At 42.6% G+C, this 54,301-nt stretch overlaps 5 protein-coding genes across 5 annotated transcripts; 1 reads left to right on the plus strand and 4 right to left on the minus strand.

Moving 5' to 3' along the window:
- Positions 1-2,289: 2,289 nt before the first annotated feature.
- Positions 2,290-5,003, minus strand: LOC106607159 (cold shock domain-containing protein C2). Its single transcript, XM_014203799.3, has 4 exons — positions 4,866-5,003; positions 3,161-3,499; positions 2,819-2,941; positions 2,290-2,590 (listed from the first exon to the last, which is right to left on the minus strand). Exons 2-4 carry the CDS (start codon positions 3,340-3,342, stop codon positions 2,416-2,418), a joined length of 480 nt encoding a protein of 159 aa, XP_014059274.1. The 5' UTR covers positions 3,343-3,499; positions 4,866-5,003; the 3' UTR covers positions 2,290-2,415.
- Positions 5,004-5,748: 745 nt separating this feature from the next.
- Positions 5,749-12,236, minus strand: rpc8 (DNA-directed RNA polymerase III subunit RPC8; the record flags this gene model as incomplete). The annotated part of the gene is given in 7 exon segments (NM_001140994.2): positions 5,749-6,262; positions 6,897-7,113; positions 7,335-7,398; positions 7,790-7,876; positions 11,402-11,498; positions 11,691-11,805; positions 12,074-12,236. Coding segments are annotated over 6 exon segments (627 nt in total). The 5' UTR covers positions 11,802-11,805; positions 12,074-12,236.
- A 4,486-nt stretch (positions 12,237-16,722) lies between these two features.
- Positions 16,723-27,013, minus strand: LOC106607160 (aconitate hydratase, mitochondrial). The gene is made up of 16 exons (XM_014203800.3): positions 26,715-27,013; positions 25,087-25,229; positions 24,558-24,816; positions 23,947-24,039; positions 23,524-23,682; positions 23,266-23,416; positions 23,022-23,126; positions 22,780-22,871; positions 22,559-22,664; positions 22,192-22,349; positions 21,907-22,092; positions 21,533-21,811; positions 21,097-21,288; positions 20,840-20,972; positions 20,311-20,432; positions 16,723-20,191 (listed from the first exon to the last, which is right to left on the minus strand). The coding sequence occupies exons 1-16, from the start codon at positions 26,748-26,750 to the stop codon at positions 20,060-20,062; spliced, it is 2,346 nt and encodes a 781-aa protein (XP_014059275.1). The 5' UTR covers positions 26,751-27,013; the 3' UTR covers positions 16,723-20,059.
- A 1,327-nt stretch (positions 27,014-28,340) lies between these two features.
- On the plus strand, positions 28,341-35,551 carry LOC106607161 (protein Tob2). Its single transcript, XM_014203801.3, has 2 exons — positions 28,341-28,582; positions 30,566-35,551. Exon 2 carries the CDS (start codon positions 30,853-30,855, stop codon positions 32,059-32,061), a length of 1,209 nt encoding a protein of 402 aa, XP_014059276.1. The 5' UTR covers positions 28,341-28,582; positions 30,566-30,852; the 3' UTR covers positions 32,062-35,551.
- Positions 35,552-40,929: 5,378 nt separating this feature from the next.
- LOC106607162 (thyrotroph embryonic factor) lies at positions 40,930-45,270 on the minus strand. Its single transcript, XM_082976549.1, has 4 exons — positions 45,006-45,270; positions 43,906-44,310; positions 43,283-43,500; positions 40,930-43,022 (listed from the first exon to the last, which is right to left on the minus strand). The coding sequence occupies exons 1-4, from the start codon at positions 45,043-45,045 to the stop codon at positions 42,807-42,809; spliced, it is 879 nt and encodes a 292-aa protein (XP_082832675.1). The 5' UTR covers positions 45,046-45,270; the 3' UTR covers positions 40,930-42,806.
- Between the last annotated feature and the right edge of the window lie 9,031 nt (positions 45,271-54,301).

Consider the following 54,301-nt stretch of genomic DNA (forward strand, 5'->3'; position numbering starts at 1 on the left):
AGCAGGACAATAACCTACAACACAAAGCTGAATATACACTGGAGTAGCTTACCAAGGAGACAGTGAATGTTCCTGAATGGCCAAGTTACAGTTCTGACTTAAATCTGCTTGAAAATCTATGGCAAGACTTGAAAATTGCTATCTAGCCATGATCTCCAACACCTTGACAGAGCTTGAATAATGGGAAAATGTTGCATAATACAGGTGTGCAAAGCTCTTATGAGACTTACCCAAGATGACTCAAAGCTGTAATCGCTGTCAAATGTGTTTCTAACATGTATTGACTCAGGGGGGTGAATACTTATCTAATCAAGGTATATAAAAAGAAATGTTCAAATTTTTTCTTTCTCTTTGACAGAGTAGTTTGTGTAGATTGTTGACAAAAAAATTACAAATCAATTTTAATTCAACTTTGTAACACAATAAAATGTGAAGAAATCCAAGGAGGGTGTAGACTTTCTACACAAAAGGGTTCTTCAGCTGTCCCCATAGGAGAACCCGTTTCGGTTCCAAGTAGAACCCTTTTTTATTCCAGGTAGAACTCTTTTGGGTTCCATGTAGAACCCTTTGTGGAAAGGGTTCAATCTGGAACCAAAAAGGTTTCTTCAAAGGGTTCTCCTATGGGGACAGCCGAAAAAACCTTTTAGAATCTAGATATCACCTTTTTTTCTAAGTGTTTAGACACTGTAGGGAGAAGTCTTACCTCATCTATGCAATTACATATAAATTATTCCTGCTACTTCAGTCTGCACCACTATAAGAAATGGATCTCACCAATGGCTTATACACCCTTTACATTACCGACCCAGTATATTCACAGGTACACATCCTTTAGTTGTATCAAATCAAATCAAATTGTATTAAAAGGTTAATGCCGTCTGCTACAAATATAATAATCTGTATGTCTTCACCCTTCTACCAAAGGCCATTAGACCTTCCTGAATGACAAAGGTCCAGTGGACTCACTTGTACAGTTTGATCGACATACACTAATTGTAAAATCATCATGTGATTGTTGAGTACTGTATTCATTTGAACTATGTTAATTGTAATAAATTATTTTATATCATTGTGCCAAGTGTGACTTGTTATTTTTTTGTACAACAGATGGAAAGTATAACTAAGGCATAGGCATGTCATTCTAATGTCACCTACTATGTATACACCCTTATCTCCAAAGATAAATACTAAAGAAAGATAACAGCCACCATAATTGTGAATCATAAAATGTTTTTAGTGCTCTTTCAAGGCTCATATAGAAATGAGGGTAAACTATAGCCACAGTGGCTTGTCTAACAGAAAATGCTCTGAACTGTGACCAATGGAAAACCTAGCATTTTAACAAAAACTAAAATATGAAATAAAACAACCCAAAACAGTAAGAATGAAGGACAGAAAAATGAATAGAAATAGCCTAAATATGGAGAAATGCTAAACATAATGGGCAGACATGAAACAAATACGAATAACTGCTTAGTAACAAACAAATTATCATTTCAGAACTTAAACAAATACATTAAAATGTATTTCAATTCCATTGACAGTGTGTTACAGTGTCTCTCAGACAATAGAAAAGTTTCAAATAGTTTCAAAAACCTTACAGTAATTTTCTCATACCATCATGGTGAGTTACAATTTGCAAACAGGACTACAAATTGCCACATGATAAAGCCTAACAGGAGTTGTAGTTGGTTTGGCAGTATTTCGGAATAGAAGTTCAAGTTTTTAAGTGCATTCGTTTGACTACAATACCCAAAACTTAAATCCAGTAACCTCAAAACTAACGGATACAAAAAAATCGAAACAATATGATCAAATAAATATATATAAATAAAAGGCAAAAATACAAAGATGGTTGTGTACCTCGAGAACATATTAATAGTGGCTTTTCCATTCACAGTAAAATATAAATCATTCTTCCAAGCTTTTTTTTTTTGTCTTACGCCCATCTCTCCCTCCCTTCTTCTCGATTGCTCTCTCAATCAGACGTTTCCGATTCTGTACCTCTAAACCTTCATCAGTTATTTTCTCTCCAACCTCATTTTGATTTCACACCAATAGTAATGCTTCTCCTCAAAATGGTGTTAGATTTCTCATTCTATTTCCTCCACCACTCCGCTCAGTCCCCTCACTCACTTCCAGTACCTTCAGGTTGAACATATTCTCCTCCCTTGCTTTTATGACTTATCAATCCAGTCTGTACTAACCACGTCCTAGTTCACAGATGGCCAACTTGTGTCCTGAGGAGCCAGTCAGTGTATCTAGGGTTTTGTTCCAGCCCAACTCTAGCACACCTGATTTAGACAGACTCTCCAGCACCAGTTGGCCGTCCCTGCCTGCCCTAGCCAGACCCCTCAACTTCCCACCCTAGCCCTCCCTGTAGCCAAGTGTAGATAAACAGGCCAGCGCTGAAGCCTAGTTCTCGTCTAGCTGGCTGATGATCTGGCCAGACCAGGTCTCATGCTTCGTCCCTGGGTTCAGATGAACTATCTTCACCTCCACGGCCTGGATCTTCAGGTTTTTGGGTGGGATCCGGGAGACTTTGTATGTGACCTCATCTCCTTCTACTGGGACATACTCGCCCTCGATACTGAAATAGATTGATTCATGATTTAGATGTTCATTTACTGTACAATATGAATATGCAGTCAGTTCCTGCTCTGAACCTTGACACAGTTTATCTGACACTGAACACTGATGTTACATTGCTGCTCTGAGATAGAAAGCTGTGAACACAATATTAAAAAACAGGGCATTCTGTTCATTTTAGCAATTTGCCAAGCTAAAGAAGGCTGCTGTAGTGATGAAGGCCACTCACTCAGAGATGTGAACAAAGATGTCATCTCCGCCATTGGTGGGGCGGATGAAGCCATGACCTTGTGACCTGCAGAAGCTCTTGCACACGCCCTTAAACGCTGGCCCTGAGGTGGCCCGCACCGTGCTGAATAGAGACAGGGGAGAGAGCATCATGTCCACTCTCAACAAAACATTACATCAACACACCATATCCCTTCTGCTACTGCTTGTGGAAATAAATTATTCTCTAAGAAGTTAAGGAATGTATATATAAACGTCATATAAGTGAACAATAATAAACATGCACTATCAAACCAATTCTAATACAGAAACGCATTCATGAGCAGCATATCTAGTTGCTTACGCTGAATAGGTGCGGTTGCGTTTGGTGGGCAGTGGGCTGGGCAGTGACCGGGGCTGGGGTGGCACTCCCCTTTCCCACACACGGCTGTCCTCCCTCAAGAAGGGGAAGGAGAGGGAAAGGGGTGCAGCCCGGGGGGAGCGCAGAGGGGCCTCTGAGGGGGACGTCAGGCTGGGGTCTGCCATGGCTGAGGCACGGGCCAGGTCGCTCTTCCTACCACTCTTCTGGTTCTTCACCACCTGGCCTGATGCTGACACTCCAGTTATGTATTTGTCTGCTCACTATCGCTGCTTTAATGTATCTTGCTATTGAGTACACATGTCAGTTTGTTTCAGCAAGTTTCTTAATGAAGAAAGAAAGAGAAGAAAACAAACAAAAGTAAAAAGCAAAAGTTGAAACAGAAGGAACAACTGAAACAAAGACAGATTTCATTAAGTTCATCCCTACTGCAGAGAACATTATGCATCATTCATAACAGCTTCATATTAAGATGGATGTTTGGATTTACATTACTGGACACTTATGGAGCCATTTAGTCGGACTACCCTGGTTAAGAGTATCAGCCTAGTGGCAATGTTTTGCCAAAAATGACACTGACAGCCTTTCAATTAATTGCAGACCATTTTTACTTTCAAATCCCATGCATTTCAACTGCCAACCATTCCTAAGTCTGCCCACAAACAATAACAGGCTCAACTTAGATATATGACTGTTGTTTACATTATGTATCAAGTCCTTCAAACTCAAGAAGAGCACAGCTTTAGGAATAGCTGCAACAAACGCAGTTAAATATATATATTTTTAAATAAAGCAGCCATGGTGGTGCATATTGGTGGCATGTGCACGCAATAAGATAGGACACAGCACACACTCCACGGCCAAGATGGCTTTGCATGGTTTAAGATTGTTACATTCTTTCGCTCTGCCTGCATCATCAAGGTTACAGTAAAACAGACAACTCTGACAGCTTGCATGTTGAGAACGCCGTCGACAGAGCTGCTGGCAAAACGCTAGCCGTGTTTCTGACGTCAGCATGCAATACGGGAAAGCGTTGGATAATGACTGCAAACCAAAAACATTAGGGCTGCTACATTGTAACACCAAAATTGTCAAATTAGAAAAGTAGATGATCCTTTCACGAGAATGCAAATTGACTGTTTAAAGAACGATATGAATCCGTTTTTATAAAGTAAAAATGAAAAAAGAGAGAAACAGTGAAGTCTATCTCTCTGGATACTTTCTCTGGGCTACATCAGAATTAAATATCTGAAATAGTCAATTGACTCGGCTCAACGTGTCTAAATATCGCAAGAAAAATCCCTCTACGTGAGACATTCATAACATTGTATGATTCGTCATGTTGCGGAGGCGTGCATTTCGGGTTAAGTGAATGACCAGTTTGCATTGCCAAATTATTATGTAATAAACAAGCATATCATCCGACTTTTTCTAATTTCCAGAACATTCGAAAAGTCGGCGCGCGCAAACAGAGACTGTATAGGGATGAGAGGATGAGTAGCCTCGTCAAAGGTATTCTATAGCCAACAGTTCTCATTATCAGACATTTCCTTTAGCCTATACTTTGGTCAAAAAGGCTGTCACACGTTAATGAATAGGCGATACAGATTTTATACAATCCAAACAATACCTGGCATACCCATACTTGAATATTTGTACAATTATAAAAATAAAACATCGGTCTACTTACTGCATTGCTAGAGTCCGTTTGTCGGTAGAGGACGGGTGTGTGCCTTGTCAGTTACTATTATATAACATGAATTAAATAAATAACAGTAAATACGCGTAGCCGCGCGGAATACCCTGATCTGCGGTGTGTTGTCGCAGCCGCTGGCTGAGATTACACCGAAGTCGAGAGAATGGGCGTGATGTTTATGATGTGTGTTTGCCGACAAATTTGTTGGCATAACAAGACTGCTATGCTCATACGCGTCAAAGCAGTTATTACATTAAACAATTATGTATTCGTATTGTAAACCATACTGATGTATTCCTTCATGTAATGGTGTAGGTAAAAACTAACCAAAATCAAGATCAGCATATGATACATTCATTTGGTCTGGAAGAATATGGCTTCGATGCTTTATCAAAAACTGCTTCAAAAGGACCAACTTCACACCCACTAAAATACACAAATTGCAGTGCGGTGTAGTGCTTGTGGGTTCATGACAACCCTTCCCAAGGACAGTAATTTCTTAATGATATTTTTGGGATACATGTCCTATACACAATTAGAAACTGGGTGGTTCGAGCCCTGAATACTAATTGGCTGACAGCCGTGGTATCAGCCATATACCACAGATATGACAAAACATTTATTTTTACTGCTCTAATTATGTTGGTAACCAGTTTATAATAGCAATAAGAAACCTCAGGGCTTCGTGAAATATGGCCAATACTCCGCGATGCGTCATGCCTGAGATCAGCCCTTAGCCGTGGTATGTTGGCCATTTACCATCACCTCCTCGGGCCTTATTGCTTAAATAACCCAACTCAAAATCATGCAAACAAAAATGATCACTGATGAAACACTATACTGGTCAAAAAGACAACACACAATTGTATATTTAGGTACACTCACAGACTTAGACAATAAATAGGCCAATTGGGGCCCTGTAGTCAGTCTTTCTTACGCACAGGGTGTAAATGCTGGTGCATAACAGTTATGATGGTAGTATTTACAATATACAGGGGGAAGTGGATCTACACCTTTGCAAGTGAGACAGTTCTCCCTGTCCCCGGCCTGTGTGCTCTATTAGAAATCCTTGCTACTGGTCCCTTGTCCTTGGGTCTGCCATTATGAAGACAGATAGGGCAGTTCCTATTATGGGAATCCTGGCTCCTCTACTTGAGCCCGCAGTTCTGTGTCTATTAGCATTGTGGACACTTCACAGGAGGCATGTTTCTCCAGTCTTAAAGTCACAAACTAGGAGGAGTGACTGAGAAGAGTCCAAAAAGAAGGTGCATGTCCAGCAGCTGGGATGAATACTTGACAGCTGTCTCCCCTGTTCTCTACTGTAATGGTCTCTCCTTTCACTAGCTGTTCCACCAGGACAGGAGGCCCAAGCCTGGCTCGCTAATGGTACCCTGATACACAAGAAAGGCAGGGAGGGAAGGAGTGGAATTAATTATGGCCATTAGAGAAAACTGACTTATAATATTGAAAAAGACCTTAAAAATAGTAATTTGTAATGAGGATGTATGATGTAAAACCTAAAGTACACCTATGTGACGGACATCACTATGCTGCTAACAGTTTTGCCTTCCCGAATGAGTGGTCCTTTGCGTCGCAAGCACAAGTGACTGCCCTGCTTGACAAAGTACTAACCAGTTCCACTACCCAAAAGGTACCAATTCAGCAGCACCATCACCATAGACTTAGATAGACAACTCCAGTGCCTCAAAGCTTGTTTTAGCATGGGCAGCACCATTGAGGACTTTCAAAATGTTTAAGTAGTCAACTGGGTGGGACTTCCTATGGGTTAAGGAAAGATCACATAATTCCACCCAGGTCATCAGGAGAATTCAGCCAATGAATTATACTCCTGAGCAAACATTCCATACTTGCTCACTGGACATTTTGGGTGAGCTTACCGGTACAATTTAACTCAGTCACATATGCTGTATATAGACACTTGAAATTATTAAATTCACAACAATAGTAATTCAATCTTTTGTAGTGTGAAATAAGTCTGTGTTCTATCAGTGAGCGCCTTCTTACTAGCAGTGTGTAAGGGGCCTCTTTCTTCTGGCCACCCTCCTCTGCTCCTGGAGCTGCAGGGGTGTCGGTTGCTGCGGCAGAAGGGCCTGTGGGCGACGTGTCCAAGAAGACTTCATCTGTGACCCGGAAGCGGATGTCCTCACCTTGGTCCATGTAGAGGTCATGGGCCCCTTCGTCCGTCTCATACTCCCACACCCACACCTGCTCCGCTTCATCGCTGAGGCAGCAGTCAAGTAGCGCTTGCTAGATTGCTTTATTTTCAGTAGCTTTTACAGGTAAACTAAAATGTCTATCAGATAGCTATCAACATGAGGAGTTTAATTAACATTTACACAATTGTATTCCAGAGCCATCTACTGCAACTCAGCTTTAAGCAACAAATTGTCAAATGTACACATTGGTAAGAAATACACAAACACACATCACTGGGCAGGATACAATTTCGCAGGCTGCTGTAGGGACTCTGGGGGAATGACGATGTCATCAAAGAATCCTAGGCTGACTGTGAAACAAAATATGGCAGTGTGAACAAATCTATACAGACAGACTGCCACATCAATGTTATACTTCATACCGAGACATTCTCCCTGTTGATCCACTTTATACATTGAGAGAGAGACCGGGTCGGTAGGAAAACCACTGCAGTGTGTACAGACTCCTCTGGGGCTGTGACGGTGGTGTATAAAAAGCATCTGACCCAAATTAGTGTATCAGCAAATCACAGCATGTTCAAGTGTTCTTATTTTCACACAATGAGGCCTACTAGTCCAGAATAGACATGTGTTATGGACAATGCTGTTGCACTGAGTCATATAGGCTATTAGGACTTAACATTCAGATGGGTGGGGAGAAAACTGGAAGGTGGGGGGGAAAAGATGAGGAGTTTCTCTCACCATGTACTCCTTCTTGGCTGCAGTATTTGATCTTGCCAACAAGAATCTCATCCAAAAAAGGGTGGAACACAACATACCTGAAGTGTACTAACAAACAGAGTAGGGAAAAGATAAGGTCACATCAAAATGGACAGTCAATCCTAAGAGAAAGTCCCTGCCCAGAAACAACTCCTAGGCTGTGACCTCCAGGCACTTGTGTAGATCTGATAGTAATATGGTGCAATAGGGTGAAAGTTCCACCTAACCTATCAGAGGGCAAGGTGGAGCTACTTCTATAACATATGGAATGCCGTGTGGGTCTTTGCATTTCAAAAAAGATACGCGTCAATTAAGCTTTTAATTTGACGTGCCAAATAAAATTATATTATAGAATGTCCTGTGAACTAAATTTGCATGCGCAAGCAGAGCCCCACCACTACAGTCAGTAGCACGGTCAAAGCTGGGGGAAAAAAGTCTGCAAACAATCACACACATTGGCCACAATGTATTTACAATACCACTTTGGTAATAAGCCTATTTTTGTTTGACTGAATTGGAAAACGTCAGTGTTAGCATTTGAAATAAGATCAGGATCAAACGAGCAGGATCAAAAATGTTAGCTAGGTTGTCCAACATTCTCCCAGAATGTAACGATTCCAGAGGCAGGGGAAAAAGGATGGTGATCCTGCTGCTTCTGACACCTAGCTAGTAACCGAAAGGTTGCTAGATCGAATCCCTGAGCTGACAAGGTAAAAATCTGTTGTTCTGCCCTTGAACAACGCAGTTAACCCACTGTTCCTAGGCCGTCATTGTAAATAAGAACTTGCTCTTAACTGACTTGCCTAGTTAAATAAAAGGTGGAATAAAAAAAGTCACTGGTCCAATGAACGTGTTTATTTTCGAACGCTCTGCATGGAATTATTACTTTGTCTTATCTAAGGTAGAAAAAAATACAGGTTAAGACAAAGTAATAATTCCATGCAGAGCGTTCGAAAATAAACACGTTCATTGGACCAGTGCCGTTTTTAAAATGTTATTATTTTGCGGCCTTTTGACCACGTTTATTGCATTAATATTGATTTACAGGTAACAAGTGAATACATTTTTGGGCTGAATCCTAAAACAATGTATTCACTTGTTACCTGCAAATCAATATTCATATGAAACATGTAGGCCTATCAGTGACATTAAGCAGGTTTCCATCCAACCATTTCATGCAGATGAATTACACATAAAAATGTTTTACTCACAGCAGGCCTGATGGAAACAGCACATTTGAGGGCAAAATGTCAACAACACAAAATACACTAGACAAGGGTGGACAAATCTTTTGCCTGTGAAAGATTATGCAATAATCGTGGTCGAAACGCCGCAACTATTGATATAATAACCATCATGTCGAGGTTAACTTGGAGTCACGCAATGATATGTTACGTTGCAGCCTACTACCACCATGCCATGGGAAAGCATGAAGAGTTTAAAGGAAGATTAAATAAACGATGATGGTGGTCAAACCTGTGATTTTCCTGTGTTTTATATATACACAGTTGAAATCAGAAGTTTACATACACTTAGGTTGGAGTCATTAAAACACATTTTTCAGCCACTCCACAAATTTCTTGTTAATCTTGTTAAACTGTAGTTTCGGCAAGTCGGTTAGGACATCTACCTTGTGCATGACAGAAGTAATATTTCCAACAATTGTTTATAGACAGATTTTTTTAACTTGTAATTAATTCACTGTATCATCCATTGGGTCAGAAGTTTACATACACTAAGTTGACTGTGCCTTTAAACAGCTTGGAAAATTCCAGAAAGTTATGTCATGGCTTTAGAAGCTTCTGATAGGCTAACTGACATCATTTGAGTCAATTGGAGGTTTACCTGTGGATGTATTTCAAGGCCTACCTTCAAACTCAGTGCCTCTTTGCTTGACATCATGGGAAAATCAAAAGAAATCAGCCAAGACCAAAAATTGTAGACATCCACAAGTCTGGTTGATCCTTGGGAGCAATTTCAAAACACCTGAAGGTACCACGTTCATCTGTACAAACAATAGTAGGCAAGTATAAACACCATGGGACCACGCAGCCGTCATACTGCTCAGGAAGGAGACGCGTTCTGTCACCTAGAGATTAACGTACTTTGGTGCAAAAAGTACAAATCCCAGAACAAAAGCAAAGGACCTTGTGAAGATGCTGGAGGAAACAGGTACAAAAGTATCTATATCCACAGTAAAAACAAGTCCTATATCGACATAACCTGAAAGGACGCTCAGCAAAGAAGAAGCCACTGCTCCAAAACCCCCATAAAAAAGCCAGACTACGGTTTGCAACTGCACATGGGGACAAAGACCGTACTTTTTAGAGAAATGTCCTCTGGTCTGATGAAACAAAAATAGAACTGTTTTGGATATATTGAAGCAACATCTCAAGACATCAGTCAGGAAGTTAAAGCTTGGTCGTAAATGGGTCTTCCAAATGGACAATGACCCCAAGCATACTTCCAAAGTTGTGGCAAAATGGCTTAAGGTCAACAAAGTCAAGGTATTGGACTGGCCATCACAAAGCCCTGACCTCAATCCTATAGAAAATGTGTGGGCAGAACTGAAAAAGCGTGTGCGAGCCAGGAGGCCTACAAACCTGACTCAGTTACACCAGCTCTGTCAGAAGGAATAGGCCAAAATTCACCCAACTTATTGTGGGAAGCTTGTGGAAGGCTACCCGAAACGTTTGACCCAAGTTAAACAATTTAAAGGCAATGCTACCAAATACTAACTGAGTGTATGTAAACTTCTGACCCACTGGGAATGTGATTAAAGAAATAAAAGCTGAAATAAATCATTCTCTCTACTATTATTCTGACATTTCACATTCTTAAAATAAAAGTGGTGATCCTAACTGACCTAAGACACAGAATATTTACTAGGATTAAATGTCAGGAATTGTGAAAAACTGAGTTTAAATGTATTTGGCTAAGGTGTATGTACATTTCCAACTTCAACTGTATTTACACACTATGAGGTTGGAATAACACCATGAAATTGAAAAGAATGATAATGCCCTTTTATTGTAAGCGCTGTTTGATAAGACCCCTAAAATTTCAGCCTGTTTTGGAGGGATGGAGTTTTGGCCTGCCTGGTGAAGTGATTTGATATTAAGATACAAATGGCTGTATTGGGCCTTTAAGTACACTGTAAGCTTGCAAATGTCCAATAAATATTGAGGATTGCTAGTGACATGATCGGTGTTTGGCTTTATCAAATAAAAAGTATCTTGCGCTTATCCACATCTCATCATATAACCTACTCTGTCAACTTTATAAGTGAACTGTTGTCTAGAGAGCATATGCAAAAACCCGATTGAGCACGTTTGCTATTTATTGTAACAGTTTGTGACAAAACCATCGGTCGAGTTTAAAATTCAATGGAAATATTGAACTTCCATTTTTTATTCGGTACAAAGAAATGTAAGCACAAAAGGGCTTTTTATGTGCACTGTCATCAGACAGCTTTTTATCTGTAACAAGTCCGTTTGATGGAAACCCACCTGTGGTGGGAAAATGTGCATAATATTCTTATGCTGATTTATAAATATTTCCATGAAAATCTGTAGCAATTTTTAATTTCCTTACCTTTGGTGTGGGAAGCTCCATCACCTGGGAATATGTAGGAATCCTCCAGTTTTGTGATGTCATACAAACAGATACAGAGGCCAACCTGGTAAACCACCTGTGGAGATGCAGGTGAAGAACAGCCAAACATAAATAAAGCAGATAAGTTAACAAGACTACAATGTCACAATCGTGTTAGGCTAAACAAAGCAAACAATAAAAGATTAACTCAGCTGACAATATACAGAACCCCTGTCCACTGATGAATAGGGGAGTAGGTTACAGTATCTTTGGTACTGCATCCTCTCACCTTATTGGCCAATTTCTTGTTGAGCTCTTCGGCTATGGCTTCATTGAACTGCCGCTGGAAATTCCATGGGGGGATTCTGACAGTGTCAACCATCTCCACTGCCACGAACATGATTCTGGTCCGAGGAAAAAGAAACAATATAGAGTAGCTATGAAATCACAGAAAAATACCTTTCAGACAGGGTGGTATGACAGTAAGTCTGCCATATGTTAAAGTGCTATAGCACAGGTACATTTACCAGCTACCTTATCATATTCAATTCCATTGTTACAGTGTAATGAAACAATGTAGCTAGTAATGTATAACAATTTCATCAAGAAACATGTTATCTCCCTAACTAGCTAACACAGCATCACTGTCCTGAAACTGTTAACGTTACCTACCTTTCAATCCTTCAAACTACTCAAATTATTTAAATTCTGACAATGTATCTTCAACTGCAAGGATCAACATCTTAATAGTTTAAATAAATACTGGTATCATAGATAAATTGACACCAAAATCTCTATCTTCGTGTCGCTAGCTTCCTAAAATCTTCTTTTTTTTTACACGTGTTATTGATTTACAACATTATCGTGACCGTTTACGGCAGGTCGCAATCTTAAAGGCACAGAACGCTTTTTTTCCCCAGCAATTTTATTTTAGTATTTCGTTCGTCAAAGTTCTTGGCTTCCTCCTCTGGTCTCCTTTCCTTATATGGTCTTTTATTTTAATTTTATTTTTTTCACCTTTATTTAATCACGTAGGATAGTTGAGAACAAGTTCTCATTTGCAACTACGACCTGGCCAAGATAAAGCATAGCAATTCGACACATACAACAACACAGAGTTACACATGGAATGAACAAAACATACAGTCAATAATACAGTAGAAAAAAAGAAAACAAAAAGTCTATATACAGTGAGTGCAAATGAGGTAAGATAAGGGAGTTAAGGCAATAAATAGGCCATGGTGGCGAAAGTAATTACAATATAGCAATTAAACACTGGGATGGTAGATGTGCAGAAGATGAATGTGCAAGTAGAGATACTGGGGTGCAAAGGAGCAAGATAAATAAATAAATAAATACCGTATGGGGATGAGGTAGCTAGATGGGCTGTTTACAGATGGGCTATGTACAGGTGCAGTGATCTGTGAGCTTCTCTGACAGCTGGTGCTTAAAGCTAGTGAGGGAGATATGAGTCTCCAGCTTCAGTGATTTCTGCAGTTCATTCCAGTCATTGGCAGCAGAGAACTGGAAGGAAAGGCGACCAAAGGAGGAATTGGCTTTGCTGGTGACCAGTGAGATATACCTGCTGGAGCGTGTGCTACGAGTGGGTGCTGCTATGGTGACCAGTGAGCTGAGATAAGGCGGGGCTTTACCTAGCAGAGACTTGTAGATAACCTGTAGCCAGTGGGTTTGGCGATGAGTATGAAGCGAGGGCCAACCAACGAGAGCGTACAGGTCGCAGTGGTGGGTAGTGTATGGGGCTTTGGTGACAAAACGGATGGCACTGTGATAGACTGCATCCAATTTGTTGAGTAGAGTGTTGGAGGCTATTTTATAGATGACATCGCCGAAGTCGAGGATTGGTAGGATGGTCAGTTTCACGAGGATATGTTTGGCAGCATGAGTGAAGGATGCTTTGTTGCGATATAGGAAGCCGATTCCAGACTTAATTTTGGATTGGAGATGCTTAATGTGAGTCTGGAAGGAGAGTTTACAGTCTAACCAGACACCTAGGTAATTGTAGTTGTCCACGTATTCTAAGTCAGAGCTGTCCAGAGTAGTGATGCTGGACGGGCGGGCATGTGCGGGCAGTGAAAAATTGAATAGCATGCATTTAGTTTTACTTGCATTTAAGAGCAGTTGGAAGCCACGGAAGGAGAGTTGTATGGCATTGAAGCTCGTCTGGAGGTTAGTTAACACAGTGTCCAAAGAGGGGCCAGAAGTATACAGAATGGTGTCGTCTGCGTAGAGGTGGATCAGAGAATCACCAGCAGCAAGAGCGACATCATTGATGTTTACAGAGAAGAAAGTCGGCCCGAGAATTGAACCCTGTGGCACCCCCATAGAGACTGCCAGAGGTCCGGACAACAGGCCCTCCGATTTGACACACTGAACTCTATCAGAGAAGTAGTTGGTAAACCAGGCGAGGCAATCATTTGAGAAACCAAGGCTGTCGAGTCTGCCAATAAGAATGTGGTGATTGACAGAGTCGAAAGCCTTGGCCAGGTTGATGAATACGGCTGCACAGTAATGTCTCTTATCGATGGCGGTTATGATGTTTTTTAGGACCTTGAGCGTGGCTGAGGACCTTAGAAAGACAGGGTAGGATAGATATATGTCTGTAGCAGTTTGGGTCTAGAGTGTCAACCCCTTTGAAGAGAGGGATGACTGCGGCAGCTTTCCAATCTTTGGGAATCTCAGACGATACGAAAGAGAGGTTGAACAGGCTAGTAATAGGGGTTGCAACAATTTCGGCAGATCATTTTAGAAAGAGAGGGTCCAGATTGTTTAGCCTGGCTGATTTGTTGGGGTCCAGATTTTGCAGCTCTTTCAGAACATCAGCTATCTGTATTTGGGTGAAGGAGAAATGGTGGGGGCTTTGGCAGGTTGTGGAGGGTGCCAGGCAGTTGACTGGGGTAGGGGTAGCAAGGTGGAAATCATGGCCAGCCGTAGAGAAATGCTTATTGAAATTCTCAATTATAGTGGATTTATCGGTTGTAACAGTGTTTCCTATCCTCAGAGCAGTGGGCAGCTGGGAGGAGGTGCTGTTATTCTCCATGGACTTTACAGTGTCCCAGAACTTTTTGGAGTTTGTACTACAGGATGCAAATTTCTGTTTGAAAAAGCTAGCCTTAGCTTTCCTAACTGCCTGTGTATATTGGTTCCTAACTTCCCTGAAAAGTTGCATATCACAGGGGTTATTTGATGCTAATGCAGAACGCCACAGGATGTTTTTGTGCTGGTCAAGGGCAGACAGGTCTGGAGTGAACCAAGGACTATATCTATTCCTGGTTCTACATTTTTTGAATGGGGCATGCTTATTTAAGATGGTGAGGAAGGCACTTTTAAAGAATAAGCAGGCATCATCTACTGACGGGATGAGGTCAATGTCATTCCAGGATACCCCGGCCAGGTCGATTAGAAAGGCCTGCTCGCAGAAGTATTTTAGGGAGCGTTTGACAGTGATGAGGGGTGGTCGTTTGGTCGCAGACCCATTACGGATGCAGGTAACTAGGCAGTGATCGCTGAGATCTTGATTGAAAACAGCAGAGGTGTATTTGGAGGGCGAGTTAGTTAGTATGATATCTATAAGGTTCCCGTGTATACGGATTTGGGGTTGTACCTGGTAGGTTCATTGATAATTTGTGTGAGATTGAGGGCATCAAGCTTAGATTGTAGGATGGCCGCGGTGTTAAGCATGTTCCAGTTTAGGTCACCTAGTAGCACGAGCTCAGAAGATAGATGGGGGGCAATCAATTCACATATGGTGTCGAGGGCACAGCTGGGGGCAGAGGGTGGTCTATAACAAGCAGCAACAGTGAGTCTACTGAGCTGAGAACTCATACATTTGTTCCCACCTGCCCAGTTCTTCAACATAGTGTAGAAAAGGACACACAGAAAGGAAGCCACTTAATACTGTTGAGATACACAGTATTTGTCCTTGCACTCAGTCATGCTTTCTTGCAGTTTCCTCTGTATGATGTACCTGGGAAATACATTAAAAAAAAAAAAATTTAACAGAATACAAACACATGAATAGTGAGTTCCCCTTGAGGATTTACCCTGGTTGTATACCCAAAAGACTCAGACTTGTCTGTTTCCATCTACGCAGACCTGCACCGGGTCTCATTGAGCCATGGCTCTGGTTGACCTGGCCTGATTTGGTGCCAAGCCCTGTATACTTTTCAGCTGGCATTTACATAACACTGGCTAACTGTGAACTTCAGCACCTTCTCACAAATCAACGGTCTTGAATGACGCAGAGGTTGTTGATTCTGCTCACCCCGTCTTTAGTGTCACACTCCTGAAGGAAACACAATTACACTAGCGCTTATATTTAACATAAAACACTGGCGACCCACTGGTGTGAGGGTAGAGGTCTTCATGGGTTCGACTGAACCCGAAATTTGGCTCTAGGTCTGGTTGTCATCGGGCGTATTTCCGGTTCGGGTGATTGTTCTCGTGTCCATTCGGGTGCGGGTCACCCTTTAAAAAAATGTGTTTGGGCCTCCCGAGTGGTGCAGCGGTCTAAGGCACTGCATCGCCCGGCTGTATCACAATTGGCCCAGCGTGGTCCGGGTTAGAGGAGGGTTTGACCGGCCGGGATTTCCTTGTCCCATCGCACTCTAGCGACTCCTTGAGGCGGGCCAGGTGCCTGCAAGCTGATTCGGTCCCCAGCTGGACGGTGTTTCCTCTGACACATTTGTGCGGCTGGCTTCAGAGTTAAGCGAGCAGTGTGTCAAGAAGCAGTGAGGTTTGGCAAGGTCATGTTTCAGAGGATGCATGGCTCTCGACCTTCGCCTCTCCTGAGTCCGTAGGGGAGTTGCAGCGATGGGACAAGACTAACTACCAATTAGATTTCACAAAATTGGGGAGAAAAAGGGGTAATTGGCCTTGGGTCCAACTTTTAGGACCCGTGAAGATCTCTAGTGTGGGGGTAAGTCTCATTCGAAAAGCACCATAATTGCACATTTCCACTAGTTTTACCAAAAAGGCTCAGATTTGTGTGTTTCCAATTCCACAGCCCTGCTCCAAAAAAATAACACTAGAGCCTACATTAACATATTCACTGGCAACACACTGGTGCTGTATGGAAAAACCCAGACACAGGTTAAGCCTAGTCATGGACTGAAAATAGCCATTGAAAGTACTTCTTAGTCCAGGACTAGGCTCAATCTGTGTCCGGGAAACCACCTCTATTATAGCTAAGGGATACTATATTCATAGTGCTGAATTGTGTAGTATTTTAACTGTATTACTGGTACAGTAAGTATAAAAGTGCTCAAATTAAATCTAATTAATAAACTTGGGGGGGAAAAAAACAGATTTTATTTATCTTTATTATTCATTTACCACAGGAAATATCCTAAAATCTCTTTTTAATCTTGTACGCTATAAAACTGCAACCATTGAAATCTCCTAATACAAAACAAACTTTAAAATCAAAACAAATATGGAAATCAGTGAAGCGGAATTCACCACTGGAGATTACATTAAATAATGCCCATCAATGGGTTTCTACATTTAATTGTTTGCAGTGTCTGAACAAAATTAGCATTCGTATGAAGTCAGTCATTGACAGTGTTTCAAAATGGAAAAGAAATAGCTAGGCCAATAAAACAAAGCAGTTCAGGTTTTGGATTTGCTGAGGACAACTTAAAATGAGCTAAACATTTGCTTTGTCACATTACAGTAACATTTCAGAAACTCACAGATTTGAACCAGGGATCAACATATTGTATATTACATCACAGTATAAGCAGCCTGCTTCACGGGTGGCTGTTATCCTTATGAATTACAATGTACAAAGGAACGGTTCCATTTAGAGACTGCATTAAATACTTGTGAATTTAAGAATGTATGAATTTCTTTATTAAAAGCCACACAATTGACAAACTTAAATGCTGCTGGCATTACACTGGTCATCTTCATACTCAAACATGGGGTTCATTGACATGAAGAAATTAAACAGAATGGCAAACCTTTGTAACAACACTTTTGTTTTAGTATGTAAATGGAGCATTTTCATGAGGCATCTTTGGCGATTAACTGCAGTAGACAGATCAGAGAGAATTCATCAGCAACATGTTAGCAAAGTTTAGGTTGAGAAAATGACCAATTAGTATTGATTATGACAGTGTATAACAAGTTGGTTAATGTTCTCTAAACCGAATACAACATGGGTTAAAGTTGCAACGATCTGGAGCCAATCCTGTTTCAAGTCAGGGGTTCCTTCATCGGCATCAAATCATTTTAAAACAAAGCCTAGACATGTCTCACCTGACCAGTCTCTCCCTTTACATTGACAACTCCAACATTCACCAGTGTGCAACATACAAAGATGGACCACTGTACAGCACAGGTCCAAGAGCACCAAAACATTGAGACATACAGTACAACCCTACTTTAATGCTTCAACAAGAATTTATTTCATTTAAAACCTCCAACCACCTGTTTATTGGTTTGACTAGTTGTGAAACCCTTAGATTGGGGAGGGGGGAATGGATAAACTATTTTAGGCTTCAGTTTAATAAAAGATAACTGATAAGAGATGAAATGATTAGTTTGTTACAGTGGGTTTATCAGAGAACGAAAGGCTCTGCATTCAACCAGGCAGCTACTGCCCACCCTCTCTCCATTTTATATAGTGCATATGTACACCTCTATATTACATGATTTACACATAGGCCCAAACCAAGTTCCTTTAAATACATTTCGGTTTGACAGAGCCATTGCCATTCATCTGAATAGATTGTCAATGAAGACCATATGCTAGTGGACAAAAATAAGCATTGCATTTCTACTTTCATTACACCCTACTGCAACTACAAAAACTGAGACCATTAGCTCTTCAGTTCATCACTGACAGGCGAAATAAACTGACATGAAAATAAACGTTGATTTGATAGCAACATTAATCATCTTGGCACCATGACCAATGGATTTAATGGAAGTAGCCAATCCAACCTCCAAAGTATTCCCATGAATACTTTGATTATAACTTACTTTAAAGTAAATTAGTGACGAGAAGACAACGAATAAGTGGTCATGGCCCCCCAAAGCCAACTTAAAACAGTCACACTTTATAAGACTTAGCTGCAATATCCTCAAACACACAATGTACCATTTAAGTGGCAAAATGTAGATACATTTGGCTAAAACTCTTGCCATTTTGTAATAACCTGAATAAGATAATGGTATACATTTGTCAAATTACATTTGTCATTGTATTCTGTTATTTCAAATTAAAATCACACCCTTGCTTTAAGACGCTATGGAGTGCAGCATTTGCGATGTATAAATGAAAGCGTGGCTGAGTGTCTACAATACTACTACATATAGCGCTAGTGTACAGCCGTCTGGACACTAGATTGTGCGTTCATTTTGTAAGAGGAGGTCCCTCAAGCTGTGCGTGGAGCCCTGGAATTAGCAAGGACAGTGGGGCAGCACCAAGCCAGAAAGGGATATGGACAGGCAATGGTCTGATTAGCTAGCTAACATATATGGACACGCACATAGAATGTAATGGCAAGACTAGTACAACACAGCAGTATGTAGCATTTTACTCCCACCTAGAGACACACAGAAAAGGGCTGCTAGGATCTAATATCATTTCATGCAATAGCCCTCAAGTAGAAACAAATAGAGCATGTGGAGAAAGCAGCGGTAGAGTTAACGTGTGGAATTCAAAGGAGTGACAAACGGTACACCAAATTTCGTGGGTTAAAATTGATTTTGGGTAGAGAAACGCCAGAAAAGGAAAACCCTACAAAAAAAGTCCATGATTACACAACACTCTGTAGAAGAACTAACCTTGTCACTAGAACCTGGTTCTGGGGCCACAGAATCTAATGGTTCCATTGATGCCTTTAATCTACTATATGAACAGTTATTAGGCCTGGGTAAGCAGGTTAGGCCACTTGCTCTCTAATCAAATGACTAAAACGGATCAATTCAGGTCAGTCACAGCAAAAACCTGCAGCTCCTGAGGCCCACTAGAACTATGGTGGACTTAACTAAACAAATATTCACATTAATCTTTACCAGCAGCAATATTGAACTAACAAGAGTTGCAAATCCTGGGAATGAGAGGGATACATTCAGTGAATTAAGATGTGCACCTGGGTTAACCAGCTCTGTCTGTGTTGGAGGAAACAAGTGAAGGTCCAGGTACACAGCTTAACACAACAACTATGACAGGGAAAGGAACGTGAGCAGAATTCAAGCTACAGACCAGATATGGAGAGCTAGCAGTGTGTTTGTGAGGTAAGAGTGAATTGAATACTGCAGCACTACAGTCAATGGCAAGAAGCGTGACAAATGTGATTACACAAACGGAGTACTGCCAACAAGAGCAGTGCTGCCTAGAACGGGAACACTTAAATGCTATGCTGAAACAAAGACATGGGTTCTTGTGTGTGTTATGTCAGAGCTTGTGTGTGTGTATACAGCTCCTACTGTCTGTGGGGAGAGCTTTGACAGTAATCCTGTATGTGTGCGCGAGCATTTCATCTGTACAGCGGCATGGGGTGTGTGTTTACGCTAGGCAGGCTGCTACCGCCCATTCCCCACCTCTGTGCAGCCCCTCCCCCTCAGTATCTCCAGGCCCGCCTCCCTCTGTGCTCCTCCGCCCCTGCGGACCCCCCTGGGTCCCTTCAGTTACTGAAGCTCCTTCATCCTGTTGAGGGCGCTGCCGGCGTGGAACCACTCGACCTGGTTCTCGTTGAAGGTGTGGTTCAGGGTGATGATGTCCTGGCTGCCGTCACCGTGCTTCACCACTCCCTTCAGGGGCTAGAGGAGAAAGACAGCTGGCCTGTAAGGCATCCGTGTCAAATACACATACTACCAAGTCCCATCCCCATTATATGGAGGGTGGAAATTTGGGTGGCTGAATGGTCAATGACGCTCACCTTGCCGGGGGCAAAGGTTGCGAGGCCTGTGATGGAGATCTTGTCATCAGGGCGGATTTTGTCATAGTCAGTGGGGTCGGCAAAAGTCAAGGGCAGCATGCCCTGCTTCTTCAGGTTGGTCTCTGAGAAGAGGACAGAATGGCAATGAGGAGAAAAGAAAGAAAACAAGACAGAAAAAAAGAAAGTTGGGATCAAGACGGAGCTTGGGGAATTGGCTCGTATTGAGCTCCATTGTGTAAACAGAGGCCTCCTACCACAGCGGGGCAGATCCATTACATGCCAAGTCAAGGTCATAGAGAACAATGTGCACATTCAAAGTGTGTGGGTGATCTTGTTTCTAACCATGTTTCCCCTCTTGTGCAATGGGTCTCATGATAGCTACATGAGCTCCGTCTCAGCACAGATAGTCTCAGATTGAGTAGGTTCCCACCAAAAGCTTTTCCTCTCATGCTACCCACCCACATGCCCCGCCACACCCCTATACCCTCTCCTCTCTCTTGGTGACTCCACATATAACCTCTAAGCGTACCGTGGATCCTGGCGAAGCTCTTGACGAGGATGACCCTGCCTCCCAGGTGTCTGGGCTCCAGGGCTGCGTGCTCTCTGCTCGAGCCCTCCCCGTAGTTGTCATCCCCCACAACCACCCACGACAGACCGTTAGCCTGGCGGGAGCAGAGATGGAATATTTCTTAAAATCAGATTCTAATTTAAATATTGTCATTCTGGGACAGCCCAACAGTACACAGCCTCTATAGGTCCTCTCCTGACAGTTACTGTCTGTCACACCTTGTAGTGGCGAGCCACGTCAGGCACGCCCCCGTACTCTCCCGTCAGCCGGTTCTTGATCTTGTTGACCGCGTCGTTCTCGATGTTGATTGCTCCGATGAGCATGTTGTTGGAGATGTTGTCGAGGTGACCGCGAAACTTGAGCCAGGGTCCGGCGGCGCTGATGTGGTCTGTGGTGCACTTGCCTTTCACCTGCGGAACAGGAAGGAAGAAAAGAGACCGTAGGGTAAATGGCAATCCAAATGTGGCACCACATGCCTGAACAAACATCTGCCAACTCTGTGGTTTCTTAGTCTTTAATAATTATAATGCCACCGTTGAAGGCCTCTCAATTCCAACCATGGTCCTTGGCAGGGGATGGAACTCAGCCAAACAATGAGAAGAGGCCTTCCTCATCATATAGCCGTCTTGACATACACCTCTCCCCTTCCCTCACCTTGATCAGCACTTGCAGGTCCTCAAGGTCCTTGCCATTCCACTTGTCAAAGGGCTCCAGCAGCTGCAGGCGGGTGCTGGTGGGGCTGACGTCCACCATAACGGAGCCGCTCTCGGCAGGGGGGTGTTGGTAGGTGTCCTGGCCGGGGTCAAAGTCACGGGCAGGCAGCTCATCACCATTGGGTGGCTCCAACTTGAATTTCTCACCATTGGCAGCGGTGAGGTAGTCAGTCTCAGGATCGAACTTCAGGGTACCAGCGATGGCCAAGGCTGTGACAATCTGTATAGGAAGAGAAAGGGTTATTAGGGCAGTTACAGGGGGACCTAGTGTGGATGTCATAATATATGAAGTGTGTGTGTTGTAATTATTGGTACCTCAGGGGATGTGACGAACGCATGAGTGGCAGGGTTAGCATCATTCCTGGAAGTGAAGTTCCGGTTGTAGGAGGTGACGATAGTGTTCTTCTCCCCCTTCTTCACATCCTTCCTGTCCCACTGGCCAATGCAGGGTCCACAAGCGTTAGCAAGGACCACTCCACCCACATCCCTCAGGATCTTAGACTGAAGGAGAAAAAACAAACATAAGAATGTACCTACAAATAAAGTAAAAGGGCAACTAGTTTGGCAATGGACTTTTTTCCCCAAAAGGTTTGAACTCACAAAGCCATCCCTCTCGATGGTGGCGCGGATCTGCTCAGAGCCGGGGGTGACGGTGAATGCAGCCTTGCACTTCAGGCCTTTGTCTAGGGCCTGCTTGGCCAGGGAAGCAGCGCGGCCCATGTCCTCATAGCTGGAGTTGGTGCAGCTGCCAATCAGACCTATTGGGACCACCAGAAATCAGGTTAATAATAAAGACAGGAGAAACACAGGTGATTTTAACAGTCATGTAAATATGCCTGCAAATATGATAATGAAATGTTACTGTACTTTCCTATTATAGGGCTTTCCTTGAATATTAACAGAGAGCAAAATGTAGACTTTAACGGAGTGTTAAAGATACCGTGTGACTGCTGGTGCTGATACTGACCCACTTTGACCTCCAGGGGCCAGCCGTTCTTTTCAGCCACAGCACCAATCTCAGACACTGGGTGGGCCAGGTCAGGAGTGAAGGGCCCGTTGATATGGGGCTTCAGCTGCCAGGGACAGAAGACAGACACACAGTTAGCATTGACAATGTGTGTTATTGCTTGAGAAGATATTCTATAAATACAGGTAATGGATGTCAGCCTAATAACAGAGTAGACTCACCTCACTCAGGTTGATCTCAATGACCTGGTCGTACTTGCAGCCCTTGTCAGGGACTAAGTCATCCTTATGCTCATCAGCCAGGGCAGCGATGTCTGAAAGTAGATGGAAAAAGTCCAAAAGACAATAAAAAATGCTAAGGGACTATGCTGTATGTGTATCAGTGGCTGCGAGACTGAAACGGAACGCACTGTGAAATAACGGGCTTTAAAAATATTCCAGAATGTCTTATTGTGAGTACTAACCTGCACGCCCGGTCTTATTCAGGTAAGTCTTCATGCGGTGGTTGTAGGGGAAAACAGAGGTGGTGGCCCCAATTTCAGCTCCCATGTTGCAGATAGTTGCCATACCTGCAACCAGGAGGTGGGAAAAGTCACATCAAGTTTATGCAAACTAGCACCAAATCAAGACCAAACCACTGGGCAAACAAAACAGCGTAGAGTAGTTTACTCACTAGTTCAGGTAAACCTTACTATCTTTTGGCCTCACCGGTGCAGGAAATGGAGTCGACGCCTGGGCCATGGTACTCCACAATGGCTCCAGTGCCCCCCTTCACTGTCAGGATCCCAGCCACCTTCAGGATAACATCCTTGGGAGAGGTCCAGCCCGATAGACTACCAGTCAGCTTCACTCCAATCACCTGATCAGGAGGAGGGAGTCATTAACACACACACACGTAGGAAGGAGATATATATATGAGTGGGTGAAGGGAATGTAGTGAGGTGGTTCACTGTCATAGCAGCTCACATTGGGACACTTGAGCTCCCATGGGATACCAGCCATGACATCCACAGCGTCAGCGCCACCCACTCCGATGCAGATGGAGCCCAGGCCGCCCCCATTAGGTGTGTGGGAGTCTGTGCCAATCAGCAGGACTCCTGGGTAGGCATAGTTCTCTAGAATTATCTGTCAAGGGTAAGTGAAATCTGTTAGCCAATGCACAACAATCCTTTGATGTATTGATCTCAATAACGTCAAGATCTGAATGTATAACAGGTTTGATATCATGAGTGAACAATGCATTCTGCTACTCGTTTCACAGCAGTATTCCTGAGCTCTAATCTAGTTGTTAGTCTAATTTCAGAAGTGGATATTGTTCAAATACAAATGAGTCTCATGGCAGCTCAATCTGACCAGTTATCCTTTATTATACCAGTAAAGTTCCAGTACCTGATGAATGATTCCAGAGCCTGGTTTCCAGAAGCCAACTCCATATTTGGCTCCAGCTGTCGCCAGGAAGTTGTAAACCTCCTGATTCACTTCCTGGATTAAAAAGGACCAGGGAGAAGAGGTTGGGGTGTCAGTTAAGGAGAATATATTTTCAGCTGGTAGTCCCCTTTATATAACCTTCACAGCACATATTTGGCTGCAGACCTTAATTCCCCTTTAATCCCTGTTCCTCAATTTGACCTCTGTGCAACTGGATGTAGTAAGTGTCACCCATGCTAAATATTCCTCAGGGCTTCGCTTTGTCTAAAAATATAATGTGATGCCGTGTGTGTGTGTGTAGCAGTTAACCAACATTCCCTCTCATTTGGGTCATCTTGGCCCCAACGCAATACTTGTGACAGGCTGTCATTGTAAATAAGAATTTGTTCTTAACTAACTTGCCTAGTTAAATAAAAAAATTTAAGAAACTTTTGGTTACCCCTAGGAACTTGTGATACCATGGAAAAGATGATCCCTCTGTAGAACACCCTAAATTTCAGCCAACAGAAAATCAGCTGGACAGCCCAAAAACATCTGGACAGGCCCTTGAGTTTCCCCTGCTCCCTACTGACCTTGGCCCTCTTTAGATCCTCGACCCCTCCGATCTGCGCCTCAATCAGGTGGTCACAGTGGATGGTTGAGGGCACGGCCACCTTGGGCAGGCCGCTGCTGATGAACTGTAGCATGGCCATCTGGGCCGTGGCGTCCTGCATGGCCACACGGTCCGGACGCAAACGCAGGTAAGTGCGGCCCCTTGCGATGTCCTGCCCCACAGGGTCATCCAGGTGACCGTACACGATCTTCTCCGACAAGGTGAGGGGGCGATTGAGCCTGAGGTGAGAGGAGGGCGGGGATCGGAGGACAGTGTGGTTAGGATTCAACTTCTAAAATACATTTAAAAAAGGTTAACTCACTAGGTGGAATGCTTTGTAATCTAAAGTTAGCTTGGTGTGACCAGTGTTGTTGAACATGAGAAGTCAACACGCTAACATGTCAAAGGATTTAGTGAGCAGTTGTAATGGGCATGTCATAGTAGTAGTGGTTATTAACAGAGGAACACTGAGGAGCGCTGGGTGTGAGGTTGGAAAGGCAGCTACTGACCTCTTGCGCACAATGTCGATGTTCTCATGCAGCTTCTCATAGCTGATGCTGGTGCCAGGCTCAAAGCGGCTCATGGCCACCTTGGCTTTGGCGTTGAAGGCTGCCGAAACATGGAGACGCCTTACCCCTTCTCCAAGGACAAGCTAAAGGAAAGGGGGGGGTACATTTTTAGTAATGATACATCAAACTTGGAAACATGTTCATTATCATGGAAGAGGATACAGGGGCTTTACAGTTCCTAATCATTGCAAACATAGGACCTCGTCTCCTCAAACTCAACTCTGGACCTCAAAGCCAGTTCCACTGTGTTCTCATTACTGTATCAGGTGGGTGCAATTAATTATCAGGTAGATCAGAAAACCAGCAGGTTCCAGACCTTGTAGGGTAAGAGTTGAATACCCCCAACCTAGTCTGTGGCCTAATGACCCGAAAGTTTAAACAGAGACATATAGAATTCATACTCTCAGAGAACAAGATAAAGTTTCACTTGACTCAGTGTTAGGCTCTGTTATTATGGGGGTCATGTCAAGTAAGCATGTTGGCATTATCAACAGAGGCCCAGACCGACAACATTATGGATTTTCATGCTGGTTGAAGAATCCCAAAGCCCAAGAATCCCAAAGCCTCATCTACAATCTGCGTGATCTCCATGTGACTTTCATGTTCCATCACCTCAGATACAATGGAGACTGACAGCAAGCCTATTCAAGTAAAGACTAGATCATTGCATTAGATTTACTTAGTTAGTGTATCAGCCAGCTACTTGTCACTCATTTTCCCAAAATACTCTGCACCTAAAGTTTAGAATGAGTAGCTTAAGTGTTGTGTAAATTAGTGTTTAGCCCTAAAGGAGACACCTAATCCCTACACATTAGCACAGCCAATTTTGTGACAGCTCAAGTAGCCTAACCTAGCTATGATTTTCAACATTACATCAACACAGCCAATCGTCCTCAATAAGATGTTAATCAGCCTGTCTAACATGAGTTATCAAGAGTGGAAAGATGTAAGCAAATGTTATATCACAAAGAACTGAGAAAAATCAGTAATGTTAATTTGCCGAATCAAATACAAATCTACCTCATATTAGCAGGCCCTTGGTCAAATATTTTTACACACGTAACAGAACAGTATTGGATAGTGACCATTAAGATAATTTCATTAGATTTTTATAAGATCCTATCATGTTCAGTTAAATTTCTATATTTGGTGCCGCATTGTCCCGACACCGTGATTTCACTAAATCTGTTATCAGGCGTAGAAACCAGACAAGTGCGCACTTAACTTCAGTAACCTTGAATCACGTTGCACACTACTGGACATTTGGTGCAATTTGAAGCTACCAATGTATTGTATTTCGACACCATATTGTATTGTAAACCAGCATTATAGATAAAGCGTTATTGTACACTTCCCAGACTCACTTGTAGCAGTTGCATGGAGCGCTAGTTAGTAACAGTCTAGACCGCGACCAAACGACATAGCCGCTGAGATGGATTGTTTATAATATTGATGATGTAAAAAAAATATCGTTGTGGACAGCAATATCTCTTCATTTTTAACTGAACCTTTGTACTTGATGCATAGTGTTGAATATATTTACTAATATAAAATAAAGTCCTACTTACCCGAAGCCGAGTGACAGTCATACAATAGGACGCCATTTTGTTCACTGACAAAGATGTGTTGACGTCAGGAACCCTAATTTAAACGCGTCCATTATTTTTGTCCTGACAGGTATTAAAACTGCGTACAAGTCTCTGTGAATAACGCAATGTCAAAATACAATATGTCCATACAATTGTCAAAGTAGTTCCAATAATGTAAGATATACGCAATGATTGAGTTTATGTTTTTGTTTAATACTTATCTGTAAGGTTGTTGTCATGAGCTCCCTATAATGAACTGATGCGCTATCTATAATAAACTATGCACATAGTTTGCATACAATTGATGCACTTTTACAGTTTAAAGGGGGCTATTTTATTTTACCTTTATTTAACTAGGCAAGTCAATTAAGAAGAAATTCTTATTTATAATGACGGCCTAGGAACAGTGGGTTAACTGCCTTGTTCAGGGGTAGAATGACATATTTTTACCTTGTCAGCTCGGGGATTCGAGCCACGAACCTTTCGGTTACTGGCCCAACGCTCTAACAACTAGGCTACCTGCCGCTACCTGCCGGCTATGAATTTTACTGATGCAAATGAGTTAATTATTTACATAGTAGCCTATATATAGTCTGACAAAACTACTAAAGACAATGACTGTGATGTGGCACAGCAGTAATATAATGAAGGTCCTGAAGAAGGTATTTTGACAGAGAACTTGGACTCTATAAAAAAAATGTATATATAATTACTTTCAAGAACACTCCTTACTCAGTATATTTCTTCCAGTACCTGGCCTGGTCCTGGACCAATGATGTGTCCAAATATTTTCCTTTTTAATCACTCTCCTTATGTGAAATGTGGCAATAGATTGTTGTTGCATATTCAAAAATATAGCATACAAAATAAAATTTAAATACATAAAAAATTAGATCAACAGTTAGAAAACAATTCTTAATTCTTAATGTTTGAAAAGTAGGGTTCTCTCTGGGGGAGAAAGTAGACAAAAGTAGAAACCATGCCAATCTTACATGGTAACTTTACAGACTTATGTAATTTCACCTGCAGAATGATTTCCCAAAACAAGTCTCAGCGGGAAGTTCAAGCAAATATTGTAAATAACTTGTCTTTCTTTACGCTATATGGTTGGAACGACATTACCCACAACTCCTGCAAACCGTCATATCACTTACTTGCTGACTGGACACCCTTGCAGCCCAATAAAATACGGGTCCTCCCCCTTCTAAGCCAATAGGGAGTCTGTTGCTATCACCGCTTATATTTTTAGCAATGGCACAGTACTTACTTGGAGTTACAAATATCCGTTCGCCAACTAAACTAGGATTTCGCTTTCCGGTTTTGCAGAACCATGGATGTAATTGTGTGGCTCATAGTTGGGGAAAAATAAAGAAAATGCATTTTTTTTAATTTACCATCGTTGTTCAATCATATCTACCAGCATTTACAATCCTCAATAACCCGTAGCCTATTTCATATGATTTACTTATTTTGAAACTATAGGCTTATTACTGAGGGTCGACTATTCTCTCCAAGGTGTGTATGAGTTTATTTGATAGTATACATTACAATAGTATCAAGAAAGTAGTCCGTATTCAGACCAACGTCACAAAATAGGGGGTGTAGGCGAAATGGTCCTGTATAAATGCGCAAGGTTGTTGAACAGTAAAGTTTTCTCGGGCAGTTTTAGTCAACCTGTCTGTCTGTTGTGGAAATGGAGACCGTATGAAGAGAGTACATTTCAATACCCATTTAACACACCACATTATATCTGCCTCTAAACAACTACTTTGAAAAGCCACATCACCTTCACGTGCAATGTAAAATACGGGAATTAAAAGCGCAGGAACTGAACACAAGCTGCATTAGTAAGTATACACCGCGTCCGCATATAAACATGTATGGCATTGACATACATTTTTATGTAGCTGCCATAACCATACATTTGGCTAGATAGTGCATCATTATTTAATCAAAGAGGCTTTAGGACTCTCCAAAGATGCCCTGCCTTTTGAGAATCGGACTCTGTAATTGGTTCTGTCATCCATTTTAGATTCTGTTTATTTTTATTTTTAGACAGAACCACTCAAACCCGTATCAGAGAGTCGAGTTGTATTTATTATTCTCATATACTGCTAATCATTTCTTCCTGTATTCGGGCAGGACCAATTTATTATTGAGCTGTTGTAGTCCTGCTCATCGGTCGACATAATGACATGAGACTGCAACATTCACCACTTTATTAGTCTCCTTATAATTTATTTACAGTGCCAATTTGTAAGGTCTTCCAGTTTGTTAGAATAATAGTATCATATGTGTCCTTATTGGTGAAAGGTGGAATTGCCATGTAGAGAAGTAGGTATTGGACCTTTGGGATAGGCTTCACCACGGCACTCAAAGCCATATAGGCTACTCTGTCATTTGCACACCATCACTCTATTGCTTTACTGTATGTAGCCTATTGTTTTGCTTGAGTTAACGAAGTTATCCTACATATTGTAGACATTGTTTTCACACCCCTTATCAACATCCAGGGTTGCTACTTTTTCTCTTTAATCTATTCTTTATTAATAGGCTACCCGCCCATAAATTATTTAGGGAAATATGTTCTGTTACTGTATACAGGTATAGTATTCACTTGAATAAGCTTGCTACATTATTACAATGTGTGGACAGATGTGTGCTTTATGGTGGTGATGATGCACTGTAAACGGAAGGAAAAAAAATTATGCATTCACTACTGTAAGTCGCTCTGGATAAGAGCGTCTGCTAAATGACTAAAATGTAAAATGTAAGCAACATGTCAACTATCAGATTAGGTCATGTAACCTACTGTTGGCTTGTGCAGTCTGCTTAGTAGTAGGACACAACTATGACAAACACACATGTTCATGGTTGAGTAATGCTGCATTAACTAATACAGTATATGCATCATAGGTCAATTGTCAAAATTAACAACTAGGATCCATTTTGATACATGACAGGTTTTACTGTGTACAGTACATGAAGTCCGGATGAAAGAAGGGATGACATTGAATCGTATTGGAAAGGACGATGGTGGTTAATGCTTTTAGAAGATGTACTGTTAACTTTATTATCATTGGTTTAAATGTAGTCAAAGGTGAAAGTTTGTTTGCTATATGCCAAACATCTCCTATTGAATGGTTTCACACCTCTTCAAATGAGTTTCTTCATAGATTTAACACAAGTAAAACACTATCTTAAATAACAAGCGAAGTCAGGTTGTGTATTGTATCTTGTACTTGCCCATCTTCTAGCCATCGATGCAATGTTTTGCCTGCAAACAGAGTAGCTGTATCTCATATCAATAATTATGTTGTTGTTGCTCAACCTAATCTGATTCACAATATAACATTCATCGTCCTTGATGCATACATTATAACCATGTTCTTGTAGATCAAGTATACAGTTGTTAAATTTAGCTTGCTGTGTAATCCTGGCTGCTGGACAACGTTTATGGTGCGTAGGTGGACTATGTATTGCACGTGTTGTGATGACGTTAATAGTGCTGCATGGTGGGAAATGGTGTCCTTTATGCACTGTAGCCAGTACCGTGCCATTTACAGTATGCAAAACATGCCTACGTGTGAACTGTACACCCACAGCCTACTCACGCAACTACACATTTTCTCTAATTGTGTAATCCTGAGTAGTGAAGCATCTGGCAGAAGCAGATTATCATGGCTTTCTGCCTCAATCACTGCATCTGTTACACCCCCTCCACATTGGCTGGCTAACCGATTTACTCTCTCATTATCCCTTCTGTTCAACCTATATGGTCTGCCTTTTACCTTACTAGAACTAACACCATGTCTTTATTTTTCCACCAGTTGGACTCCTCATCTCGTTACCTGGCAAGTCTTGTTACCTGTCAACTGAAAACAACTGGTTGGACTCGCTTTTGTCCTCCTGGCCACCAAGTCTGTCCACCAAGTCTGTCCATGTTGATCACCCAGGAAGAGGTTTTAAGATTCTTCCAGATTTCAACTTACCTGCAGTACATGTAGTGAAGAAAACATCAGACTTCTACAAGCCAGAGATAACTGTTCCAGTATTGTCTCATTTTGGGCTTGATTTGAATACTTGGCTATCCAGACTGCATTGGCCAGGTACAGTCATGCACCTAGAGGTAAAGGTAGCTCTGAATTTCATTGTGTCCTACCTGTACAACAAACTTCCTCGTCGTCGTGCTGACCTCTTCGGGGAGGAGTTGGAGCAGATACTGTTGTCGCACTATGAAGGCCACTGGTACCCTGAAGCTCCTCTGCGGGGCTCTGCCTTCCGCTGCCTGCACCTAGGGGCCCCCAGGGACCCAGTGGTGGAGCTAGCTGCCAGGAGAAGTGGACTGGACACAGAGGAAGTGCGTGCCAATGTCCCCCCTGAGCTGAGTGTGTGGATCGACCCCTATGAGGTGTCCTACCAAATCGGGGAGAAGGGAGCCGTTAAGGTTCTGTACTTGGAGGATCCATCTGGCTTAGGTGGGGAAGGCGAAATGGTGGAAGTAGTAAGTGGAGTGAGTAAAGGGGACATGGAGGCAAAGAGCTTAGGGTTCAACCCTGAGGCCCAGGTGTTTGTTCCAATTGGAGCTCAGATATCTCCAGTTCTGCTTCCTTCCCTCTCCAGCTCACCCACACCCCTCTCGGCCTCATCCTGCCCAGTGATTTTCAGCTATCCCAGCTCCACCACACCCACGAACCCAACGGCCCACTCCTCTAACACATCCACACCTTCCCCTCCAAGTGGGGGACTCCCTTATCTCCCCTCTCAGCAGCCAACGGCTGCCCTGCCCAGCACCCGTCCACCGCTGCAGCCCATCACCTTCACCACGGCCAGTTTCGCCGCCACAAAATTTGGCTCCACCAAGATGAAGAAGTGTGGCGGTTCTGGATCGGCTGGCGGCTCGGGTGTAGGTGTGCCCCCGCCACAGAGGATCCTTTCTCATTCCCCCACCAACATCTCTCCCCCAGGGCTGCTGAAGCACAAGCCCCTCTCAGTCTCCCTGCACTCCCTGGGGGCTCAGATCCCCAGCCAGCTCTCCCCCAATGCCAAAGAGTTTGTTTACCCGGCATCCCCAGGGCCCCTATACTTTGACAACGATGCTCCGCTCATACTTCCACACTCAAGCCCCTTCCAGCACCCTCACCCCACCCACTCCCACCCCTCCTTTGACCCATTCTCCAGCCCCCCACCTGGTCCAGCTGTTGGTGTCATTGGTGGTAGCGGTGGGATTTCTTACATGGAGAAGCCCTCATTTGTAGAGGGTATTGGTGGGTATAACCTGCAATATCCCAGCCAAGCCTTCCAGCCGGTGGTGCTGGCCAACTAAGCCTTTCTTATGAGTATTTCTGTTGCAGCAGTAGGGCAGTAATGCTCAAGTATTTTTTGGGAAAATTGTTCTTACTGATACAACATCGTAGAATTAGTTTTATTACTACAACCTCCACTATGTATTTCAATATGATTATTTCCATATCATTAATGTTCAGTTTTGTTGTTGTGGATTTTGATTTCAGTTTCTCTAACCAGAGGAGTAACCAGCCTCCTATTGCACAGACATTTTCATTGAATGTTCAGCAGAGTAAAATGCCCTTCAGCTTCGGTCTATTGACAGCAGTATGATAGTTATATTTTGCACTTCACTGTCACGCTGTGAAAAAGGACCAATGTCCTGTAAGATGGCTTTGGAAAGCTTAGCGCTTTGCAATCTGCTCGGCCTTAGTTACCAAAAATGCACAGAGTGGTTTGTGTGGGTTTGGTGAGGTCTTATTCATGCTAACAAGTGTTAAATGTGCTCTTCTGTGGCTTATGGTCTTGTGAATATAGTGGGCCTGTTACTAGAGCCTTGAAACATATCACATACCATGTCTGAATTGGTTTGGCGTGAGGTATCAGTATTTGCCATTCATCAGTTCTGAAATGTGTTCATGGACATGCTAAGAAAGGGAGCCTGTGTAGTGTCTTGGGAATCGGGAGGGTTTAATGTGCAGGGTATGAGGAAATGGATCTGTCATGACAGGAAGAATTACTGCCAGGGAGGTCAGCGACCTTTGGTGAACGTGAGGCAAGTTGATCTTTGGATATAACGACTACTAATCTCCCACACACACACATTCACACAGGCACATAGAATTTGTCAGCAGTGTGTGAAGGTGAACGGGCATTGTTGGAGGAGAATAGGATGCTGCTAAGCAATGGGGATTGTGATGAATGGCTTAGCGCGACTTTGACTATGAAGGAGAGGTCTTACTCTGCAGGGAAAAGCGGATGGGGAGGGAGTAAGGAGAGGGAAAATGGATGGCAAGGCAGGGGCATCGATGACGTTTTAACACCTTTTGGCATCTTGGGTGCAATGGTTTTAGACTGACACTTTAAAACCCGGAGCACGTTTCTGCGTTGCAGCCAAAGGTTCACGCTAGGTCCCCTGCTCTTTAATCCCTTAATTATCTCTGTTCCAGTTGCTGCTCCAGTGGGAGACCAGCATCATATAATGAGATGTTTTCCTTTTCAATTTCCAGGACTATGAATGTTAACTAAACCTGTGTTTTTGTCACTTTATGATGCCATGTCAGATCATTCTCATATTGATGGTGATGATACCCTGTCTCCATATAGGTAATAGAGGGGGCAGTAATTGTCACCAGGGTTCAGGCAGCCTCCTAACCCTATCTTTCCTTTTGAGCCATCCAGCACTTCATATTATTGGGCTATAGATGCCATGTGACCCCCCCCCCATTATGTTACAGCTGCATCTGCTAAGAAATGTTGGTTCTGTTCCAATGAGATTTGGATGGAAGGGGGAGTGTCCCTAGCCATCATCTGAATGTTTTCTAGATTGTGCCCGTAAACATCTGTGTATAAGCTAACATAAGTACCCTTAACTTGTGCTCACACTGGTAATTGCTGTGATAGTCGGTCATATGCGTGTCATTCAAACTGTTTATTTTTCTTTACGTCCAGGGGTTGGGAGGGGCGGATCTCTTTAGAAATGTAATGCTAGTGAGGGAAGGGGTCATTTTTACATTTGTAATTTATTTTAAATTTTCTATATTTTTCCTATGTTTTTTTCAAAAGTAATGAAGTACTTTTGCAAAGTTGAGAGGGATGTTATAACAGTAGGAATATGTATATATTTCTTATGTTCAGGTTTCCTTTGTTTAGTTATGTGCTGAAGTTATTCTTACAAAAATAACTAAATATATATGCAAGTTGGGAATAAAAATAAAGATGTATAAAGTATTGAATGTGGATTGTACCTTGTACATAATTTGTCCAATAAAAGACGGGTAAATGTAATTTGTTAAATTGGGTTTTTGAAGAGCTTCAGAGATGAATGTTTACAATGGGTGGATAGTCTGACAACATCATTCTCAGTCTGTGTTTCTAAGGGCAGTCTGATAACTTGTGTAAGATATCTGTTCCTTCATAGTTTGTACACTTAAACCAAAAACTCCACATTTAAACCAAATCCCCTTAGTAGTGCTTGTATCTTACAAATTTTGTCCCTTATTCATTCATATTCCATCTACATATTGTCCAGTGCCATTCATCTTTGCTTTATACCACTAACCTTATTTGTGTGCCTGAACAGTCCTGCTGTGACTGAATTGGCTGCCAATTTCATTCTCGCACAAAGACTGAGGGAAAGCAAAACCCCCGTTCCTGCGGTCTAATTCTTGATGAGTATTCACCTCGCATCCATGTGGTAACATTCCCATGCTCCCGCTACTATAGCCATAACTTAGACTGTCTTTACTCACACTGACCCTGGTCCAGTGCAATGTGTAACTAACGCCATATTTTAGACCACAATTGTGGGGGGGGGGGGGGTCTTAGCCCTTTTCAACCACAAATATTCCAATACATTTCATCAAGTGTTTCAAGCAGGTTTAGGAGGAGGATAGTCATTGAATGTGCTGTGATTATGACCAGTGACTGGTCAATCCTGGTGGTGGACAGCCTAGTGATGGATAGAGCTTTTTTTTTCTTCATTCTTGTTGATTCAGTGGTTTCCAAAATCCCTACAAGCATCCCAAAGTGCGGCCTTCCCTCATTGCTTAAATAATGGTCAGATTACTCTTGGTAATCGGATGTGTGCTGTATTTAATTCCCTGTGCCTGCAAAGCGGGTCTGGAGGTTTGCTTGGTGGCTTGGAGGCCATGTTGCGGTCACTGACCGCCTGCCAATGAGAAGGCCAGAGGACTGTGACGTTTGAGGGATGGGAGCTGCTCTACTTGAAGTTCTGATGATTATAGGAAGACTATAGATATTGTTTCACATTGGCTTTTTGGTCACAGGATGAACAGTGTTTTGTTGCGGTATAGTGGTTGGCTGTTGGTATATGTCTTGCGTTTTTGAAAATAACAGATTACACTATCCTCCATGCAATTAAAAATACTGGGTTTATAAATCCACACTAAAAGCAGGCTTTTCTACCACCAGGATTGAATCAAAGTGAGGGAAAACAGAGTTTTGTATTCTGTCTTTTGCTTATCTATCTACGTGTGTATTGTATTTAGCACTTTGGACTATTTTGTTGTAATAAAGAAGTATTTTCTATTTAACATTTAAGAATAACTGGATATCATTGAAAAAGTAAGATATATTAATATAGTACTTTCTTTTTTGCCTGTATTTTGTTATCATTTTCCTATTTTGTATCTGATCTGTACACCCTGTAGATGTATATGAACCTTTCACTACTGAAATGCAATGACCTGTTTTCTGTGCTCCCCCATGGGAATGGGGACTTACTACTGCACTTTCTTATTGTATCAGATTCTTTTTTTAAGTTTGTAATAAAACAATTGCAAAAATAAGCACGGAAATAATACAATTCTTGTCATTTTTGTCTGTTTCAGTTAATCAAATGTGACCAATCCTGGCAAAATAATTATTACAAAATGATTTAGAATAGTGTTTGATGGCCTATTTGTGATCATGAACTCTAGTATTTATGTTCCCCTGCGGTATAAAAAGCCCTCGCAAGGTTGTAGAAAATAAACATGTATTTCATAGCATTGCAATACATTCTAATATTGATGTAAACAAATTGAAGTCTGCTTAATAATTCAACCCAGATATGAACATCTCATATCTCCTCTCACAAACTCTTCTACTTAGACCCCCGACAAATATTATCTAATTTCATCACCTCGAAATATGGCCGGTGCATTATTTTGACTGTGTTAGTATATCTGTCAGATGTTTGCATGACTCCCTGTTGACTCCACTGGGCTCTGCTCTCCTATGGCGTGTTGATGTTTGGCATAAACATGCTTGGTCAGCTACTCCTTGGCTCCCTTTATCTCCTCACCGCCCACTCACCACATCTCATTCCCGTCCTCCATCACCCTCTCATCTTCCCTTTATCGCCGCTCTGTTCTCTCACCAAATCCCTATTTTTCCCCCTTAACCTTTCTGCTCTCTATCCCATCGCATTTCCCCACTCATCCCTCAACCCTCTCCTCTATTCCCCCTTGTCTTTGAGGCTGTGTTTATGCAACACTGCTCCCCTGTGTGGATGTGATCGTTACGTAACATCTCATACGCCGTTGGAATACTAATGTAGATGAGGTAGGGGGATAGGCAGAGCAGAAACAGAGGACCTCAAATCTGTTTTTGTGTGTCTATGTGCGTGTGTGATAGACAGACAGCGCATGTGTGTGTGTGCATGAGGCAAGAAGAGTGATCTGCTCCCTGTTTGTCTCCCAGCATCACAATGTGCATCCTGTCAGCGTTGGTCAAAATCACTGCTGTTTGTCGATTGTTCAGGCAAGGTCAAGGCAAAGGCTCACCTTTCATTGAATTCCACTTCATAAATATGATTGATACGTATCCCATACATGGGTACATACAGATTAAAAAACACAACAGGAAATGCATCTTAATTTCAAAGAGAAGGAAAAAAATGCACTTGGCAGGCAAAGTTTGAAATGTCCTCAAAGTAATGTTGCTCCTATCGGGAGTGTTATTGTTGTTAAAAGAGACAGTTATCATTTTCTGACTGTTTTCTACATACAAAGAGGCTATTCTTTTAGGATGACCTTGGTTGTTTGTATTGTGAAGGGCTGTTTCAGCCTGGAGTTGGTATATTTTATAACGGTTTTCTATGCAGATCTGGTAGGAAGTAACTGTAATTGTATTCATGAACCATGTAAAAAGGAATAATTCAGTCCCCACCACCTCATTGAGAATACTTCATTATCCTGAAACAAATGTAACATAAGGAACCAAAAACAAACATCTGACATCACAAAATGCTAACGTCCAATTAATTTCAAAATAAATATTTAGTATTTTACAAGATGTTTCAAACTAAAATAAAAGTAATCATTTGTAACCTTGTGACTGCCCAAGGTCAAACGCTACAACAGTAAAGGTGGCGCTAAAAATAGGAAGTACACTACATGACCAAAAGTATGTGGACACCGGCTCATCAATCATCTCATTCCAAAATCATAGGCATTAATATGGAGTTGGTCCCCCCTTTGCTGCTATAACAGCCTCCACTCTTCTGGAAAGGCTTTCCACTAGATGTTGGAACATTGCTGCGGGGACTTGCTTCCATTCAGCCACAAGAGCATTAGTGAGGTCGGCACTGATGTTGGGCGATTAGGCCTGGCTTGCGTTCCAATTCATCTCAAAGGTGTTCGATGGAGTTGAGGTCAGGGCTCTGTGCAGGCCAGTCAAGTTCTTCCACACCGATCTCGACAAACCATTTCTGTATGGACTTCGCTTTGTGTGCAGGGACATTGTCATGCTGAAACAGGAAAGGGCCTTCCCCAAACTGTTGCCGAAAAGTTGGAAGCACAGAATCGTCTAGAATGTCATTGTATGCTGTAGCATTAAGATTTCCCTTCACTGGAACTAAGGGGCCTAGCCCGAACCATGAAAAACAGCCCCAGACCATTATTCCTCCTCCACCAAACTTTACAATTGGCACTATGCATTGGGGCAGGTAGCGTTCTCTTAGCATCCGCCAAATCCAGATACGTCCGTCGGACTGCCAGATGGTGAAGCATGATTCATCACTCCAGAGAACACATTTCCCCTGCTCCAGAGTCCAATGGCTAGGCGCTTTACGCCACTCCAGCCGACGCATGGTGATCTTAGTCTTGTGTGTGGCTGCTCGGCCATGGAAACCTACTTAATGAAGCTCCTGACGTTGCTTCCAGAGGCAGTTTGGAACTCTGTAGTGAGTGTTGCAACCAAGGACAGACGATTTGTACGCGCTTCAGCACTCTGCGGTCCCGTTCTGTGAGCTTGTGCGGCCTACCACTTCGCGGCTGAGCCGTTGTTGCTTCTAGATGTTTCCACTTCACAATAACAGCAGTTACAGTTGACCAGGGCAGCTCTAGCAGAGAAGAAATTTGACGAGCTGACTTGTTGGAAAGGTGGCATCCTATTACGGTGCCACGTTGAAAGTCACTGAGCTCTTCGGTAAGGCCATTCTACTGCCAATGTTTCTCTATGGAGATTGCATGGCTGCATGCTCGATTTTATACACCTGTCAGCAACAGGTGTGGCTGAAATAGCCGAATCCCCTAATTTTAAGGGGTGTCCACATACTTATGCATATACAGTGCATTCGGAAAGTGTTCAAACACCTTCCCTTTTTCCACATTTTGTTACGTTACAGCCTTATTCTAAAATTGATTTAAAAAAAAATCCTCATCAGTCTACACACGATACCCAATAATGACAAAGCGAAAAGGTATTTAAAATTAAAAACTGAAATATCACATTTACGTAAGTGTTCTGACCCTTTGCTATGAGTCTCGAAATTGAGCTTAGGTGCATCCTGTTTCCATTGATCATCCTTGAAATGTTTCTACATCTTGATTGGAGTCGACCTTTGGTAAATTCAATTGATTGAAAAGTTTGTGGTCATATGCACATCCTTAAAAACATAGGTACTGGGCTAATAAAGAATACTAGTATAGAACAAGAAGGCCCGCACACTGTTAAAGCTCCCAATTCACCGCTTTACTGACAACGTTTACATCCAAAACGGTTCTTCGTCAGGTCAAACAAACAAACTGAGTGCTCATATCCCAAAATATACACATTTCACCTCACATGACCATTGCAGACATGATGCATGGTGGGTGCAAAAACAATTTGTCTATCTCTAATAATTTAATAACAAGGAGATGGGTACATGTACTAGTTCCAGAAAATAATATATATTTACAAAATGACCAAGTAGGTGACCTGGAAGGCAAAACAAATCAAAGTGACATATTCATGTAAAAAATGGTCTGATATTAAACTCTTGGTTCAGACCTCTATGAGACATGGTACACAAATGGTGAATCCAATACAATTCTCTTCTCAATAATAGATTATCAGTATCAATTCAATTGAATTGGACATGATTTGGAAAGGCACACACGTGTCTATATAAGGTCCCACAGTTGACAGTGCATGTCAGAGCAAAAACCAAGCCATGAGGTCGAAGGAATTATCCGTAGAGCTCCGAGACAGGTCCCCAAGAACACAGTGGCCTCCATAATTCTTAAATTGAAGAAATTTGGAACCACCAAGACTCTGGCCGCCCAGCCAAACTGAGCGATCGGGGAAGAAGGGCGTTGATCAGGGAGGTGACCAAGTCCCCGATGGGAACTCTGACAGAGCTCCAGAGTTCCTCTGTGGAGATGGGAGAACCATCTCTGCAGCATTCCACAAATCAGGCCTTTATCATAGAGTGGCCAGATGGAAGCCACTCCTCACTAAAAAGCACATGACAGCCCGCTTGGAGTTTGCCAAAAGGCACTAAAGGACTCTCAGACCATGAGAAATCTGATTCTCTGGTCTGATGAAACCAAGATTGAACTCTTTGGCCTGAATGCCAAGCATCACGCCTGGAGGAAACCTGGCACCATCCCTACGGTGAAGCATGGTGGTGGCAGCGTCATGCTGTGGGGATGTTTTTCAGCATCAGGGACTGAGAGACTAGTCAGGATCGAGGGAAAAATAAACGGAGCTAAGTACAGAGAGATCCTTGAGGAAAACCTGCTCCAGAGCACTCAAGACCTCAGAGTGGGGCGAAGATTCACCTTCCAACAGGACAATGACCCTAAGCACACAGCCAAGATGTTCAAAGACCCCAGTCACCCAAGTCATGGACTGTTTTCTCTGCTACCGCACAGCAAGCGGTACCTGAGCGCCAAGTCTACGACCAACAGGCTCCTTAACAGCTTCTACCCCCAAGCCATAAGACTGCTAAACAATTAATCAAATGGACACCGGACTATTTACATTGACACACCCCATCCCTCCATTTGTTTTTTACACTGCTGCTACGCTGTTTATTATAGTCACTTCACCCCTACCTACATGTACAAATTACCTCGTTTAACCTGCACATTGACTCGGTACCGGTACCCTCTGTATATGGGGCGGCAGGTAGCCTAGTGGTTAGAGTGTTGGGCCAGTAACCGAAAGGTTTCTGGATCGAATCCCCGAGCTAACAATGTAAAAATGTTGTTCTGCCCCTGAGCAGTTCCCCAGGCGCCGAAAACATGGATGTGGATTAAGGCAGCCCCCCGCACCTCTCTGATTCAGAGGGGTTGGGTTAAATGCGGGAGACACATTTCAGTTGAAGGCATTCAGTTGTACAACTGGTTATCCCCCTTTAAGACAACGCAGGAGTGTCAGAGGGACAAGTCTCAGAATGTCCTTGAGTGGCCCAGCCAGAGCCTGGACTTGAACCTGATCAAACATCTCTAGAGAGACCTGAAAATAGCTGTGCAGTGATGCTCCCCCATCCAACCTGAGAATATTTGCAGAGAAGAATTGGAGAAACTCCCCAAATGCAGATGTGTGTAGCGTCACACCCAAGAAGACGTGAGGCTGTGATTACTGCCAAAGGTGCTTCAACAAAGTACTAAGTAAAGGGTCTGAATAGTTATTACATTTTTTTATACATGTGCAAACATTTCTAAAAATCAGTTTTTGCTTTGTCATGTAGATTGAAGAGTTATTTCTACAAAGAAAATGAACATAGTTTGGGACAACTTGGAGTTTAATTTCTACATACAAACTGACTATCATACCTAAATGTTGGTCTATCAATCTGACAAGATTCTGCACCAAGCTTAAAATCACTGTTAAAACAACTATATGCCTAAGCATATAACATAAGAATGTCAGCGCAATGCAATGCCTTCCATTGAAGCAAATTCAGTAAATATTTGTTTTGATCCTTTAATTTACAGACATAAGTACATACACTTAGTGTAAAACATACAAACACTACACCATTAACACATTTTCGTGCAGCAGGATTACTGGGAAACGTAATTGGAAGCACACATGAATTTGCACCATTTCAACATTTTGTCTATAATAGTTATTTTATAGAAACAAAGCAGAGTCAAATTAATATTATTGCCACATGTATGATTCTAATATGCATAATAATGAAGATCGGCACAGGAACACAAATTCATCAGACACTTAAGAGATTGAGTCCCTTTACTTAACAGTCTGCTATGTAGTATTTGCAACAATTGAGGCACGGTCACTTTGACAAACAGAACTCTGCATCGACTCTGTGCCTTGACCTATCATTTTTTAATCAAACTTAACCAAAACCACCTTTCTTGTGCTCACAATTCCTGTCAACATTGTCGTAGGCACCCCAACCCTTCAAAATTATTGGTATCCAATAAGATAGGAGTATTAAACAATGGAAGTGTTGGATGAGGTAAATAGGAGATTGTCTTTAGAAAAAAAATATATTTCTGTAAAATTCTGGTTGAAAACCTGTTTAAAAAAATAATAATTCTAAAACCACAGTTTGTCCATTGAGATCCCTGCTTAGTCACTGGGTTATTGTTTTCTTTCCTCTAAAGAAATATAAAATCTGACAGATTGTTGCACATCAATCAATAGATGCATTGTTAAAATACAGCATTGTACATAATAGCTATTCAACAAACATAAGGAATGGCAGTAAATTAAGATGAAAAAAAAACAAAAAAAAAGGTATTGACAGAATAACTGACTCAATCCCAGACAAACTACAGGAAGCACAAATAGATAGTGCCCTCTACTTGCAGTGTGCAATGAAATAAACCAACAAACATAGTAAATACCCCTACACCAGTGAGGGCCCTTATTAATGCCTGACCTATGAGCAATAAACATACTGAGAAAAGACAGTCCTTGCCATACTACTTTTTAAAACTCCTCTTCCCCCCTCAAAAAAATACTGTTTTTTGGGGAAAGATATTAGAAGCATGTGTGGGTCATGTCGTAATAGGAAAAAAGTTCCCGCCCACCCCTATATCTAATCTTCACCCACAAGGTGTTGCTTTGGAAGGGTTGAGTGCAAAACAGGGGTAACACAATCTATGTGGTGCAGGGAGAAGACTACATAGTTCTCTACACACACACACCTCAGTGTGGTACAAGCAAAGAGACATAGAAGAGCTGTGACCGGACAACACCACCATCTCGCCCTTTCTCTGACCAATATCAATTATTTCCTCTGTGTACGATCACGGCGGTGCAGCCCTCAATCTGTCCTTTCTGTTATTCATCGTTTTCTCCCCTACCTCATTATGAATAAATAAAGAGTTCACGTGTCCTTCTTCAGAGCCTCTGTATGAGTACTTGAAACAGAGGAGAGAGACAGTCAGTTACTGCAAACAGTGGTAAGAGGAGGGCAGGGGGACAACTCTCATTATTGACTACTGATCACTGATGATGTTCATGCTTTGGTCCACAAAACAACCCGTTAATACGCTGTATAAATGTGTGTGTAACTTCTCCAGCAGCTGTCTCTGACTCAGTGATAAGACCTGACTAGCAGTAATTGAGTCCCTGTATGTGTAGGAGCCAGTCGCTCTCCACAACCCTTCGTGTCCACCTCTCGCCATGTTGCTGCCTGGCTCACTGACAGTGTGTATCCATGCCTCCACTGTCGTGTTGGAAAGGATCTAGAACTTGACGCAGTGACCGGTGTTCACCATGAAAGCAGTGCAATTCAGATTCTCTTTGTGTCGGCGTTTTGGGGGGCGTTTTTCTTTTTCGGTTCTTTTCTTGAAAGATAAAGTTTGTCCCTTACAATGGTCCGTATTTGGCTTCATATCGGGACATGATGTTCTTGCAGCGACCACAGTCCTTTCGCAACTCAGCCACTTGTAGCCGCAACGCCGCATTTTCCCTCTCCAGAAACGAAGCGCGCACTGTGATCTGGTTCTCCTTCAGCCGCCGGGCGTCACGTGAACGTTTGGCTGCAACGTTGTTCTTCTTCCTCCTCGACCAGTATTTATCGTCCTGTGGGAGACGGAGGATTGTAATACAAAATAATAGAATCAGTGTTGTGGAAACATCCCTAATCCCAGACAAGCCCCCTTATTTCATGGCTTACTACTCGCTCATTAATTTTGCTGGTGTAACAGTGATACTACAATCTTCATCAACCAATGATTATTTGGTACCCAATTGCAGTGGCTACATTCTCATTATCCTACTACAGAACAACCAGTTCCATCATTCATCACCTCCCTGAAACAAATATTCACCGGTCATCTTACCTTCTGCTCAGTGGGCACAAAGACCTTTTTGGCCTTCTTGATCATGGGCTGTGGTTTGAGGTCCTCGTCAGAGAACTTGTGTTTGCGTGGGTTGAACAGCTCACCCCCAGGCACGCTGGACAGCACCAGGTCTGTGGGGTCCGGCTGGAAGTTGATGTCCACCTCAATGTCCTCCGGGTCGATGGGAGTGGGTGTGAGTCGGTCTGCAGACTTCCCCTCTAGAGGGAGACAAAGTGAGTTCAATGAGGAGTATATTTTTATATATTTTGGTGTCTGTTATGTTTTTATAATCTTGAAGACTATAGTTAATTGAAAATTCACAACTGTTTGCTATATTTTTTCCTTAAGACATACTAAGGTCAGCCCTATATCAATACTGCCATTTGCTAATGCTGTAGAGCTCAGGTTTCACATGTACGTGTGTCCATATTTGTGCTGGAGGCAAGGTGTCGAGTGCGTCGGGTAAGTCTATTTGACATTTGAATACAATATGGGAGTATCTAGGGTCAGCATGTTGCAAGCGTCTATTACAGTGTCAGTATATGTGCATGTTGAGTTCAAAGGTAGAATTTGTTACAGTGGTACCGCGTCTGGGCTTTTAACAATGGGCCCCAAAAATGTACCTTTTTTATTTTTAGACACTTCAACCTCCGCTACTTCTAACACAGAATCTTCATCGGCCCCATCTTCTTCTTCCTTCTCTTGTTCAGCTGGCTCTAAGGTGAGTGTGACGGTCTCTGTGTTAGAGATGGTGAAAGGGGGTCTTGTCCCCTTGGTTTCCTCCTGGGCCAGGCTCTTCTGCAGCTCCTCCTCTAGGGTGACTGGGATGCCATTCTCCTGCAGGAACTCATCCAGGTCCATGTACTCCAAGTGGAAGGTCTCCCCGTCATAGGGGATGGTCTTCTCCCAGATGGCAGGGGTAAGGGAGGCGGACACCCCTCCAATGCCTGTACCTCCAGTCCCACCACTGGCCCCTCCAACACCGGCCTCGCCATTATCGGCAGAGCACAACTTCTTCTTCTCTATTTCTGTGGAGATAACCGTGAAGAACATAATGGGTGACGGTTGCACGGCCATGTGAACACAAACAGGATGGTAAATAAAGGAAGATAGAAGTCCGATGTCATGAAAAGAAGTAGGGGAAAAAAGTGGTGAAATGACAGAATGAGGTAAAAGAAAGGGGGGGTGCATCAACCCATAAAAAAATGGGTAAGGGAAATCTGGACTTGTCAACACAGCCCCTAAACACAAAAACGAACATGAAAAAAAATATTAATTGCCCTTGAAATGCAAGAAAATGATGTACTCATATTGTATGTGAAAATGGTTTGACTGCAGTGCTCTAGGACAAGCAGGGAGGTGTGAGAACTTTATGTTCTTTTTTCCTCCCTCACTCAGTTCACTGCCTCAGGGGAAACTGGCACAGCACTCAGAATGTACAAAGGTTTTCCTTCCCCAGTACTGCTCTATACTTGACACATTTGAACAACTATTGTACTAGTTATATATAATTATCAAACATAGCTGATTAAAAAACAAATGTATCCAGTTGTTTGAGGTTACACAAACGTTCATTAGAAGCACTACTACGTCTCCATACACCAGACAACATGTCCGCGAAGTCAACGATCACATCAGATCTATGCAGTTCACATAAAAAAAATGTGTACATTGGAAAGGATCTCTCCATTCATCCAAAACGAAACCAGTAGGCTAGTCTTACCATCGTCGCCTTCGAGAATATTAGGTGGGGGAATGTCCATAATCTTCTTCAAAACAATAGGAAACGATTTCTGTGGATTCGACCTAGGCTGCAGAGGCGCCTTGAGTGTAGTTTCCCAGGCACTGTTAGCAATATCCGTGGATAAATTAAGTCAAATCAGTGTTTCAGTCTGTTGCTTTGAAACCTGTTTCACAAATTAAAACGTTGTCATAACAAACACCACAGATCCTGTCGGTCGAAGCCTACTGCCAGCCCTGTTTCCTTATTCATGAGCTATACGCCTCTTCAGAAAATACTCGGTGCGGATTGGTCACAAATGTATCTTTTAATATTTTTTTTAAATATTTTTTTATTTCACCTTTATTTAACCAGGAAGGCTAGTTGAGAACAAGTTCTCATTTGCAACTGCGACCTGGCCAAGATAAAGCATAGCAATTCGACACATACAACAACAGAGTTACACATGGAATAAACAAAACATAGTCAATAATACAGTAGAAAAAAATATAACAAAAAGTCTATATACAGTGAGTGCAAATGAGGTAAGTTAAGGCAATAAATAGGCATGGTGGCGAAGTAATTATAATATAGCAATTAAACACTGGAATGGTAGATCTGCAGAAGATGAATGTGCAAGTAGAGATACTGGGGTGCAAAGGAGCAAGATAAATAAATAAATACAGTATGGGGATGAGGTAGGTAGATAGATGGACTTTTTAAGTAGCTGACATAGAAAATTCGCTGGTGAGCCTTGAGTCAACAGAAGCAGTAGAACACACCGAGAGCTCATTGGCTGAAGGAACACTCCGTTTCAATCCTTCGTACGGAAATAACTGTACATTGCGTGCAGAATGTCAACATTGTGTCTCCTGACTCCTATTGTTGCTACATTTAGCTAAACCAGATAGATCTAGAACTGTATGACTATGGCCATTCACTGACCCTGGGAACTGGAGGAGACGAGGGCGGATGATTCGCGACATTAATATCAACTACCAGGCTATATCAAATCGTAGGCCAGGCTTCCCTAAACGGCGGCGGTTTTATTTGGCCCCCCAAGTTTTCTGAGAAAATAATTAAAGAAATGTTTTGTTTTCATTGTTGGAGATAAAAACACCAGGAAATCAGCTCCAAGTGATTTTAATGTTGTACATCTGTTCCCAAGTATTCCCACTCATAGAGACATATGTGATCATATAATAATAATGAATAACAATTGATTGGGTTTATATAGCACTTTTCTACCAACTGAGGTACTCAAAGCGCTATACATCGTAGGGTGAAACTCACCTCACCCAACATCAATGTGTAGCACCCACCTCAGTGATGCACTGGGACCATTTTTGTGCCAGAACTCTCACCACACATTAGCTATCAGTTGGACAGGTGAGGAGTGACATATGCCAATTAGGAATGAGGGGGATGATAGGTGGCCACCCGCCTAATGGTCCGACCCGGACCACTCGCTCAAGAAAAAATATACTTACTTAGGTTTTATATGAAGATGCATTGTATCCAGTTTCTCCTCTGCAATACATGGCGACAGGATGCATTATACATTGCTGCATTTGTATCCACACTCCTGGCCAAACAAAACACGTGTGTTCTTTTCTCTCCTTCACGTGCAGAGACAAGCTGTTGAGGGGCGTGGTTATGGCACGTGCAAAAGCAGGGCGGCAGTAGCCCGGGAAGCACGGCCTCGCGCTCTACTAAACAGCTGGCGCGTCCCTATCATGCATTTTCACCCAGCGCAACCGTTCTACCGTTGGATTGGAAATGTGTTAATAACGTATGAGTCATATCCCCTCACCTTACACCACATCAATAAAATTGTTATATTGATAATGGTTTCCGATATGTTAATAAGCTAGAATTATCACATTCCTGCGCGCACACGCGCATCCAAACGGAGCTTCAACAAACATCAGTCAGTTTTTTGTTGTTGCAGGATGTTCAGACAGCATCATGATGTACTAAACACATTCCACCACTGCAAATCAGTCATTCCAAAAATAGTAACAACAATACTTAGTAGCCCATGTTGGCCATACCTGGAACCAATTAAGGGCTTCATTCACTGGGTGAATTAAATCTGATTAGTTTAGTTCTAGTTTTAGTTCACCCCTGTCTTATGTATTTAGGTCAGTGTCATATTTTGTATGAAGACAGTTTGTACAGTGGATTTAGGTCTGACCTTCAGACAATATGAATCTTTATGGCAACACAACATATGATGCAATGCAATGTTATTCTAGCAGGTCTCTCTATATGCAACAGCTCAACTGTTCACTCACTGTACAAGATACACAACAGAGTGGTACAGTAACAGTACATCTGAAATTTTACAGAGTAAACAAAAATCTAAGTGGGTACATGAGGGAGGAACTAGCCACAAATAGTTATCTAGGTTAAAATACAGGTGATATGAGCCCATAAAATAGGTCAGTATCTAGATACCTTGTATCTAGACTAGCACCTAAAAAATTCAAAATAAAGTTATATAGACTGACAAGCTTCTACAAATGCAAATCTAATAGACCCGTACAGACAGTACTTGAAGATGGCTATTATTTAGTCAGGTCACAACATTTACGATCAATTTATACTGAACTAAAATATACATGCAACATGTAAAGTGTTGGTCCCATGTTTCATGAGCTGAAATAAAAGATTCCAGAAATGTTCCATACACACATAAATCTTATTTAAAAAAAATGTTGTTCAGAAATGTGTTCACATCTATATTAGTGAGCATTTTTCCTTTGTCAAGAAAATCTGTTGACCTGACAGGTGTGGCATATCAAGAAGCTGATTAAACAGCACGATCCTTACACAGGTGCACCTTGTGCTGGGGACAATAAAAAGGCCACTCTAAAATTTGAAGTTTTGTCACACAATGCCAGGGATGTCTCAAGTTGCGGGAGCAAGCAATTGGCATTTTGTCTGCAGGAATATCCACCAGAGCAGTTCCCAGAGAATAGAATGTTCATTTCTCTACCATAAGCTGACTCCAACGTCGTTTTAAAGAATTTGGCAGTATGTCCAACCAGCCACACAACCGCAGACCACGTGTATGATGTCGTGTGAGCGGTTTGCTGATGTCACCCCATGGTGGCGGTGGGGTTATTGTATGGGCAGGCATAAACTACAGACAACAAACATAATTACATTTTGGTGATGGCAATTTTAATGCACAGAGATACCGTGACGAGATCCTGAGGCCCATTATCATGCCATTCCTCTGCTGCCATCACCTCATGTTTCAGCATGATAATGCATAGCCCCATGTCACAAGGATCTGTACACAATTCCTGGAAGCTGAAAATGTCCCAGTTCTTCCATGGCCTGTATGCTCACCAGATATGTTTGGGATGCTCTGGATCGACGTGGATCGACGTGTACGACAGTGATCCAGTTTCCACCAATATCCAGCAACTTCGCACAGCCATTGAAGAGGAGTGGGACAACATTCCACAGGCCACAATCAACAGCCTGATCAACTCTATGCGAAGGAGATGTGTCGCGCTGCATGTGGCAAATGGTGGTCACACCAGATACTGACTGGTTTTCTGAACCATGCCACTACTTTTTTTTTAAGTTATCTGTGACCAACAGATGCATTTCTGTATTCTCAGTCATGTGAAATCCATAGATTAGGGCCTAATGAATTTATTTAAATTGACTGATTTCCTTATGAACTGTAACTCAGTAAAATCTTTGAAATTGTTGCATTTATATTTTTGTTCAGTATATGATGGCACAAGCAATGCATAGAAACATGGTCCTGATAATTTCCCTTTTAGATCAACAGAATTGTATGAAAGCAATATAAATCCTCTCCTACATTCATTTCCTCGGAGGGGAAAATGACCAGAGGGTTCAGCTTTGTGGGAGCAGCACAGTGTGGTTTGTTTGCTAACAAACTGGGTGATGTCAGATGCCTCTGGTTCTTGTCTGTGTAACAGATGGATATCAATCTATTCAGACTGCATAAGAGTAGCCCTAGTGGAAGTCTACTGTCCACAGCAAGAAGGGCATGAATGTACAATTGTTTAGTGTTAGGAAAATAAGAGACTGAAAGACCATGTATTTGTCTGTATACATATCCCTCTTTAGAGGAATGTAATAATGAACTAATCTCACATATCTTAACATCCACCAACTGGTCTTGGTGTTGACTTGAAAGCGGAGATGCACAGTCTCTGGGACATTCAGTAACTGGAGTGGAGATGCTTTAACCGCTGGGAGCAACAAGGCTATGCAAATCACATTTTATTTGTCACATGCTTTGTAGATAACAGGTGTACACTAAAAGTGAAATGCTTATGGGTCCTTTTCCAACAATGCAGAGTTAAAGATGAAAAATAAAATAAAGATAGTGACACAAGTAATAAATTAAACAATGAATAATGAAAACAAATAACAAGTAAAAATAACATGGCTATAAACACTAAGCATACAAAACATTAAGGACACCTGCTATTTCCATATTCCACATAGACTGACCAGGTGAATTCAGGTGAAAGCTATGATCCCTTATTGATGTCAATTGTTAAATTCACTTCAATTAGTGTGGATGAAGGGGAGTAGACAGATTAAATAATCATTTTTAAGCCTTGAGACAATTGAGACATGGATTGTGTATGTGTGCCATTCAGAGGTTGAATTGGCAATACAAAATATTTAAGTGCAGGTGCCAGTTGCGTTGCTGGGTTATTCACGCTCAACCGTTTCTGTGTGTATCAAGAATGGTCCACCACCCAAAGGACATCCAGCCAACTTGACAAAACTGTGGGAAGCATTGGAGTCAACTTGGGCCAGCATCACTGTGGAACGGTTTCGACAACCTGTAGAGTCCATGCCCCGACAAACTGAGGCTGTTCTGAGGGCAAAATTGGCAGGTGCAACTCAATACTAGGAAGGGGTCCTTAATGTTTTGCACACTCAGTGTATAGGAAGTAGAAAATAACATGGCTATATACAGGGAGTACCAGGACTGAGTTGATAATTGAGGTAGCTATGTACTGTACATATTGGTAGGGGTCAAGTGACTAGGCAACAGGATAGATAAAACAGTAGCAGCATCGTATGTGTTGAGTGTGAAAGTGTGTGTGTGTGTGTGGATTCAGTATTCGTGTGTGCATGTTATATGTGTGTAGGCGTATGTGGTGTGTGTGTGTTGGGGTATGGGTAGAGTCCAGTGTGTGTGCATGGTGCAAGAGAATTAGTCCAAAAAAGGGTCAGGTAGCCATTTGATTAGCTCTTTTGTAGTCTTGTTTAGAGGTCTTATGGCTTGTGGGTAGAAGCTGTTCAGGGTCCTGTTGGTTCCAGACTTGGTGCATTGGTATCGCTTGCCATGCAGTAACAGGGAGAACAGTCTGTAGCTTGGGTGGCTGGAGTCAGAATTTTTGGGGGGGCTTCCTCTGACACCGCCTGGTATAGAGGTCCTGGATGGCAGGGAGCTCAGCCCCAGTTTGCTGACAACACGATGGTGGTAAGCTTGATCACAGACGACGATGACACAGCCTACAGGGAGGGGGTCAGTGACCTGGCAGTGTGGTGTCGTGACAACAACCTTTCCCTCAACTTCAGTAAGACCAAGGAGCTGAACGTGGACTACAGGAGATGGGGGAGGGGGGTACGCCCCATCCACATCAACATGGCTGTAGTGGAGCGGTTCAAGAGCTTCAAGATCCTCGGGGTTCAAATCACTAAGGACAAAAATAGTCCACACAGACACCCACACAGTAGTGAAGACGTGATAGTTCCTCTTAAATTTAAAAAAAGAACACCATTTGGCAAAAGGCTCAACACACAAATACTCAGGCTGACTGGCTGTCGTTCCGGCAAATTAGAAATAAGTCCACTTAGGCTATCCGTTATGCACCTCCCCGAATTTTGTCTTAAACACTCTACTACAAAGCTTTCAGTGTCCAAAAAGCTTTCTCTGCCCTTACCCTTGTTATGAACACCTCCAAAACAAAGGTCATGGTATTCAATCAATCCCTATCCCAGTCTGCTGTCCCCACATGCTTCAAGATGGCCACCATTGTTCCTGTTCCCAAGAAAGCTAAGGTAACTGAACTAAATGACTATCGCCCCGTAGCTCTCACTTCTGTCATCATGAAGTGCTTTGAGAGACTATTCAAGGATCATATCACCTCCACCTAGATGCACTCCAATTTGCTTACCGCTCCAATAGGTCCACAGACGACGCAATCGCCATCAGACTGCCCCATCCCATCTGGACAAGAGGAATACCTATGTAAGAATGCTGTTCATTGACTACAGCTCAGCATTTAACACCATAGTACCCTCCAAACTCGCCATTAAGCTTGAGACCCTGGGTCTCGACCACGCCCTGTGCAACTGGGTCCTGGACTTTCTGACGGGCCGCCCCCAGGTGGTGAGGGTAGGAAGCAACATTTTCACCCCCCTGATCCTCAACACTGGGGCCCCACAAGGGTGCGTTCTCAGCCCTCTTCTATGCTCCCTGTTGACCCATGACTGCATGGCCATGCACGCCTCCAACTCAATCATCACGTTTGCAGACGACACTACAGTGGTAGGCTTGATTACCAACAACGACGAGACGGCCTACAAGGAGGAGGTGAGGAACCTCAGAGTGTGGTGTCAGGAAAATAACCTCTCACTCAACGTCAACAAAACAAAGGAAATGATCGTGGACTTCAGGAAACAGCAGAGGGAGCATCCCCCCAACTACATTGACGGGACAGTAGTGGAGAAGGTGGAAAGTTTTAAGTTCCTCAGCGTACACTTCACGGACAAACTGAAATGGTCCACCCACACAGACAGCATGGTGAAGAAGGCGCAACAGCGCCTCTTCAACCTCAGGAGGCTGAAGAAATTTGGCTTGTCACCTAAAACACTCAAACTTTTACAGATGCACAATCGAGAGCATTCTGTCGGGCTGTATCACAGCCTGATACGGCAACTGCTCCGCCCACAACCGCAAGGCTCTCTAGAGGGTAGTGAGGTCTTGCACAACGCATCACTGGGGGCAAACTATCAGCCCTCCAGCACACCTACACCACCCGATGTCACAGGAAGGCCAAAAAGATCATCAAGGACAACCACCTGAGCCACTGCCTGTTCACCCTGTTATCATCCAGAAGACGAGGTCAGTACAGCTGCATCAAAGCTGGGACCGAAAGACTGAAAAACAGCTTCTATCTCACGGCCATCAGACTGTTAAACAGCCATCACTAACATAGAGTGGATGCTACCAACATACAGACTCAAATCTCTTGCCACTTTTTAATAAATGTAATAAATGGATTTAATAAAGGTATCACTAGTCTCTTTAAATAACGCCACTTTAATAATGTCTACATATTTCTCATCTCATATGTATATACTGTATTCTATACCACCTACTGCATCTTGCCTATGCCGCACGGCCATCGCTCATCCATATATTTATATGTACATATTCTTATTCATCGCTTTACATTTGTGTATATAAGGTAGTCGTTGTGAATTTGTTAGATTACTTGTTAGATATTACTGCACTGTCGGAACAAGAAGCACAAGCACTTTGCTACACTCGCATTAACATTTGCTAACCATGTGAATGTGACCAATACAATTTGAATTTATTTGATTTGATGTGGATCGGTAAGAAGAATGCCCCCTCTCTCCACCAGTATGATTACTACCTCTGAGGGTTTAGAGCTTGAGGTAGTCACCTCATACAAGTACTTGTGAGTATGGCAAGACGGTACACTGTCCTTCTCTCAGCACGTCCAAGCTGCAGGCTAAGGTTAAATCTAGACTTTGTTTCCTCTATCGTAATCACTCCTCTTTCACCCCAGCTGCCAAACTAACCCTGATTCAGATGACCATCCAACCCATACTAGATTAGGGTGACGTAATTTATAGATCGGCAGGTAAAGGTGCTCTCAAGCGGCTAGATGTTATTTTCCATTCGGCCATTAGACCTGCCACTAATGCTCCTTATAGGACACATCACTGCAATCTATACTCCTCTGTAAACTGGTCATCTCTGTATACCCGACGCAAGACCCACTGGTTGATGCTTATTTATAAAACCCTATTAGGGCTCACTCCCCCCTATCTGAGATACCTACTGAAACCCTCATCCTTCATATACAACATCCAGTCACATTCTGGTAAAGTACCCGAAACACACACATCCCTGGGTCACTCCACTTTTCAGTTCGCTGCAGCTAGCCACTGGAACGAGCTGCAAAAAACCCTCAAACTGGACAGTTTTATCTATTTATATTTTTCCACATTTTGTTACATTACAACCTTATTCTAAAATGGATAAAATAATTTTTTTCCCCTCATCAATCTACACACAATAACCCATAAAGACAAAGCAAAAACAGGTTTTTAGAAAGAAAAAACTGAAATATCATACTTACATAAGTATTCAGACCCTTTACTTAGTACTTTGTTGAAGCACCTTTGGCAGCGATAATAGCCTCGAGTCTTCTTGGGTATGACGCAACAAGCTTGGCACACCTGTATTTGGGGAGTGTCTCCCATTCTTCTCTGCAGATCGTCTCAAACTCTGTCAGGTTGGATGGGGAGCGTTGCTGCACAGCTATTTTCAGGTCTCTCCAGAGATGTTTGATCGGGATGGGCCATTCAAGGACATTCAGAGACTTGTCACGAAGCCACTCCTGCCTTGTCTTGGCTGTGTGCTTAGGGTCGTTGTCCTGTTGGAAGGTGAACCTTCGCCCCAGTCTGAAGTCCTGAGTGCTCTGGAGCAGGTTTTCATCAAGGATCTCTCTGTACTTTGCTCCGATCATCTTTCCCTCGATCCTAACCAGTCTCCCAGTCCCTGCCGCTAAAAAAACATCCCCACAGCATGATGCTGCCACCACCATGCTTCACCGTAGGGATGGCATTGGCCAGGTGATGAGCGGTGACTGGTTTCCTCCAGATGTGACGCTTGGCTTTCAGGCCAAAGAGTTCAATCTTGGTTTCATCAGACCAGAGAATTTTGTTTCCCATGGTCTGAGAGTCCTTTAGGTGCCTCTTGGCAAACTCCAAGCGGGTTGTCATGTGCCTTTTACTGAGGAGTGGCTTTCGTCTGCCCACTCTACCATAAAGGCCTGATTGGGGCGTTTTAAAATGCAAATAGCCAAGGTTGTGCACAACGTGGTTCTCTTACTGGTGTGAGTATGACAGTGGTAGGATTGTTTGTTAAATCACACTTTTTCTATGTGTACAAACATTCTAAATTCCGCTCGTAAGTAGTATTTTAGAATAGTTTCTACGCAATATTGATAAATGAGGCCCAA

The sequence above is a fragment of the Salmo salar genome, chromosome 06 (genome assembly GCF_965601325.2).
Source record: "Salmo salar chromosome 06, fSalSal1, whole genome shotgun sequence".
In the NCBI taxonomy this organism is placed as follows: Eukaryota; Metazoa; Chordata; class Actinopteri; order Salmoniformes; family Salmonidae; genus Salmo; species Salmo salar.

Excerpts from the sequence above, each read along its gene's own strand:
- LOC106607159 (XM_014203799.3), bottom strand. The coding sequence starts at position 3,342 with ATGGCAGACCCCAGCCTGACGTCCCCCTCAGAGGCCCCTCTGCGCTCC. Across the intron at positions 2,942-3,160 it reads CGCAACCGCACCTATTCAGC|CACGGTGCGGGCCACCTCAG; the intron begins GTAAGCAACTAG and ends GTCTCTATTCAG. Across the intron at positions 2,591-2,818 it reads ATCTTTGTTCACATCTCTGA|TATCGAGGGCGAGTATGTCC; the intron begins GTGAGTGGCCTT and ends AATCTATTTCAG.
- LOC106607160 (XM_014203800.3), bottom strand. The coding sequence starts at position 26,750 with ATGGCGTCCTATTGTATGACTGTCACTCGGCTTCGG. Across the intron at positions 23,127-23,265 it reads CGACTCCATTTCCTGCACCG|GTATGGCAACTATCTGCAAC; the intron begins GTGAGGCCAAAA and ends TCCTGGTTGCAG. Across the intron at positions 20,973-21,096 it reads ACGTGGCTCGCCACTACAAG|GCTAACGGTCTGTCGTGGGT; the intron begins GTGTGACAGACA and ends TGCTCCCGCCAG.
- LOC106607161 (XM_014203801.3), top strand. The coding sequence starts at position 30,853 with ATGCACCTAGAGGTAAAGGTAGCTCTGAATTTCATTGTGTCCTACCTG.
- LOC106607162 (XM_082976549.1), bottom strand. The coding sequence starts at position 45,045 with ATGGACATTCCCCCACCTAATATTCTCGAAGGCGACGATG. Across the intron at positions 44,311-45,005 it reads TATTCTCGAAGGCGACGATG|AAATAGAGAAGAAGAAGTTG; the intron begins GTAAGACTAGCC and ends TTATCTCCACAG. Across the intron at positions 43,501-43,905 it reads AGTGTCTAAAAATAAAAAAG|AGGGGAAGTCTGCAGACCGA; the intron begins GTACATTTTTGG and ends GTCTCCCTCTAG.